Source organism: Petaurus breviceps, unplaced genomic scaffold, assembly GCF_028583685.1.
Source record: "Petaurus breviceps papuanus isolate PSGF00001 unplaced genomic scaffold, PetGlider_PUasm1.0 90825, whole genome shotgun sequence".
Lineage (NCBI taxonomy): Eukaryota > Metazoa > Chordata > Mammalia > Diprotodontia > Petauridae > Petaurus > Petaurus breviceps.
The window spans coordinates 1,273,106-1,344,309 of NW_027187353.1; the positions used below are offsets into that span (position 1 = coordinate 1,273,106).

Here is a 71,204-nt window from a genome sequence, read left to right on the forward strand (position 1 = left end):
TTTCTTTCTTTGCTTTAATATCTCACTTAATTTACTCACTTCACCTGACAACAAAATCCTGAAAACGCTAAGAAGAGGGCAGTCTTACACACTTCTACACCTTTACTTAAAGAGTTCCTTACACACATAGCTTAATTTATAGGTAGCCCCAAAAGTTGGAAAGCAAAGATTGTAGCTTTAGAGATTTTCTCACATAGTATTGGACCAGATTTCACTATTTGAAATCCTACTCCTGCAAGAAATTCAGAATATGTTGCTAGTGCTTTGGGGACTCACCAGCAATTGGTTTCATAAGCTGAATATCCACAATACCTCTCTCATCATTTCCCAGATGGCCCTTTACTATGCACACAGGTTTTCTCTTTCATCAGCATATGGCTTACTTCAGAGGATCTTTTCAGGTAGACACATCTACTTGATGATTGTCTTCTTGTGACAGTGAAAATTAGGAAAAAGCTGCAGCACAAACATTAAAAATAGGTATATAGATAAGTATATGCTTATCCAGATAAAATTTACTTATCCGTAAAAGGGAGAATTAAATCATGGCCAGAGTCCTAACAGAGAATTCGCCTTGTGGAGAAGTTCTCCATGTGGGCCCAGTTGAGGGGAACTCCTTCTTAAGAATCTAGAGTGAAAAGCCTCTGATCCTGCCATAACTGTGATGATTAAAAAGTTTTGTGAGACATAGTTTCTGGGTAATTTAATAATTTTAGTAATAAAGCCAGCAGGTTATTAAAAAAGGTCATTTGGGCATCTCTCTTAGATCAAAGACCAACAAGCATTTATTAAAACCATTTGCTAAAGTGCCACAAACTTTTCTAAATGCTGGGAATACAAAGACAAAAAAAAAAAAACCAAACCCTTGCCCATAAGGAGTTTACAATCTAAATTTGAAATCTCTGTTCTTTGTCCATTTTCATTGTCTTCAATGAAATAATATTTTTTAAGAATCACATCTGCAGAGGATGCTTGTGATGTATAGACTCTGGGTAAGGGGCCCAGCAGTCTGAACAAACTTCCTTGGCTCAACGAGGAAGAGGTCAGAGAATAAAATAATGACTCTCTTCCCTAGACAGGATGGTTTCTGGGGGTGCTCATTCACACATAAACCCAATTCCCCCAACTCTAATGGCTCCCTGGCCCCGGCATCAATGAACAGTGACATTGAGAGATTTCAGAATGGGAACAAGGACTAGGTATTATTAAGGTACTTTAAGAAGTAGCTAGGATACTTGATGTTATGGGGAAGCCTGGGTCTCAAGAGTGTGCCCACTCCTTTTCTTTCTGGGTAGAGACATCTTCCTACTGTCCAGATCCTTGGGGGTGGTGGGGTGATAGTGACAAATCTAAGGACCATAAGAACCAAGGAATGTTGGTCAAGTTGGAATATTTTGGGGGTGAAATGGCTAGATATCTGGGTTTTGAATGCAGTAATTTGTTTGGACTTTATAAAAGCAAAACCAAACATATAAAATCCACCCCACCCCTTTTCATTTAGAGCAACATTTATTTTCAGGCAAGGCATCTCATAGGAATAGATGGTAGGATTATTGACTTAATTTGTCATTAGGAGGGAGTAGGGGAATTTGAGAAGACATGCTTTCAATGGACTGTGGCCCTTCTGAATTCTAGCCATTCAACCTCTGACATTGTAGGAAGCTTTGATTAAGCAATTCTGGAGGGACTTCACTGGGTTTGCTTCCCCAAAAGACTCATTCCTTTGAAACAGTGAAAAGGGTGCTACTGGAGAAAAGGTTTGTGGGTGGGGCCAAGTGAGAAAGGGATGTGAATTTCCTACCTTTTAAGGCTTTTCTTTTCTTTCTTTTTTTGCAATATCATATATATTTTATTTTATATTTTAATTAGTTCTTTATAAGTTATGTTCTCTCTTGTGCACTGGTACACATAATACTAGGAAATCTTATTATTAGTATTTTTCAGTGTACTGTTCATTGGCATATAACAGAAATTCTTTTATTCTGTTTACATAAGCCAGTAAAAGGCTGGATCCCATGAATAATGCAGAAAGCAAAAGGGGGAAGTTTACTTGGATTTGGAGAATTTCCTCAGTAATAGGATAGCATAAGAATAATAGCTAATATTTATATGTAGTACTTGAGTCACACTCCCCCCAACCAAGACCCCTAAAAGCTTCCCCAGCTTCAAGGGTCAACATCTCCAAAACCATATCTCAAGAGCCCCTACCAGTGTATGTTATTGTGTAATAGTAATGGAATTTAAAGATCCCCCTGTATTGGCTTGGCTTTCAGATTGATTGTGTTAAAACCCGGAGCTTGTGAATCCCACTTGTGGGATGGACCTCTTGATATGAAAAGAGAGGGCTGAACCAGGAGGAGCTGGTGATGTGGATTTAGAGAGGCACAAGCAGAGAGAGAGGCAGAAGAATTTTTTTTGGAAGCAGAATCATGGAGGCAGAGAGACGGAGGATTGCTGAGGGCCAGTTTGAACTGCCCAGGACTTTTGACAGCTGCCACCCAGAGCTGCCAAGGGCTGAGGAGACATGGCTGTTATGCTGGTACTTTGTCTGTTTTGATGTTGTTCTGCCAGATTTGTCCACTGGTGAAGGACAGTCCTGTTGTTGCAGAGGTTCTGGAACCTTGCTGTTGGTTCAGAGATCCTGAGACTGTTCTGCATACAGAGAGTGAATTGTGTCCACTGGTGAAGGACAGTGCTGTTGTTGCAGAGGTTCTAGAACTTTGCTGTTGGTTCAGAAGCCCTGAAGAAGGATTTTCTTGTATGTTTACAGAAATCCTGGAAGAGGGTTTTGCTAAAGTTTTCAGGGGTCCTAGGACTGTTCTGCAGACAGAGAATGAATTAGTGAGGACACTGGCAATGTATCTTGTGACTTTGCTAAGCTTTGTCTCCCCAGGAACAAAGATTGTTGAGAACTTGCCTTGTGTCAAGATGAAGAAAAGAACTCTCTTTGGGTATTAAATGCTGTGCTTAAGCTTGTTGTAATTCTGGGGTAGATGGCCTATTCAGTTGTGATCCAAGGTTGGGAAACTTTTGACTTTTTTTGTACTCTGTGGCTGACCAAATGAATGTACTTTGCTTATTATTGGAAACTAATCTCCATTTGAGAAGAGGGGCTTTGTGATTGACTAAATGAATGTACTGCCTAGGGGTAGAGTAGTACTTAGAAGAGGGACTTTGTGATTGACTAAATGAATGTAATGTCCAGGGGTGGAGTAGTGCTTGGAAATTATTGAATTACACTTGGTGAATGCTGTATTTTGTATTATGCTGTTATTTTGCTTTCCTCTGTTCTTAATTTGTCACTGAATAAAATGGAGAGCAGCTATGCTGGTATTTTGAACCTTGGGAAGTTGCCTTTGCTTGGCATTACATATTGTTAAGCCAGATAACCAGAGGATACCTAGGTTCAAAGTAGGAGGGCTTTAATTAAATGGTAAAATAAAGTGATAATGGAGTTTCTCCCCCATAAATACTAGAATAAAAGTTAGCATTAGTGGCCAGGGGCCATCTTCAGTCATTCTGATCTATACCTGGTCACTGGACCCAGATGGCTCTGGAGGAGAGAGTGAGGCTGGTGACTTTGCACAGCCCTCCTTTGCTTAAATCCAATTCACTTGCAGGTCATAGCATCACCTTCCTGATGTCAGGGTCCTCTTTGAAGGAAAAACAACAACAATAACAACATTGGTGGTGAGGGCAATGCAAGATCTTAAGTGAATAGTCAACAAACATTTATTAAGCACCGACTATATGCTAACCTCTGTGCTAATTATTCCAGTTGGGATACTTTTCTACTTCCAAACCTGCTAATACTTTCCTGAAGACCCTCTAGTGTCTTCTGGAGATGTACTTGGGCTGTGAACTGGGCAAATTAGGTGAGCAATAGCAGTAGAGATGAGTGATGCAGAGAGCTGTTCAGCAAGTAAAGTCATAGATAGGAATTCCTTCACCTGAGACAAAAACTGTTGGTTGGGTAGGTGTGTGGAGAGTATGCTAAGAACAGTCTACTGGGAGGACATTCTTCTATCAGCTAGGATCATCAGTGAGTTGGAGAAGAGAAGTCAAGTCTCCAGTGGGGGAGTGTCACAGGGGTAGGGGCCTAGGTCTAGGCAAGGCAGTAGGGTCATAGAATCATAGCATCATAGTAACTCCTTACATTTCGTGTTGTGCTGGGGCAGCAGAGATCTATAAGTTGAGAAATGGTGGCTTGTGGATAGCTGCATGGAGGGACTATCCCCACAACTCCTTTTTATAAAATGCCATCTTCCCCATCCTGGTACTTTGGGGACAAACCCTGGTTATACAACCCTAGTTATAGCTCTGTATAGAATCATTTAGAACTGAAAGGGGTCTCAGAGGCCCAAACTGCTTATTTTACACATAAGCAAACTAAAACCCATAGAAGTTAAGTATTTGACCAAGGTCCCCCAGAATTTAAAATATTTACCCTCAGAACCGATTCCAAATCTAGTTCTCTTTCTAATATATGATCCCAGAGTCTCCTGTTCTGGAGGGAGAGGAGGGGGGAAGCACACGTGACACACTTTTAAATTTGATCTGCATAATTAACATTATTAACATAATGAACATTTTCTCCATACCTTTAAGTCTAGACAATAAAATAATAGATCAAAACCTGATGGGTACAGTTTGCTGATTTCTAAAGTGTAAATACTCACAATGAAAATTTAATAATTGACCCTGATATGCAAGAAGAATGGGATCCATTATACCACTGAATGCTTTGTCTACTCCTTTAGAACTCAGTTCCCTCCATTTCATCCTGGTGTATAATAGACTCTTGGTTCTATAGATACATCTCAAGGAAGATGGCAGCAGGAGTGGTTTACTCTGAAAAGCTCAGCGGCATACCCCTTTGACCATTGCTACAATGTGTAGCTCTTGGCTTGGGAAATCCCCTGTCTGTTTCTATGAATGCCCTCTAATTTATCATCCCTGGTCAGACTTAGCCTTTATATGACAGACAGTCACTTGAAGTCCCCCTCCCCTTCTTTCCTCTTCTGGTTTAAACCAAATTCTTCCACAGCATTACTAAACTCATATTTCACCATTGACTCAGAATCACTTCCTCACTTCAGCAAGCCCTTCTTCCATCTAACCCCTTCCAGTGGGAAGTGAAAAGTCAGCCCTGTGACCAAAACTTTGAGAGAAAGCCATGGCATGGAGGGGAGGGGAGGCCCCATTTATGACTTAGCCTTTTTGTGTTGTATTTAAGAATGGGTGGCTTGGTGTTTTATATAATGGGCTCAAAAAATGCTTTATAAACATCAGTTATGGATATCGGTCCTGGTGATAAATTGGCTGTGATTTGGGCAAACTACTTCTCCCTGGGTCTCAGTTTCCTCTACTGAAAAATGGGGGGGGGGGGCGGTTAGGTAGCACAGCAAGTAAGAGCACTGGCTCCAGTGTCGGGATCACCTGGGGATGGAATCTGGGCTCAGACACTTAGTACCCACCCAGAAACACCTGGCCGTGTAACCTTGAGCAAGTTACTTAACCCCCATTCCTAAAAAAATTAAAAAAAAAAAATGAGGGGATTGAACTAAATGACTTCTAAGCTTCCTTCTAACATGAACAAAAAATCCTCTAAGGAACAGCTTATGCCTGCTGGCCTTGTGATTCCAGGTCTGTGTGCTTCCATGAAGAAGCTAGGTTTTTTTTTTTTAAACTCTGAAAAGCACGATATCTATTTTATAGAGATTTAGGAGGCTACTGAGACAGGAAGTGGGTCAGTAGGGATAATCCAAGTATGTACCAGTATTCACAGGATGTTAGCAGAAAGTTTCCTCCAAAAACTTGAGTAGACAGGCAAGAATTCACACTGGACGGGAAGTTGTGGAAGGATTGCAATTGGTAGCTGTGATTGCTCACATTAATGACACCATTGATCCATATCCTGAGAGGTGAATAATTTTTTTAAACCCTTTTTCTTTTTTGCTTTTTGGAGGGTAGTTGGGGTTAAGTGACTTGCCCAAGGTCACACAGCTAGTTTTTTTTGTGTGTGTGTTAAATGTCTGAGGTCATATTTGAACTCAGGCCCTCCTGACTCCAGGGCCTGTGCTCTATTCACTGAGCCACCTAGCCGCCCCTAAACCCTTTTTCTATAGCCTGGAAGAGGGAGACCTCTATGCTATACTTCAGGCTTTGAGGAATATAGAAGCATTCTCTTTGGGAACCGTCTTTACTTTAGAGTACTTTCTTATGTTTATATTCAGTTAAGGGAGGTGGAGTGGTAGAGGAGCTAACCTTATCTGACACTTGGGCACGTTATGTAATCAGGATCAAAACTGCTTAACTTTTCAGGGTTTCCAGCAACTCTTTAAGAAAATAATTTTTTGGGGGGTTCCCTACAATGCAGGGGCCCCTTTATATTGGTCTCTGTATCCCTAGCATTTAGCACAGTAGGAGCCTAGCCTATCAATTGGCCAAAAGAAAATTAACAAATTATTTTTTTTGGGGGGGTGGGGGTGTTTCACAGACCTTGACTGGCATGCCCTACTTTCTCTTCCCGCTCCACAACTCCCACACTCTCAAATCTTACTGAGAATTTAAGGAAGGTCTATGCCAATATCTCCTAAGCATCTCAGGCCAGACAGACCTCTAGGCTGGATGGACATTTAGCAAGGAGAGACAATTGTGCCCCAACAGAACTAAGAACAATAGCATTAGTAAAGCAGAAGCTTTGCATTTATCATCTTGTCTGATCGTCCCAACTCTGGAAGGTGGGTGCTGTTCTTATGATCTCCATTTTACAGCTGAGAACACTGAGGCAGAGCCTGAAGTGACTGGCCCAGGGTCTCACGACCAGGGAGTGTCCGAGGTCGTCTGGACTAGCGCGAGTCCAGCCCCACCCTCCCAGTCTGAGCCGCGCTGAGCCTTAGGTTAAGTGCAGGCCGAGAAGGCGGTGCGGAAGCCCCGGGGCCAGCCCTGCGCATTTCTAGGTCCAGGATTGAGAGGAGTTACATTTTAATAAGAGCATGAGCAGGCTTTCCAAGGGGACTCCTAAATGCCGGCTTCCCCGTCCTCTCTCCTCCCGCTGAGGGAGCTGGATGGCTTAGAAGCATAGGCTCCACGCTTCTCCTGCTCTTTTCCACTCCGATCATTCTCATTTTCTCCCACATGCCCCTCCGCCCCACCCTGCCCCAGCCTACTCCTCCCCTCCTTTCCGCCCACTCCCTCCCCTGCCCACCCAGCTCGCGCAGGCGCTCTGGGCTGCTGAGTCAAGATCAGGCGGGCGGGGGCGGAGGCGGGGGCCGGGCCGAGGCCGCGCCTGCGCAGTGCGCAGCTCTGGCTACGCTGGGTTTTTAGCCGCGGCGCATCAGCTGACGCCCCGCATTGCAGATCGGCGGCGTCCACTGGAGCCATGTTGTGTGCTCTGCTCCTCCTGCCCAGCCTCCTGGGCGCGGGTAAGCCGGCTGGGGGCACACGGCGGGGATCCTCGCGAGGCCGCAGCGGCCCCCGCCCCCTCCCACTCTGCTGGTTCGGTCTGGGCTGGAGGCGCGCTTTGCGCACGCGCCCCTCCACTCCCCCCCCCCCCCCCCCCCGGGGGTGGGGGGGGGGGGCCCTGAGCTTCGGCTCAGCCAGCGACCCCCAACCCCGACCCTAGCCAGGGCAGGTTGTCCCTTGTTTCTCCTGGACCTCCCTGCCTGGCCCACCCCCTGTCTCCCTGGCAGGGGTCGGGGCGGGGGGAGCGTGACAGATGGGGTGGGGGGCGACAGATGGGTGCTGGGGCGGGGGGGGGGGGAGGGGATTCCATCCAGGCCCATGAATGCATAGTGTTCACTTGGGGGTGGGGTCCTGGGGTCTTCCCTTTGATGTCAGATCCCCTCCAAGAAGGCCTCTCTCCCCCCTCCCCTCTGGGCACTCGACCTTCCCCCGCCCTTCAGACGCCTGACGGACCCCTCCGCGATTCGCGGCTCTCCTGCCCTTGTGCACTGCGGCCAGCCGGCCCTTTCAGGTTTAGTAAGCATTTATTAATCGCCATCCCCGTGCAGGGTACTACGTTCCTTCCCCCGGCTAGTCTGGGAGCCTTCCATTACAGGCTAGGGAGGGGCTGTGTCCTCTCCCGAGGTTGGAGCCCCTCCAACACCTATCCTGGCGCTCTGCATACAGCAGGCGAACGCTAAATGCTGATTTAATGGGGGCATTGTACCCTGAGGGTCGGCGGCTTCTACACCTCTGCCCCCACATCTCTGTGCAGCCGTGGTGTGGGTATTAATAACTACCTGACCCAGCATGCTTTCTGGAATCTCTGCCTTTCCCTTCCTGCAGCCCGCCTTAATCAGCTGTTGACTGCAGGCCAGCCTCGGGAGAAGTGGCTTGAGCTGTATCCCTAGGGGGCTTAGGACTCCCAGTTTCAAAATCTCTTAGATGAGAGGCCTGGAAGGTGTCAGAAGTTTCTTTTCTGTTCCCAAACCCTATAAAATGCTGATTCATTTCATGGGCTTCAGTATTGCAGAACCCTTGGGATTTGAGCATGCAACTTTGTTTCAGGGGAAAGGTAGACACTCACTCGGAAGTTGATGTGTGCTGAACACTTATCATTCCTACATGGTGGGATTTATCCGTACAGTGTGGCTGATTGTTTGATCCAGAGTTTACAAATTGTCGCACACTGCAGTGCAAGTCTCTTCTTGGGATGGAGAGTCCTAGCGGGGAGCTCATAGGATCCTTAGCAGTTCTCTTCTGATATGGCCCCTACTATCATATGTGAGGAAAAGTGGACCTTCCCCCTCTCTCATACATACCGCCAACAGTTCAAGTCATGGTGATAGGAGGAAAAACTAGGAATGAGAAAGTCCATTCCCTTAGGTTCAGTTCAGACAATTATGTCCCTCTCGTACCATGCCCAGAATAGAAAGATGGGATAGAAGAATGAACAAGGGGGAAGCTAGATGGTATTAGGTGATAGAGCACCGGTGGCCCAGGAGTCCATATGATCTGAGTTCAAATATAGCCTTAGATGCTTATTAGCTGTGTGACCCTGGAAGAGTCACTTCAATTTCCTCCAAAAAAACCCAACCCATAAATAAGACAAAGTCCCTTAGTGGAGTTTATAGTGCCTTACTGGGGTTTATAATCTAGTAAAATGTGGCTATTGGAGAGCAAGATTGTCCATCAGAAGGTAGAAGACCCCCAAATGTGAGATTAAGGCTCAGACCATGCAATGGAGCATTTCCAGGATTTATTTTTAAGCTCCTTAAAAGAGGAAAATAAATATGGCTTACTTTAGATCCCTAAGCTTCAGTTCCTTTCTTATTTGGTTTACTAGCATGGCCCTTTTGAGACATTTGTTCAGTTCAGTTGTTTCTGACTGTGATCCCATTTGAGGTTTTCTTGGCAAAGATACTGAAGTGGTTTGCCTTTTCCTTCTCCAGCTGATTTCCAGATGAGGAAGATCAGGCAAACAGGGTTAAGTGACTTGCCCAGGGTCTCAGAGCTGATAAGTCTGGCTCTCTATCCACTAAGCCCCGCTGTGCTACCTACTGCCCCATAGTAGCATGCTCTTAAATGTTTGCTACTTGAAAATAGATGGAAAGACTTAATGGGAGTTAGTACAGTCCCTTTTTTCTTTTATTCTTCCTTAGCCACAGGGCAAGAAAATTCTTGGATTTTACTTGACAATAAATCCTTGAGATAGAAGTAAAGAGATTTGCTATGATAGGGATAAGATAATAAAAAATCAACTGTAACTTCTGAATCAAATGAATAACAGTATCGCCATGTTGTACATAATGGCTCATAAATTTTGCTGATTGACTCTAGAAGAAAAGGTCACCTTAATTCCCCGTTCCCTTGAAAACTTTAGCTCTTGTCTTCCTTAGATACTTAATTATTTCTACACAGTAGTTCATATAATCTCCTGTTTGGAATCTCCAAATGAGGGAAACCCTCCCCCCCCCCCCCAAATACTCTTCAGCAGTAGTTTGGGGGTTAAATTGTATTGGATTGTAAACTTCTTGAAGTCAGGGACTGTTTTTTGCCCTTTTTGGTGTCCCTGGTGCTTAAAGCTGTGCCTAGCATGTTAATTGATTAATTGAAATGTGGCAGTCATTAGTCAAAAATATTTCATTGCCCATTGTGGATAAAGGGGCATCTCCTTGGCTATCCTCAGGGTTAATTAAATTCATGGGTATGTAGTATTGGGCTTAATACAGGAATTCTGACTTGGCACGATGACTTTTTGACCTTTAGAGCACAGTACCTGGAACATACTAGATGATTTTGCTTTTATCCTTCAGTCAGGGAGAAGCTGCCATCTGAGTTGGGTGTTTTTAAAATTTTTTTTAATGCTTTATTAACTTTTGTTTCCGCCAGATTTTGAGTTACAAATATTCTCCCCGTTTTTCCCCTACCCACAGCACCAAAATAGCAGTCCCACAGGATATCCCCTCCTCCAATCTGCTCTCTCCCATACCCCTTTCGACTTTTCCAGTGGATCTCTATGCCTCAGTGCCTGTATATCTTTCCCAATTATGTGTAAGATGGTATTAACAATAGTATATATATATATATATATATTTGAATATTTGATTTTAAAACTTTCAATTCCAGATTCATTCCCTTCCTCCCTTGTCACCCACCCTTACTGGGAAGATAAGCAGTTCAGTATAGGATGTACATGTGTGGCTAATGCAAAACAATAACATAGTAGATATATTATAAAAGACTGACTATATTTCCCTCCCTCCTATCCCACCTCCCACTTGTTCTATTCTCTACTTTGATCCCATCCCTTTTCAAAAGTTGGTGCTTCCAACTTCCCTCCCCCCCCTCCCTTCCATCATCCCCCCTCTCATCCCCTTCCCCCTCTATTCTCCTAGAGGGTGAGATACCCTATTGAGTGTGTATTTCACTCCCTCCTCAAGCCAGATTCAATGGGAATAAAAAAATTCCCTTTTGCCTTCCTATTCTTCCCCTCCATTGTAACCATTTTCCTTTGCCTCTTCTGTATGAGATAGTTTACCCCAATCTGTCTTTCCCCATCTCCTCTCATTATATTCCTCTCACCTCTTAATTTCACCTTTTAAGTATCATCCCTTCCTGTTAAATTGGTCCTGTGCCCTCTATCTATGTATACCTGTAAACATATATACACACATTCACATATGTATTCATATGCCCATATACCCTCTAATACCATGTTTCCCTGATAATAAGACACTGTCTTATTAATTTTTTGGACAGAGAAACACCAGAGGGCTTATTTTCAGGGGAGGGCTTATTTTAATGAACATTGACAGCAATTTTAATAAACAGGTAAATGTGAACAAAAAAATGTACCTTTATTCAATAAGCAAATCACTGGGGAAGAACAGGATGACATGCTCACTGCTGCAGCTCTGATTGGATGCAGCTCGGAGCGCAGGGTGCATTTCACCCCGGGGGGGGGGGGGTGCATACAGAGGGTACCGTAATGTAGCGTGTAGCACAGGGGATCACCTTCACTACAGTAGCAATCTCAATAGGGCTTATTTTGGGGGAGGGCTTATTTTCGGGATAGGTCTTATTATTGGGGAAACACGGTATAGACATATATATATATTTCTAATCCCTTCAACTACTGAGAAAAGTTTCATCAGTTACAATTATTGTTTTTCCATGTAGGAATATTAATAGTTCAACTTTGATAAGTTCCTTATGATTTCTTTTCCCTGTTTACCTTCTCATGCTTCTCTTGCTTCTTGTATCTGAATGTCAAATTTTCTATTCAGCTGTTTTTTTCAGCAAGAATGCTTGAAAGTCCTCTATTCCACTGAATACCCATATTTCCCCCTGAAACATGATACTCAGTTTTGCTGGGTAGGTGACTCTTGGTTTTAATCCCAGCTCCTTTGACCTCTGGAATATCATATTCCAAGCCCTCAGTGTAGAAGCTGCCAGATCCTGGGTTATCCTGATTGTGTTTCCACAATATTTGACTTGTTTCTTCCTGGCTGCTTGTAATATTCTCTCCTTAATCTGGGAATTCTGGAACCTGGCTATAATATTCCTAGGAGTTTTCTTTTTGGGATCTTTTTCAGCAGATGATCGATGGATTCTTTCAACCTCTATTTTGCCCTCTGGCACTTAAAACATCAGGGCAGTTTTCTTTGAGAACTTCCTGGAGGATGATTTCTAGGTTCTTATTTTGGTCATAGCTTTCAGGTAGTCCAATAATTTTTAAATGATCTCTCCTGGATCTATTTTCCAGGTCAGTGGTTTTTCCCATGAGATATTTCACATTGCCTTCTATTCTTTCATTTGTTTGGATCTGTTTAACAGCATCTTGATTTCGCATAAAGTCATTAGGTTCCATTTGCTCCAATCTAATTCTGAAGCAATGATTCTCCTCAGTGAGCTTTTGAGATTCTTTTTCCATCTGGCAAATTCGACGTTTTAAGGCATTCTTCTCCTTATTGCCTTTTTGAGCCTCCTTTGCTGTTTGAGTCAGTCTGTTTTTTAAGGTATGATTTTCCTCAGTCAGGCTGTTGACTCTCATTTCATAATTTTCTTGCATTGTTCTCATTTCTCTTCCCAATTTTTCCTCTACTCTTATCTGCTTCTTAAGGTCCTCTATGGCCTGTAATCAGCTTGTATTTTCCTTTGAAGCTTTTGGTGCAGGAGTTCTGACTTCACTGTTTTCCTCCTGTTCCATGCTTTGCTCCTTTTTGTCCCCAAAATAGGAGTGTAATGTTGGAATCTTCTGTCTGCTTTGTTTCCTTTGCCTGCTCATTTTGCCTCTCAATTACTTGACTTTTGGGCTTTTTGCCACAATAGGACTCTGCCACCAGACAGGGGAGCTTTCTTCCCAAACGCTGGGGTTTTCTCAGCTGCTGGAGGTATTAGATGGGTGCTCTCTGTGAGGTCTCCACACTCTCTGGCAAGCTGGACACACACTCCAGGACCTCCACCCTAGACTGCAATCCAGATCCAAGCAGGTTAAAGCAAGAGCAATTACCCCTCAGACTGGTGCTTGGTCCCCCTATACTCTGCAGGCCGGGAGCTGAAGCCGCCTGGTGGCTCTGGCTGGCTTTGTGGGTGTCTCAGCAGCTTCCTGCCCCGGGAGTAAGAGCCAGACACTCCCACTTACTGGTCCCAAAGTCCAGACTGCACTGACCTCTCACTTTGTCCTTCTCATCTATGTGTTGATAAATCTGGAAATGGCCACAGCTGCTGCTGATCTGGAGTCTCTCTGGCCGAGGCTGGTCAGGCCCGCCCTGGGGCTAAAGCCATGGTGTGGTGCTGGGCTCGGCTCTATGCTGGATTCCTGCCGGCCTGCTGGGCTGTCCTCAGTGGGAGGTTAGCTTCTCTGTGTCATTTTGTGGGTTCTGCAGCTCCAAAGTTTGTTTAGAGTCCCCTTTTTACATGGATTGGGGAAGGTGGAAGCGGGAGCCCAGGGGAGGTCGTGCTTCTATTCTGCCATCTTGGCTCCACCCCCCTGAGTTAGGTTTTAAAAGATGTGAGGGGGAAGGGAGGACATTCCTCCAGGAACTGGAGATGACCAGAGGAACTCAGCTGAGAGATCAGGGCAAGAAGGAGTGAACCAGTAGGGCTAGAGAAGTATATGGCATCAGGTAGTGACATAAGCCTGGAAAGATGGGGTGCAGTGCCAGTAGTATAGACAAAGAGTTTGTATGTTAGTAGGTCTTGGCAGTACCAGAATTTCTTCTGCCCATGACTGGATCTCTGCATAAGAAAGACCATTCTCCTGTCACTAGGAAGGATGCCAAAGGCATTTGGAGCTGTCCAGAGAGCACAGATGGGAAGACCTGTAGGTCTCAGGAGATGCATCCTGAGGCTGTGGTAGCTGCAGGAATCCATAAAAGGAGATAAATGGGGAGTGTTGGGCTGGAGGTGGGCTTAAGAATTGATTTCTTGATTAAGAGGTGTAGAAGTAGGTAGAGTTGGATGACTCATAATCTAAATTGGGTAACTGGGAGATTGTAGGGAGTGGAAGGGCCTGGGGCTTGATTTGGGATGGTGGTTCTGTTGAAGTGGTAGGAGCAGGCCTGAGGGGAGAAAGATAAGCTCTGCCGCCCACAGGTTTCCTTTGCTGGGGGAAGTCTCAGTCCGTTTGAAATGTTTTGAGACATGACATTGCATAGAAGTGATTGAGACCAGAGAATAATGAAGTTAAGTCAAGGTATATAATGAGGCAAGGACCAAGGAGAGGGTCTTGTGGGAACCTCTGTCTTCTGGGGTTAGTTTAAGACATTGAGTAAAGGAGGAGGGATTTAGGAAGGGAAGACACAAACAGAGTAATGCTTTCTGTAGTAGTCTGAAGCCAAGGGAAAACAGTTATCTGGAAGGAAGGGTGGTTAGCTGTGCCAAATGCCCCAGAGGTCGATGAGGGGATTGGCAGCCACTTTGTTTAGGCATTAGGTGATCTTGGCCTCTAAAATAGATTTCACTTCTTTGATGGGCGTGGAAACCAAGAGATTCAAGAAAGGTAGTGAACAATTGTATGCATTAGGTGGAGATAAGTTTATTTTGAGAAATTTGTCATTGAAGGAGAGAATAGAAGAGAGTAGCCAGACTTGGGACAGGACTGGAGGAAAAAAGCTTTTTGGCAGATATTTATTTGTAGGCAAATGAGAAGGAGTCATGGCAGGTCATCTGTTACAGGTGACCGTGGGATGATGGCTGGAGCCTGGTCCTCTGAGGGGGCAGAGAATGAACTTAAAGCTGCAGGCACTGACCATTTCATGAAGATAAGATATGGTCATCATTTACAGGCTTTTCATATAGCTCCTGTTTATATGATACTTTATGGCTAGGATGGGCTTTGCCTGTGGAATCAAATTTAGTCCTAACAACCTTGATGGATGTTTTAGTGTTTTTTTCCTTGTGTGAATCTGTTAATTTCCTTGGTGTAGGCAGCTCCCATCAGAGCAGACAAGCATCAGCTAAGAAACTTAAGTCTTTGAGAATTGACTGAGAGACTGAGAAGTTTAAGGACCTAGCTCTGGGACACATAGGATGTGGCAAGAGTAGGACTTCAACCCAGGGCTTCTACTCCTCTCAGATACTGTCACTTTGTAACCATTGAAAGGTCCCATGGCCTACCTGAATAGCCGTGCCACCTAATCGGGAGAGGCAGGGCTATAATTCCTACCTTTTTATTCTAGAGGCTGGTAGGAAAACACAGATTAGAGTTAATTTTAAAGAGATAGTGTCATTTAGATCTTTAGTAAACCCAGAATCAAACTCTCAAAAGGAAGTCAGGTTATATTTCTTTTTTCTTTTTAAGCAATTGGGGTTAAGTAACTTGCTCAAGGTTACATGGCCAGGTGTTTCTGGGTGGGTGCTAAGTATCTGAGCCCAGATTCGATCCCCAGGTCATCCCAACACTGGGGCCGGTGCTCTTACTCGCTGAGCCTCCTGGCCACCCCTTATTTTTTCTTTAAAGGAAAATTAATGTTAATGAACAACTAAAATGACTTGTATACACAGAGCAGCAGAGGCGCGGGAGTGAAACCAAAACTATTCTGTACAGTTTGTTTTTCTTTTTAAATATACAAGGAATTCATGGTTCTCCAGTCTAGACAGAATTGTCATTTTTACTTTGTTGGCTCTGCCCACCCAAGGACAATTCATGTTTTTCCAGTTATTTAAGTCTGACTTTGTTTGTTTCTTTTTTTTAAGTGATTGAGGTTAAGTAATTTGCTCAAGGTTACATGGCCAGTTATTTTGTGTGGGTGCCAAGTATCCGAGGCTGGAACTGATCCTGGGTCACCTGACGCCAGGGCCGGCGCTCTTACTCACTGCACCACCTAGCTGCCCCCTTTTTTAAAGAAATTATTTTTTTTAATTTTTTTGTTTTTTGGAGGGCAATTGGGAGTCTGACTTTATTTGTATAAAAGGTGTTTATCATTATGTTCATTTAGTTCCTGTGATTATATTGGCAAGTAGACTCCAGTATTACATATTGTCTATGGTTATTTTAAACGAAATATCTTTTATCTCTTTTTGCAGGGCTTTGTTGGTAATATAGAAATGTTGGTTTTTTTTTTGTGGGTTTGTTTTATATCCTACTGCTTTACTAAAATTGTTGTTTCAACTAATTTTTTTAGTTAAATCTCTAGGATGTTCCAAGTATCTACATCATATCTGCAAAAAGAGAGTTTTATTACCTCATTGTCCATTCTGATGCCTTCAATTTCTTTTTCTATTACTAGCATTTCTAGTACAATATTGGATAATTTTGGTGATAATGGACATCCTTGCTTCACTCCTGATCTTATTGGGAAGGCTTCTAGCCTTTATTAAATATATCTAGCCCCATTAAAGATAATGCTTTGGTGAATGTTTATCATTTTAAGGAAAAACCCATTTATGCACTATGTTTTCAAGTGTTTCTTAAATAAGAACAAGTATTGTATTTTGTCCAAAACTTTTTCTGCTTTTATTGACATAAACATATGATTTTCTTACTAATATAATCAGTTATGTTAATAGATTTCCTAATATTGAGCCAGCCTTGCATTCTGGGTATAGATTCTACTTGATTACAATGTATGATCTGGATTTTTTTGCATCAATATATTCGTTAGTGAATTTGGTGTTTCTAGTTGTCGTTCTGTTTTTGTTCTTTGTGGTTTAGGTATCAACACTGTATTTTTTTCATAAAAGGAATTTGATAGGATTCTTTATTATTCCAAGTAATTTATTTAGTGTTGGAATTAGTTGATCTTTAAATGTTTGATAGAATTCGCTTGTAAATCCATCTGGTCCTGATGCATGGAAGCTCAGTTTACGGCCTGTTCAATTTCTTTTTCTAAAATAGGTTTATTTAGATAATTCTGATGTAGTCTTCTCAAAGCTGTGCTGCTTGTCTGATTCCTTCTGACCTTTAGTTCTCTGCATTTTAAAAGCATGTTTCAATGATCTTCCTTCCTGTTACAACCCTACCATAGCTCCTCTTTCACTCTTCCACTTCTTTTTCACCCCCCACCCCCTTCAGCAATTGGAAAAAAAAAGCCCAGAACCTCTGTAACCATTACGCAGTCAAGTGAAACAAGCAAATTTTCACATTGCCAGTCGGAGTCTCATTCTGCACCTTGAGTGCATCTCCTCTGATGAGTTGTATTCCTCATCCATCCTCTGGAATCATAGGTGGTCCTTACCTCATTTAAGCTTGTCTTTACAATGCACTTCCCTTTTCTTTTTTCTCTTTTTGGAGGGGAGAAAGCAGGGCAATTGGGGTTAAGTGACTTGCCGAAGGTCACATGGCTAGTTTTTGTGTTGTGTCTGAGCTCGGATTTGAACTCAGGTCCTCCTGACTTCAGGGCCTGTGCTCTATTCACTGCACCACCTGGCCTCGCAGCACTTTACTTTTCATCAGTTCATGTACATCTTCCTTGGTTTCCCCCAAATCATCCCTTTGGTCATTCCTAACAGTGCAGTTACTTCCATTATTTATAGATGGATGGCGTTCCTACACCATAATTTGTTTGCTCACTGGCTCCAGTCAGTATAGCCAGGCTTTATAATGGGAATAAGTCTCTAATCAAAATGGATCTCTCTGTTTTGGGGTGGTGGGTAGGGGAAAAATGGGGAGAAAATGTGTAACTCAAAATCTTGTGGAAATGAATGATGTAAACTAAAAAAAAAGAGAAAAAAAATGTCTCTCTTTTACCTGGAGCACTGTGTAAGGGGGGGGAGAGGGTGAGGAAGGCGGGGCTATAACTAAACACAGCGACATCCTTTACTGGGCCTGTTGACTGTAAATCTTGGGGTTACTTCTTAGTGGAGCCTGGCCAGGCATTCCTATTGAAGGTTATGGTTCAGGGCATTGGGATCAGGGCTCCTTTAATGAACACATCCAAGAAGACTTTGGTCTCTCTTTTTTATCTCTTTTTTTAATCTCTCTTTTTTATCTCTGTTTTTGTCACCTGATTTCTTCTCTTTATTACCAGGAGATGTTTTTGCTGGACTGGACAATAATATGGCTGAGTGGACTAATTGAGGAGATTGTGCTACGAGTTATTAATATGTATTTTCAACTTTGCACTTAAAGGTCTCATGAAATCTTTTCCCTTAAATTCCTTTCAGTGATCATTAGGTCTTGTATCGTTTATTCCTCTTGTATCCATAAGAGGTCAGTGTACAGTTTATTGCCCTGTCCCACTTATCCTTCTCCATCACAACAAGCAAGTAATAAGAATCTACATAAAAAGGGACGGCCAGGTAGCACAGCGAGTAAGAGCACCGGCTCCAGTGTTGAGAAGTCCTGGAGATCGAATCCCGGGCTCAGACACTTAGCACCCACCCAGAAACACCTGGCTGTGTAACCTTGAGCAAGTTACTTAACCCTGATTGCTTTAAAAAAAAAAAAAGAATCTACATAAAAAAGTTCTCAAGTTTTGTGTACTTTTGTATGTTTCATAAACGAGGCTCCAAATTGACAGGGACCTCAGGCCTTATCATAGGGTTTGGAGTCAGAAGGAATCTTAAATTATCTGGTTAAACCTCATTTTTACAGATAAGGAAACTGAGTCTCAGAGGTAAAGTGATAGTGATAGTCCCAAAACCACTTGATGAATCAGCAGGCATTTAATAAGTGCCTACTGTCCACCAGGTACTGTGTTGGGATACAGTCCCTGCTTTCAGGAGCTTACATTCTGTTGGAGGGAACAGAAAACATTTGTGTATAAATACAAAGTTTGCCAACACCAGTTTTCTGGCTGCCTGCCCTCATCTGCTCCAGCCATTGCCTCACCAAGACCCCCTTCTCCAGCATTGCTTGGGCCTGTTTGAAGACCTTTAGCGATTGGAACATCTTGTTTCTCAGGCATCCCGTTTGCTCTGGGACATTTCTAGTTATAAGGAATAAAAAAAAAATCATTCAGAATTGGTTTCTGAGACATATGTGCTGCCTTCTTCTGAGTGTTTGTGTTGGTCTGGGAGAAGACAGGAGGAGGTTAAAAACTGGGGCAGAGAACAGAGGGAAGGGAGAGAAGGGATGAACCTTTCATCCCTCTACTGTGGCTGTTGTTGCTAGTAATAAAAAACCTCAGAAGGAGCACAGGACAGGAAGGCAGAGAGGCTTGAAGCCTTCCCTTGGTTCTTGCCTGCCATAGATTCTTAAGGTCTGACCTGAGTTGGGGCATTGGAGATGGATTGGGCTGTGTGTGGCAAGGGAGTTGGCGTGGGGCTGATAGAGACACAAGGAGCTGCATCAAAGGGTAGAGACTGTGCTTAGAGTCCCCATCTCTTGGTGAATTGAAATAGATAATAAGCTCCTTTGTGGCATGTATGGTCTTTTTGCCCCCTGGAGACCTCATTTGTCACAGCTTCATCGCGTCCTGGTTTCTGGCGTAAAGCATCACCTAGGCAGCCAACTTTGCATCGTTCCACTTCTTATGACACCTGCTCACTCAATAGTCTGCAAGGGCTCTTAGCACACATTTCCTAATGTATGCCGAAATGTTCTTTTTTCTCCCTGCTACATATTTCCTGAAATATGTGCTAAAAGGTTTTGTAAAGTTTTATGTATATGATCTGACTTTTCAGATAGCTATAGTAGGTTAAAGAAACATTGAATCTGCATTCTCCTTCAAAGTCTGTTGAACCTGGCTATTTATCATGCTTGTGTCTTTCCTCACTTACACAAGTGCTGCCTTCACTTCCTTTTCTGTCACCTCTCCTAACTCTGAACTGAAATTGCTCTCCCTACGGTTACTCATGATCTCTTTTTTAATAGTATTTTATTTTTTCCCCTCAATTATATGTAAAGACAACTTTTAGCATTCATTTTCACAAAATATTGAATTCCAAATTTTTCTCCCTTCCCTTCCTTAAAATGGTAAGCAGTTTGATATGAATTATATATGTGCAGTCATGTAAAGCACATTTTCATATTAGTCATAGTTGTGAAAGAAGAAACAGACCAAAAGGAAAAAACTGCGGGGGGAAAAAAAAGGTGAACCTAATATGCTTCAAAATTGCATTCAGACTCCATAGTTCTTTCTCTGAATGTGGACAGCATTTTCCATCATGAGTCCTTTGTAATTATCTTGGATCATTCATTGTATTGCTGACAAGATCTGAGTCTTAGTTGTTGATCATTATATGATGTTGCTGTTAACTGTATATAATTTTCTCCTGGTTCTGCTCATTTCATTTTGCTTAAGTTCATGTAAATCTTTCCAGGTGTTTCTGAAATCTGCCTGCTCATCATTTCTTATTGCACAGTAGTATTCCATTACATTCATATGCCACAGCTTGTTCAGCCATTCACCAATTGATGGGCATCCCCTCAGTTTCCAATATCTTGCCATTATGAAAAGAGCTGGTTATAAATATTTTTGTGCATGTAGGTTCTTTCCCCCCTTTTATACTCTCTTTGGGATACAGACCTAGTTGTGGTACTGCTGGATCAAAGGGTATATGCACAGTTTGGTTGTGCTTTTGTCCATAGTTCCAAATTGTTCTCCAGAATGGTCGGATCAGTTCCCAGCTCCACCAGCAGTGCATAAGTGTCCGGATTTTCCTATATCTTCTTCAGTCTTTATCATTTTCCTTTTCTTTCATATTAGCTAGTCTGATAGGTGTGGGGAGGTATCTCTGAGTTGTTTTAATTTGCATTTCTCCAAGTGATGTAGGACATTTCTTCATATGACTATAGATACCTTTGATTTCTTCACCTGAAAACTGTCTGTTCATATCAATTGGGGTATGGATTATTTTCTTTTCTTTCTTTTCTTTACTTAGCTTTTGCCATATTTTCCAGTTTTCCCATCAGTTTTGGCAAATAGTGGGTTCTTATCCCAGAGGCTTAGGTCTTTGGGTTTGTCAAGCACTACGTTACTATGGTCATTTTCTACTGTTACCTAATCTGTTCCACTGATCTCCACTCATTTTTTAGCCCGTACCAGATAGTTTTGATGATCACTACTTTACAATACAGTTTGAGATCTTGTATAGGTAGGCTACCTTCCTTTGCATTTTTTCATTAATTCCCTTGACATTCTTGACCTTTTGTTCTTCCAGATGAATTTTATTGATATTTTTCCTAGCTCTATAAAATAGTTTTTTGGTAGTTTAACTGGTGTGACACTGAATAAGTAAATTAATGTAGGCAGAATTGTAATTTTTACTGCCCAGGAGCAATTGATATTTTTAAATTGTTTACATCCATCTGACTTTATTTGTGTGAAGTGTTTTGTAATTGTGTTCATATAGTTCCTGAGTTTGTCTTCCCAGGTAGACTCCCAAGTATTTTATATTGTTTACAGTTACCTAACGATCTCTTAATTGTCAAATATAGTAGCTTTTTCTCAGCCCTCCCTTTGTTTCTTAGCCCTCCCTTTGTTTACAACAAATAGTAATATCTTATTACAGCATTTATTTCTTCTTCTCTTAAGGCTAGCGGACTTGTACAAGGAGTTAGGAGAGCTACATCCTAACTGACAAACACAAGGATGAGAGAGCTTAAGTAGACTTTAGGATCATCCCAATTCAGAGTGGCTGTGCCACACACATTTATGATCCCCACAATGGTTTAATCATTGTATGAGAAAGGAATTTTCCTGATTGAATAAGCAGTAAATACAATAAAACAAGAGAGTTGACAAAGTGTTAATTGAAATTATGATCCAGAATATCTATGTTTTCTTTACCATTAATAATCCATAACATGGATCCAGAAAATATTAAGATAAGAAAATGTCCCATTACTCAAGTTAATGCCTTGAGTTGAGGGTCTCATCCTTAAGAACCGTAAAGTCAGCCTCATCGGCTTTGTTGACATAAGGAGAGGTATTCTCTGAGCTCACTCAGAGAGCAAGACAAAGCAGGGTCTGTTTGGAATTTATGATGTCAGGATGCCTACTTCCAGCCTTATCTAGTCTCTGGAGTTGCTGACATAGGAAAAGGCCTTTTTAAGCAGTCTGTTTGATTAATTCAGACGTTGGCCAAAATAGGATATTTAAGGATTATCACCATATGCAGATTTCAGTCTTATAATCACCCTCTTCTCCTTCCTGCTGCCTTCTCTAGGTTTTCAAAACATTGATCTCTCCAGGTTCTACTTGTCTGACCTGTCTTTGCCAGGTCTTCATCCGCCTCATGCAGCTCTGTCCTGGGCCTCTTACCTTCTCTGTCTACTGTTTTACTTCTATCTATCATCAGCTGCCATGTTTTCCATTATCATTCCATGCAGATGACTCTCAGGTCTGTTTGTCCAGTCCTAACCTCTCTCTTAAGAGAGAGACCTCCAGCCTCAAATCTCCAACTGCCTTAAGACATCATTAGGCACCAGCCTCTGCAGGTCTCATCCCACTTAATCCATCCTAACTAACCTGATAGCAACTCTGGTAGCTCCCTGTTACTGCCAGGATCAAATAGAAAATTATCTTTTAAAACGCGTTATAGCCTAGCCCCACCCTCCCTTGCCAATGTCCTCATACTGCACTCCCTTCCAAGTAGTCTGAAGCCCAGTGACTGCTTTTCTTGCTTCCTCAGACAAGACCCCACTCACCATCTCTCTACTACAAGAATTTTCAGGGGCTGTCCTCTCCTTCCCACCCCCCACCCAGCTACCCTCTCTGGAAGTCTCCCTCATCTCTGCCTCCTCAAATCCCAAGAAGCCTTTCCCTGCCCACTTTAAGTTCCCTGACCCCAGGTTAAGAACCCCTGGATTGCTGTGTATGGGATTATTGTAATGCCTGGGGGTGCTCATTTAGGCAAAGATATTGAAACTCTACCTTTGCCATAAGCATTCCTCCAGCATAATTTTCGAGCCCCAAGTTTTAATTTGCTTTTAGTTAGTGGCATTATGACAGTTCCATTAAAGCAACACATTTCACCTTGTCAGGCCTTCATTATGCAGAATAGCACTGGAATTCTCCCCCTCTTGTGTGTATGTGGGTGAAGAGTAAATAGGGGGAACCCATTCCTCTACCTCTCCCTTTAACCAAATGAACAGCTGTCGCTAACTCCCTGACCAAAGGCTTGATCTCTGGTTTCCTGAGTTTATACAAGATGCTACATTTTTTAATAAAGCAGTCCTAATCAGAGTCTCTGGTCACTATGCTGCATGTTGTGTACTGTACTGAGTTGCAATTCAGGACGACCCTCTCTATTTGTGACCTTCCTGACCATATTGAGGGAGCTGGTGAAGGACATTGTTGCTCCCTATGCACATACAAGAAAGGGTGTGTCTTGTTGCACTTCTAAGGCTCTGTTCACCCTCTGGGTAACTTGACCCCTCTAGGGTTCCCCCTCTCCCTATATATTGTCTCCCCTCTCTTGCCCAGGAGACCTAGGCTTCTCCTGGCCTAGGAATGACTCTCTTGGTTTTTGTTTTTATGTCTCTGGCGTGTTGTCACTGTGCTTAAATAAATGATTTCTATATTTATTCATTGGGGTGTCTATGAATTTAGATACAGTAACCTGAATTTTGGGGGGTAGGGTGGTAAGAGGATGACCTGTTGATGGTTTTTTTTTTCAGACTTTAATTACTTGCTCAGTATATTTTGATGAAGTGAATTTTTTCAAAATGTGACATTGTATTTTTTGAGGAAAGGGGTTTTAGGGATAGATATTGGATATGGAGGCTTTTCCTGAGTCCACTTTTGGGATAGTATGCTTTTTTTAAAGTATGGTAATGCCTGGGCATTAATTTACATAGTGGCATAAGATTGTGTTGGGGACTTTTTGTAGAAAATCAACAGGTCATAGTCTAGATGAAAAGATGTTGGTTGGCTCCCTAAAAATAATTCTTGAAATGGAAAAAGTTCAGTATCTTTTGAAGCTAAGCTTTTTAATTTAATTTAATTTTATTATATTTTTTTATCAGTCAAAAAGTATTAAGAGCCTACTATGTACCAGGCACCATGCTAGGTCCTAGGGATACCAAGTACAAAGATTAAAACAATATCAACTCACAATAATGAAAGAGATAACAAATACATATTAAATGCATATATCATAAATACAAAGTTAATAATACAAATAAATATAAAATAGTTATATATAAGGCAATTTATAAGGGAGGATAACAGCAGTTTAGGGTGAATCATAATTTTTTGCAAAAATAGTGCCTAAGCTGGATATTTTAATGCAAATAAGTTTATCATATATGCAAAATACATAATTTCTGAGGGGGGAGACAGAAGGGAGGATCAGGAAAAACTTCCTGTACAAGGGGTGACTTGCCTGCTCACACCCAGGAAGTGTCTGAGGCAGGACTAGAACCCAGGGTTCCTAAGTCCTCTTTCATCGTTGACTAAGTGTTTGATCTCTTAACACAATCTGAGAAGCAGAATTATACTAGTACTAGGAGGAAACAAATGCAAGAAAAGATGTTACAGAGGCAGAAATGCCAAATTTGGCATCTTCTTGGAGGTAAACTATTACACTCTTTCACGTGGTGATTCAATGGCCATCTCTCTGCTGTTGAGTCTTACATGTACCCATCCAACCCTAACCTCTCTGCTGACTTCCAGGCTTGCATCTTCAGCTGCCTAGTAGACATCTCAAGAAGGATGTCCAGAAGACATCTTAAATGCAAGTTTCCCCAACTAAGTTCATTGTATTTCTCCTCCAGCCCAACTCCCTTCCATTGAGGAGACCACAGTTCTCTCCATCTCCCAGGATCAAAACCTAGGTTTCATCCTCAGCTCATCACACCTCCCATGGCCAATTTGTTGCCACTGGCCAGTTGATTTTACCTTCCTAATGTTGCCCCTTATACCTCGACACTGCTAGGTCCTCATCAACTTATTCTTGCGCTGATGCCTTTGAAATATCTTACCCACCATCTGGGCACTCAGCAGTATCAGGTGGTGGGCTTTGACTCCAGGGCAGTGACCTAGCCCTTACCTATCCCCTTTTATTCTGGGGTGAGAGCCATGGGATGAGCAGGCATTGATGGATTCATGGATTCTCTAAAGATTTTATTATATTAGCTTCCCCCCTTCTGAATTCCCCTCTTTGTTGAACTCACTACCATCCTTCCCAACCTCAATGTCATCTTGCACTTCTCACTCCACCTTCCAATAAGTCAGTTACTCAGTAAACATTTATTAAGCACCCACTATGTTAAGCCCCAGGATAAGGGGGTATGAAGAAAAGCAAGAGTTTTGAATAAATAACCTATATACAGAATATGTTGGAAATAAGAGTGAAGACACTAGAATTAAGAGGGATTGACTAGGCTTCTCCAGGAGACAGAGAGGAATGCACTCCAGACTGGGACAGTGTCTTGTACAAGGAATGGCCAGGAGGCAAGTGTCACTGGATGAAAGAGTACAGGTTGGGGAGACTGGAAAGGGTAGAAGGGGCCTAGGATGCAAAGGGTTTTGAGGATTTTTTTGTTTGGTCCCAGAGGTAACAGTGAACCACTGGAGCTTTTTGAGTAGGCGAGTGATGACATGATCCGGACCTGTAAAATCATTGGTGGCTGAATGGAGGATGTATTGGAGTGGGGAGAGATTTGAGGCAGGCAAACCCACTTGTAGGTAATTGTAATAATCAAGATATTAGATGTTGAGGAATCTTTTTTTAAGTCATATGAGCTTGTGAGAGATTGCGTTACAAACCGTTATTCTGTACATGTATTCTATTGACTGCATTGCATTTGCTCATTTATGGATGACTTCAGGGAACCATTAACGTGTTATGGTATCTGTGGTGCTGAGCAGTACAGATGAGAAGAGAGGAGACACTCTGAAGGGATTGGAGGAAATCAATGGCGGCTCAGTTAGCACTTCCTCCCTCCCCCTCCCCATTTGGTGGAGAGCCTTCCATACTTCTGTTCTATAATCTTCTAGTCCTTAAGGAGCTTCTTTCTTTCTCTCCTATAGACAGTCTCGTTTGTCCCCAGAATTCAGTGCTGGGATGGTTTTCTCTGTACAGATAGAACTCAGTTGAGTACTTTGACTTGGGAGAACTTCCAAGTCCTCCTTGCAAAAGCTAGGCCACTGTATAAGGGATGTCTGCCTTAAAGATCTTATGGTGACCTCATCCACTTCTTGACCACATCCATCTAGAGGATAGAAATAAGCTACATCGGGGGAGTGAGTAAAGAGGCATATAGACAGGCATTTTCTGGGGCATTGCCTGTTGCCCTTGCTCACACCTCCTGCCTCAGCAGCCCTTAAAACCTAAAGCCCAAAGCAGCCCAACACTCCAGATTCAGTCTCATTTTCTCTCTCTCTCTCTCAAGGTGGAGTAGGGCTTCTAGTTCTCTTGCATGTATCTCTTGGTCCACGTATATGGCCCACTGCATATCCCTCCCTCGCATAGATTTTCATTCTGAGCTGGGACTAGTTTTATAGTAGCAGACAGGAACCTCATTGAGTTTAAACATGGGAACCTACCTATCATTTTGTAATGTTTCTATGAGAGTGTATTCCAAATGTGGAGCTGCGATGTATAAAGAAACCATTTGGGATATACCCTGTTCCTAAATGGGGGTCTGTGTTCCTTTCTTTTCCTTTGCTCCTCTCCCTCAACAGTCAGAGACGCTCTGAGCCAAAGTAATCAGAAGCTCAGGAAGGGGGTGCTGTATGCAGCAGGCTATGATCTGAGGAGACATTAAATGAGTAATAGAAACAATCTGAAAATTCATTTGATGTCTCCAGTCCTTAGTGATCTAGTCTTACATCATCCTCACAAAATAGCCGTGATTGTTTGGCTAAGTAGTCTATGAACTGGCACTTGTGACTTATTGTTTTCTTTGAGAAGACTTAAGCTGGGGGTTGGGAGGGAAAAAGGAAACTGGTTCCTGTATATCATTTCATAGAGAGATGTGAGCCGGTTTGACATTCAGAGCTCTTCATAACCTGTTCCCCTCCTGCATTTCCATTTTGCTCTCCCCAGCCAACTCTGATTCAGTGACCTTGGCCTCTGCTGTTCCTCACACAAGACACTCCGTTCCTGGACTCCTGTACATTTTCACTGGCTCTCTGCTGTGCCTGGAATTCTGTGCTTCCTCTCTGACTCCTGGCTTCCTTAAGTACCAGCTCAAGTCTGACCCCTTAATGCTAGGGTTGTTGTTTAGTTCTAGCCCATTTGGGATCTTCTTAGCAGAGATACTGGAGTAGTTTGTTATTACCTCCTCCAGCTCATTTTACAGATGAGGAAGCTGAGGCCAGCAGAGCCAGTCAGTATCTGAAGATGGATTTGAGCTCAGGTCTTCCTGACTCCAGGCCCAGCACTCTGTCCACTGTGCCACCTAGCTGTCGTAAATGCTGTCCATAACCACATCAGTATAAAAATTGGGTATCATGGAACTCTTTAAACCATAAATGAGTGAAAAATTTAGTCCCAGGCTTACGTAAAATTAAGACCAGGTCACAGAAACCCAAGTTCAAAGCATGCTTATGCCTTTAAGGAAAAAAAAAATAAAAATTGACAGTGGCTTTGGCTCTTATGGTTAACAAGAATGGCTTCTGACAAATCTTCAAAGCATAATTTTTATGGGCCTGGACTCTTTGTGTTTAAAACTTCTATTTCACCTTTTAAATTTATTAAATTTAATCCCTTTACCAGCCTCTGGACACTGGGGATCTTTAGTGTTTAGAAGAATTTACTTGTCAGTTCATCCATTCATTCATCCATTCGTTTTTGGACAATAGATTGTAGACAAGCCATGTAAAATGCAGCCTGTCTCCAGTTTTTCATATTTGAGCATCTGGATGTGTTCCTGGTCTGCAGGTTGCTGAGGCCAGGAAGGATTGAATTACCAGCGGGGAGAGGGTTTCAGGTGCCTCTTCCTCTGACCCCTGTGTGGGGCGGGCGGGCATCAGCATGGCTGCCAGGGGAGGTCTAGCCTCCAACCTGTTAGTTGGGACTTCCCTTTTCCTCATTTTCAAAACTAGGCTTGTTTGCTCTCGTGCAAAGGAAGTTGGCATTATCACTTAGATACTTTTGAACCCTCTGGCTTCTGGATTTGATACTTTGATGACTGTTACTATGTTTTAGAGTAGGGAAAGAAATCACTATCAGAATGCCTTAGGACAGGCTTTTCATGAGATTTCTTATAACAAGATCATCCTTGTCAGGTCAGGAAAGTTCTTTCAAGGTTCTTGAATCTAGCACTCATTCTATAGATGAAGAACATGACACAGAGTGTTGAAGGGACTTGCCCAGGGTCGGGGAGTTGAACAGATATCTGAGGCGGGACTTGAACCCAAATCCTCCTGCAAGTTCAGCCATCTGTCTCTTATACCCTACCTTTCAGGACTTCAAACCAAGCAAGCATTGGTTAGCACCCAATGCCTAGGATAGCCCAGGGGCTGTATCATTTGCAGAACAGGGATACTAAAAGATGAAACTAGTTAGTTAAGCATTTTGATAATGGCCTAAGCAAGTCACTGTCAGTCCTGGGCTGCTTCTACCAAGGAAGTGCTGGGAATCAATCCCCTGAACTCTGGTGATTAAACAGTCTTGTATTTATCTTTTTCAGCTCTGGCTGGCCCTGTGTTTAAAAAGGAAGAATGTGCGAAGGGTCCTGAGGTCTGGTGTCGGGATTTGAAGACAGCATCTGAGTGTGGGGCTGTCCAGCACTGCCGGCAGGCTGTTTGGAGCAAGCCCACTGTGGTGAGTGTTTGCTCAGTCCTCACTATTTCAGAATTCTCCAAATGCTTTCTGGAGCAATCTGATTACTTATGTTATACAGATGTAGATCCAAGGATAATCCAGTAGCTTCCAGGCTTAAATTGTGTCTCTGGTCTTGGGGGGGGGGCAGGGGGAGGAAGGAGGCCCTTCTGTATTGACCAGGAGTTGTCATTTATTTGATAACTGTCAAATCATATCAATGTGGAATTTTCTCAATTACTATGGGAAATATTCTGTTTGCAGAAACTCAGTGAGATCGCTGCAAACTTCATGGACTCAGTAGACATGTCTAAGCTTCACGGACTCTTTGCTGGTACAAAATAGGTTTATGCTCTTGATTTACCCATACCTTGGTAAATCATCAGTACAGATAGGGTCGCCAGGATTACACCAATGCTTTCTATGCAGTAATAAAGCTAATTTTAGAAATAATCGTTTTCAGATTTAATTTTTAATTTGCTTTTGGTCTTGGACTTAATAGTGTTGCTTCTTTGCACTTTTGTGTGATCCAAGGAATGTGGCCTTCAGGATCTGTGGGTGGGTGGGTCAGCCTGCTAATATGCCTTTGTTCAGAGATTGCATAGATATAGAGTTGGGGGACTTTAGAGGTCTCTGACTCATTTTAGAAATGATGAAGCTGAGGTGCTGTGGGGAGGACTCGTCCAACATCACATAGTTATAGAAACCCAGCTGGCACACCCGTGGAGTGGATGGGCTTTCACCCCATCAGCTCCCTTCTCTTACTGTTTTTGGGCCCAGAGCCAAACTTTGCTCCTACCGAGATTCTCTTGAGGACAGAGGGTCCCACACTTTTAAGTATGGTCTAACCTAGGCAGGCATTCTTTTCATTAACAAAAACTATCATCTGAGGTAGAAGGAAAATTCTGTGAAAGGAGACAAGAAAGGGTCATTAAAACCAGTTCTTTGTGCCACTCTGCCTTCTCTATTTTCTGGGCACAGAATCCTAATTTCCCCAATTTTAAGAAAATAACTTCTGCAGAAAGAAATCTACCCTGGATGGCTTTGTCTAGGAAATTTCCTTTTGGTCTTGACTTCCCCTGACTTAGCCCACAGGAGGAAGCTTTCTGAGTCTTCATTGGCTGTGGCCTTTTGTTTGCTTTTGGGCACCAAGGAACAGTTGCTGTAGCCTCATTTCTACAGGACCGTGGTCAGATGCTGAGCCTGCAGGCTGGTCCATCTTACCCACCTTCAGGGACCCTGGGTAACTTCATGGCATGGGTCCATCAAATAGTGCCTTGCAAATTAGAATTCCCAGACAAAAAGTCCAGTGTGTTAGACAACTTCATTTGATTAAGATTTTCCATCCATCTAATCCAGATCATGGTGGCTGTGGTTTTCTGGCTCTCAGGTCACTTTGTTTCCCTCTTTTCTCAAGATACTAAGAACTTTCCTCAGAATTTTCCTCCTGAATTCCTCCTACCTTTATGTTCTAGGCCCTAGGCCCTAGGTCCCTTTTATGAAGGGAATTTCTTCTGTGAAGTCTGGATTCAGTCAAAGGGCTGCCCTTGACCTAGAAGGCCATATGTGGCCTGGAGGCCTCAGGTTCCCTAGCCCTGGTCTGAGGCATATCATCAGACTCCTCAGCTTCCCAGTCCCTTAGTCTCATGACCTCCTTCATTCCGCTTCAGCCATGCACAGGGATGATCACACATGCCCTGGCACGCCTCTGTCTGATCATGACTTTCTCCTTATGCCTTATCCCTTGTAAATCTGTGCTTTGCCATCGTCTTGACTATAGTCCATGAACTTTCAGTCCCTTCTTGAACCTGCTCTGACCTCTTTTTGTTTTTTCCCTTTACAGCCACTTAGCCAATTCAGCTCTGTCTTCTTCTCTACTCTCGATCCCCCCTGCCCTTGTCTGTCACTCTGTCATCCCTTGCCAATCCCTAGCCTTGTGATACTCCCACCGTTTGCGCCCCCCCCATCCCTTTTTTTTGCTGCCTGATAGATAGAACTGGAGGAAATAGCAAAGCTGTGCCAACTGGGCACCACAAGACAGTCTTTTAGTCCTTCCTAATTGAGTCTGAAGAAAGTCTTCCAAACCTTTTCCACAGTAACTGTCCCCTAGTCGGAGAACTTTATCTCTCTGCAAAGACTAGCCCCTGATGTGCTCTCTTGCTCCCATCCTCTGATTTCTCTGGATGTCCTCTCATTCCTCTCATGCTTTCCCACTCCCCCATTCTCATTCAGTGCCTTCAAGCATTTCGTAGTCTCCTCAAGATAATATCTTATATCCTTTTCTCATCCAGATTTCTGGGAAAAGCTGTCTGTCAGCTTCCACTTTGTTCCACTCTTTAGCCCTTTGAAACCTGGCTCAGTTGAAGCTGCCCTCCGGTCTTGGCCCTGTAGACTGCTCTTTCCTCCCTGGATAATCTCTGGATTTTCGTGCACTTTAGACATAGCTCTTAGTTGTTCTGCCTGTCTGTCTGCTCCATGCTCGCTCATCATCCAGTTCAAGGCATCTGGGTGTTTTCCCTGGGCACCAATCTAGTTCCCTTCTTTGTGAACAGTCCATCCTCCACCAAACCAATGAGTTCTTGAGCCTCCTTAGCTTGAAGGCCTCCAGGCAAGGCCTGGACCGCCAGTTCTGCTTTGGGCTAGCTCTAGTTTTAGGAAGGTTTTCATTGCCGCACCCAAATTTGCGTATCTTCCTTTTCTAACCACCTGTTCTAACTCTGCTCTGTGGGTCCAAGCAGAACTCATCCAATTGCTTTTCAAGACAGTTTCACAGAAATATCATGGCTCACTCTTCAAAAGTCCCTTAAAAATTGAATGTAACAAAAAGAGCGAAAAGGTCCCAGTCAGTAAACATTAAGCACCTGCTGTGTACCTCAGGCCCTGTCCTCAGTGCTGGGGCTTGTTAGGTGCCTCTTATCTCTATACACCATTAGGGATTCACTGGGCAGGTGACTCATAGATGAATCTCTCCATCTCTAGCCTCTCCCCTGTGCTTCTCCCATCACCCCCTGTCTATTGGACACTTCAAACCAAATGACCCAGAGACACCTCCCGCTCAACACGTCTAAACTTCTTTCTGTCATTCCCAGGTTCATCACCTCAGCATTAGCCTCTGTTCTATGCCCTGCATGTTCAGCCAGCTGCTAGATCTTGCCAGTTCTCATTTTACAGATGACAAAACAGGTCTAGGAGATAGATGCAGTGTTTATAACTAGTGTGGCTGTGGTGCCATCTGGTTGAGGGATCTTCTGTCATCTGGTCTTCACTTTAGATAATTGTGGAAAACAGATACTCAGAAACATGTGGAACAGAGATGTGGGTGTGTTTGTAGGGAGAGACAGCTCAAAGAGAGCTTAGACAGCAACCTGTACATTTCCACCATTCACTTTTGCATTTTAAGCCCTTCACCAGAATTGATCTCTGCTTTCTCTTTCAGAAATCTATCCCCTGTGAAGCGTGTAAGAAGGTGGTTATAATAGTTGAGGACTTTTTGAAAGAAAATGGCACCGAGGTAAGCAGGCTGCTGCTGTCCTGGGCAGGGGTCATGATGTGGAGAAATGGGGGTGAGAGCTAAGTAAGGTCTCATGGGTTCCTTAAATAACTTTACCAGGGCAATGAAAGCATCTTACTGAATAGATTCCCCCCTTTCTCCCATCCTCCCAGAGTGACTCTGCTTGAAATTCCCCCCCCCCCCAGCAGCTAAAGGAAACTGAGAATTAATATTTGAGAGGATTCATCATGCTGACATTGATTCCCCGTTGACATACTTCTGCTTGATGGTGTTTGTGCTCATGAGATGAGGGACGGGAGGTTGAAGACTGGGAGGCAGGGTTAGGGTCCAGCCTGAGGGACAGGCCTTACTGGGAGTTCTTCTTTTTCCCACCCACCCAGTCCTGATGAGGCCTGATAGTGACTTTTAATCAGCTGTCTCTGGGTTTGCTTCCCTAAGGGCTTTAAATTCTCTGGGGAACACTGGAGTTCATCTCCTGTCTGCCCACAGCTGAAGGAATCCCCCACTAGAATTTTTTCTCCTTTGAACAGATGGGGTGGGAGCCGTCTCAGGCCTTAATGGTTTGCTTGTGACTTCTCTTCCTAGGCTGAAATTGAGGGTTACTTGGAGAAGGAATGTGATATGCTTCCTCAGCAGGAATGGGCAAATATGTGCAAGGAGATAGTGGAGTCCTACCTGCCCGTTGTCATCAATGCTATTGAAGGGGAAATGGTAAGAAGATTGGGACTGGGGGCGGGGGGTAGGCAGGCTCTTGGTTTCTGGACAATGATCTTCTAAGATTCCTTAGGTAGAGGAATAGAGCAGACCAAGGCCCTACAGCAGAATACAGATCCAGTTTTCAGGTTCAGTCATTCACCAACATTAATCATTTACTGTGCATCAAGTGGGGCATTGGAGAGAAGACCTCCTGTTCTTGAGTTCAGAAGGCCCTAGTACTAGTGTGACCCAGGTCACCCATCTCAGTTTCTTCATTTGTGTGTGTGTTTTTTCTTTTTGGAGGGCAATTGGGGTTAAGTGACTTGCCCAAGGTCACACAGCTAGTAAGTGTCAAGTGTCTGAGGCTGGATTTGAACTCAGGTCCTCCTGACTTCAGGGCCAGTGCTCTACTCACTGTGCCACCTAGCCGCCAATTTCTTCATTTGTAAAATGAGCTGGAGAAGCAAATGGCAAACCGCACATGAAGGACTAAATCACAACAAAAATGGCCTCAGGCTTTGTCAAGTCCTTGGCATGCAGAGAGAAAAGTGAACCTCTGCCCTTAGGAGCTTGACAGCTGTGGGACTGGGGACCAAGCCAGGGCAGCAGGCACGGAAAGGCCCCTGTGCAGAACGTGGCTCTTAGGCTGGGCATTAGGGGCAGCCAGGGCTTCTAAGGGAAGGGAGCAGAGGAAGGAGAACAGTAGACTGCCATCAGAGACACTGAGCCAGTAGGCCAGTATGACTGGAGTCCTGGACTGTGAGCAGGGAGGGGCAGAGGATCTCATGTTTAATCCTTGAGGGGGCAGCGTTTGTCACCCCAGGACTCTTGGGCCACATGCGGCCCATCCTGGGCACCATTCCACTTTTGTGCCTCCTGTGGCCTTTTGGAAATGTAGATGGGGGGGCTAGGTAGCTCAGGGAATAGAGCACCAGCCCTGGAGTCAGGAGGACCTGTGTTAAAAATCTGGCCTCGAACACTTAATACTTACTAGCCGTGTGATCTTGGGCAAGTCACTTAACCCCAATTGCCCTGCCTTCCCCCCTCCAAAAAAAAAACAATCCAGCACTCTGGATCTAGCCCTCCAGCTATAGTTTGCCAACCCTTGCGTGGGAAGTAGGGAGCCACTGGCATCTGGAGTAGAGGGAGGATGGTCATGTCTGGGTGGCTGCCTGAGAGGAGAGAAGGAAGGGGGGACTGCTTAGGTGGAGACTGAACTTGGATCAGTCAGAGTGAGGGATCAAGGACCCAAGGCTTCCTTGCCTCCCTTGGTGATCATGGCTCCCTCAGTGGTAATTGGAAATTCAGGAGAGGGAAGGGTGAGTTCTGTTTGGGAAGTGTCAGATTTGACATCCAGTTCAGAATATATTAGTAGCAGCTTGTGAGGTGATTGGATAGAGATTGAGAAGTCATCTGCAGGAGATAATTGGCCCTTGGGAACTGATGAAGTCACCCAGTGAGGGTGCATTGAGGAAAGCGTCCAGGACAGCCTTGGGCAACTTCCATTCAGTGGGTGGGATGTGGGGTGGGTGATGAGGCAGCCAGGGGCCTGAGGAATGGTTAGACAGGTATGAGGACACCTGAACATAGCAGTGCCACAAAGATCCAGAGAAAAGGGTGGTTCCAGGAGGCAGAGGGTGGGAAGCTGTGTAGCAGGGAGGTCAGCTAAGGGCTGACCAAGAGGCCATTGAAAATGAAGAGATCCTTCGTGACATGTGAAATTGCTTTCATTTGATGGAGGTTGGAAGCTGGGCTGTAGAGGGTTTAGAAGAGAGTGAAAAGAGAAGTGGAGGCCCTGTTGGGAGATGGTTTTTGGAGACAACTTTTCGTCCAGTTAATATACAAAGAAAAACAAACACTGGCCCTGCCTCTGAAACTTTTTCCCCCAACTTATGGGCAGGTTGGGCTTTGTGGGATGGGGCAGCAGGCCCTTTGGACATCCTGCTTTTCTATATGCATCCTCAGGACTTTGCCCTTACTAGATGGTTTTTCATCGACTCTCATTTATTTTTTAGTGATGCGTGAACGTTCTCCTGGCTTCCTTTCTTTTTCTTTGTTCCTTTCTTCTGTTGGTATTGCTATTGCTATTGCTCTTAACTTCTTTCCTTCCCCCCAAAAAGTTAAAGAAAAGTCCTCCTTTGTATCAGACAAGTACAATCCTGCAAAGCCTTCACATAGTTTTAAGGAATTTAGCTGCAAAGCGGGGGGAGAGATAAAGATGGCAGGTTCTAGTTTGGATATATTTTGTAGGCAGAAAGAAGGAACTAGAAGATGGGGGAGATTGAAGATGAGAAACACACACTCACCACGTTTGTGTGTCTATATGTATGTATGTACATATACATACATACACATGTGTAAAATAATTTGCCACTAGAATAAAGGAGGAAATGTGATCTTATTAAGGGATAGAGATGTGAGGAGGGGAAGAAGAGTGGGCTGGAGGTGAATGGCCTCAGTTTTCTTGGTAGGGTATGAAGCAGGCCTCTCAGTAGGTGGGGGGATGATGCCATAGGACCTTGAAGAGGAACTCTGGAGGGGGCGCTAGGGCATCAGTTGGGGGAAGGCTTGGCAAGTCTTCCTGAGGTGAGGGCCCACCACTGGACAGCCAGTCAGCAGGTGAACCAGGCAGAACGTTTTCATGACCTTCTCGGTCTTAGATCTGCAGTCCATGCCTAGGAGGAGAGAGGGGGCTTGCTGGAAGCCTGGGCTTTATCAGGTATAAGCTGGGCTAGCTAGGGCAGTGAGGCATTCCAAAGGAGAGTTTGTTATGGAGTTGAACTGGTTTGCCCAGTTATACCTCCCTAGCAACTCGTGGTGTGACCTTATTGCTTCATCTTTCTACATTTTTTTACCCTAGAATTTTGGACCTGATGAAACGTTCATCCTGATTTGAGCCAGATTTCCCCCTGAAATGTAGGAAAATCTTCAGTCTTTATAAGAACCCCCAAATCCATTTTCCATTAGTATTTATAGAATTGAAGTTCTTTAAAAAGATTGATGGGTTTTTGTGCTGGCTGGGAAGGTTGTTAGCAAGAGGCAAAATCCCTACTCTTATGTCTCCCAATGTTTAACACCTGCAAGGACCCCTGGGAAATCCCAGAAGGAAGGGAGGAAAGAGGAGGATCCAGGTTGCTCTGCTCCCTAGTGAGCATGGGAGGTTACCCTCCTAGTTTGGAAGTGTACTGCTTGGGGAGCAGAGGGATGCACCCTGCGTGAGCCACCTGGGGGAGGGGGAAAAGCCAAAGACCCAGGCTAGCCACAGATCCAGGCCTGAGAAGCATGCCAGGGGGTGGGACCCAGGGAGACCGCACACAGGGCCTGAATCCCTCAACCTTCTGAAGCCTCCGTTCCCTCTGCCCTGCAGGGGTCCTGAGTCCAGGCTTGGGGGGGGGGGGGGAGTACTGGAGAGACACAGGGTATTACAGGGGAGGAGAGGGTACTTACCTTGGAATTAGTCTCTCAGTTAGCTACCTGTGTGATTGTGGGCAAGTCTTAGTTTCCTCTTATGTAAAATAGGAAAAGTGATACAGTATGACTCTCAGACTTGGGAAGAAAGCATTTAAAAACCATAAACCTCTGTAACTTCTCATTGTGGAGTTGCTTTGGGCACAGAGAAGCTCTTTGTCTGTGATCACAAAGGCAGGATGTGTCAGGCAGGTCTAGAACCCAGATCTCTGTGACTCCACATCCCACACCCCCAGCCATGCCATCATGACTAGCACTGGCTTGGGGACTAGGTCACATTGGTTTTCTGCTGGGGATATGGGTTACCCCCGATGGCACCCAGCAGGGTGGAGTGGTCCTGGCATCCTGAGCCCAGACTCTCAACTTTTTTGCTTATGTGTGGTGTCTACCACCCTGGTTCACTGTCTCATTTGAACTATATTATAGGTTAAATAGAGTTTTGGTTCATAGCTCAGGAGCTGAACTGCTATTTGTGCTGTTTTCTCTTTGGGGGAAAGTGTTTCTGAGTTAAAGACTTGAAGGAATGTTGGGGACCACCTGGATATAGAAAGAGTTCTGAGTTTCCTTGAGCCCAGTGCCTGCTTGGTTCAGGTGAGGGCTCTGGAACACCTGGATGCCTCTTAGTCCTTGAACTAGGCTGGTTTGGGCATCTCCCAGTTCCTAGAAGAGATAGATGGTGGATGAAGCCAGCCTCCACCAAGAGCAGAGCCCCAGGCCTGATGGGTGTGCTGGTCTGGAGATACTTAGTGCTGATCCAGCCAACCTGGAAATGTGCAGAATGGGGGAGATGTGGCTGGACAGCAGGTCATATGGAAGCAAAGTTACTCTTGTGTTGGGCTGCATTGGTAACAGCAAAATATTAAGAGAAACAGTAGAAACAGGGAGTGGGGGGTGGGCTGGGGCCAGGGAAGTACAAGGATCGCTTTCTGGCTGAGGGGTGGTGTTCAGTTAGGCACACCTTTTTTTTTTTTTTTTTTGAGGGCAATTGGGGCTAAGTGACTTGCCCAAAGTCACACGACTAGTAAGTGTGTCAAGTGTCTGAGGTCATATTTGAACTCAAGTCTTCCTGACTCCAGGACCAGTGCTCTATTCGCTGCGCCACCTAGCCGCCCTACGGCATGCCTCATTTTGGGAAGGATGTGGACAGGCCGGAGGAGAATCAGGAGGATGCTGGGGAGAACTGGACACAGAAGAGCAATTGAGGAAACTAGCAATGTCTTTCCTACTAATAGATGTGAGGGGGAAATGGTTCACAGCCTTCAGCTCTTGGAAGGGCTGGCAGATGGCAGAAAGTCCCAACCTAAACTTGCTTGGCCTCAGGGCCAGAAAGAGGGCTGATGGGTAGATGGTGATAACTGACCGACTATTAGAGCAACCCTACAATGGAGGAGGTCACTCTAGAGGTTGAGTTTCCTTTCTTAAACTGAAGGTATCTAAGAAGCAGGACCTTTTGCTGGGGACGTTGGCATTCCTGTGTCACAGGAGCGTTGAACTGGATGACCTTGAAAATCCCTTCTCAGGGGCAGCTAGGTGGCTCAGTGAATAGAGCACTGGCCCTGGAATCAGGAGGACCTGAGTTCAAATCTAGCTTCAGAGACTTAATATAAAACTAGCTGTGTGACCTTGGGCAAGTCACTTAACCCCAATTGTCCTACCTTCCCCCCTCTAAAAAGCAAAAAAAAAAAAAAGATAAGAAAATCCCTTCTCTTTGTATGTATCCATGAATGTAGTGCCTAGGACTTGTCTCATTGATGACTGGACCCCAGTGCTACCAGATGTAGAGGAGAGAGCAGTGGGTTCTACCTGCCCCATTTTAACACATGCCCACATTGCCATAAAAGCTGTTGCCAGCTGGGCGCTGTCTTTCGTTCTGCCTCACAAGATTTCTTGGGTGGTTTGCACGTGGACAGAAGGTCCCTTTTTTTGGGGGGGGGGGATGGCATAGGATTAAATCAGCCCAGTTCCAAGGAAGCAGGGGTGTTGTCTCAGATGATGTTGTCAGCAGAAGTCATTTCCCGTTTTTTTTTCCCCTGGTCAATCTTAGAGCAATCCTGCGGAAGTGTGCTGCGCCCTCTTGTTCTGCCAGTCCCTTCAGAGACATTTGGCTGCTGTGAGTCAGCATCAGAAGGAGCTGGAATCCAACTCCATCTCTGAAGTAGACATGTCCCAAGTGGTGGCTCCCTTCATGGCCAATGTTCCCCTGCTCCTTTACCCTCAGGGAGAGACCCAGCAAAAGCCCCCGCAGCCGAAGGTAAGAAGGCCAAGCCGTTGGTATGATTCTGGTGGGGGGATGATGGGCACTTCCTGTCTGTAGGCAGGGTGAAGGGCTGTATGTGCCCTGGGGTTTGAGAGAAGAAAGGAGAACATCCAGGGATCTGATTTTCCTTCCACCAGCAGCTCGTTCATATCAGAGGGTTAGGGCCTCTGCATCACAACAAGTTGCCCTCTCTTCAGCAACTTTAGGTCTTGGAGGGGTGCCCGGGACTCAGCCAGGATTGTTGGCAGGCTCTGTCCAGGACATGCTGCTTCTTAGGAATCTTCTTGTGGTCTTTAGCCTTTAGAGATTTTGACTCTGAGTTCCCAGCAGTTTGGAATTAGATTACTTTTCATCATGATGAAAATATGCTGAAAAAATCACTTTCCCCTGCCATAGGTGAAGATGACCAGCTGAGAGCATCCTGTTTCTCTGGGGTGCCCATGGTGTTTTGATTGTTGGTCGGGGTGGGAGACAGCGACATTAAGACCCTTAAGTTGTCTTTCCTTTTCTTTAGGCTGGAGAGGACGTGTGCCAAGACTGTGTCAAGTTAGTGACAGATGTTCAGAATGCTGTAAAGACCAACTCCACCTTTGTTGAATCCTTAGTGGATCATCTCAAGGAAGAGTGTGACCGTCTTGGGCCTGCTGTGTCGGACATGGTAAGCTCCTCAGCTTTTCATAGAAAGAAAGCTTTCCAGTCCATAGTTTTCCCAAGGGCCAGGAAAGCCTAGTGGTTTGGTTACAATCTAAAGTTCTGTCTAAACTCAGGATTTTGTGTCCAGGTGGTGGCCTTCCTGCCATTTTTTTTTAGGGTTTTAATGACACAATTTCAAATGATTTGATAGAGAAATAAACAAGGTGAGCTAAGTTACAAAGATAGCAAACCTTGGGGCGGGTTCAGGTAAGGTTTTCTTGTTCATTCTAGTCCCCTGACAAGACAGATAATGAGACTTGGCCCAAATCACACAGAGTTGGGTCATGCTAGAGAAGGCTGGAATTGGAGTTTGGGGCCAAGGCCCCAGAAATGTTTGAAATCTGGTGATTTATTTAAAAATTAGGGACAAAAGAGGCATACAACAGATTTACTAAGTTCCTACAGAGGTAAAGCAAAATCATCTCTATCCTTAAGGAATTTTCTAGGAGGAATAAACTACATCTCTAAAATGGTAATACAACATAATCTGAAGAAGAGGGGGAAAGCATTAAGTCACAGGGCAGTGGCGGAAGGCAGGAGGGAGCATAGTCTTTCTAATTCTTCAGCTGATCTTGAAGGAAGGTGAAGATGCTGAGGAATCAAATTGAGGAGTGACTCTGGGGTTGGCAGATGGCCATGCACAGGCATGGAAGCAGTATGTGGAATCTTGAGTTCAGGGCATATTCTTGATCCCTCTGGAATTGCACTGTGTGTGAGAGGAGGCTGGAAAGGTGGGTTGGAACTGGACTGGGGAGACCCTTCCATGCCAGCTGCCAGAGCCAGTAGGAAGTCACTGATGGCTTTGATTTGAATAAGAGGACAGTGAAGGGAGGGAGCTGATGGATGGCCATTGGAGAGGATGGCGGGCTGGGGGAGGGGCTGTTGGTAGATAGTTGTAGACAGTGGAGAAGCAGCCTAGATAGGGAGACAGAGAAGACTACTTAGCACCAAAAGACGAGTGAAGAGGAGATGGGCTTGAGGGTATGAGTTTGGCCCCCTCTTCCTCACAGGATGGGCAAAGATGGGAGGAGGCAAGGGAGGCAGCCTTCAGGGCATGGCACGGCTCTCTGCTGAGGAGCTGGAGTGGCAGGAGGTGGTGTAGAAGAGATGCTGGGAGGACCTAGGGTGGAAAGCCAATGAATGTCCTCCTTAAATACCATACCGCAGGAGGAGAGTGGGTAGATGGGAAGGGGCTCCAGGGTTGAACACTGGCCGGTCCTGAGCAAGGGAAGGGCAAAGCCTATGCAAAACTCTGGCGTTTCCAGTGGCCATCCTTAGAAGGGGATCTTGTGGCTTCTGCTAAGGCCCAGCAGAATGGGAGTACCTTTGGGGGCAGGCCCAGTTTCTTTGTTTTTGTATATCCAGAGCTTAGATAGCGGGAGCTGGGAAATTCTGATACTTTGTTAGATAGTTACTCATCTTTAAATTAGACTTGACTTTTCTCTCTTCCCTCTCCTTCCCTGCAGTGCAAGAACTATATCAGCCAATACTCTGAGATTGCTGTCCAAATGATGATGCACATGGTAAGTGGAGGGAGGAGCTCCTTTCAACTGTTGCCTCCCCCCCCCACCCCGTGGTCTCATCTTCAGCCAGAAGCTGAATAATCCTTCAGACCTCTCAACTTCAGAACTGTCCCTGCTGCCTCTGTTGGACCTTAAAGTTGGTGGATTTTGGCAAAATTAACCACCCCTTACTAATTTGCTTCAGGATCTCTTTCCTTATTTACAAAGGAGGGAGCATAGCACTTCTGATGGATTTGGCTCCTCTCATGGGTGCTGTAGGTGCCCTTTAGCCTGATTGCCAAATTGCCATTTGCTGATGGTTAGCTCTGAGATGGACCCAACCATCTGCTTCAGAATCCCTGGATCCTTGAATTGCCGAGCTTGAGCCTCATGCTGAAATGGAGGTGGGGTGGGGCGGGGCGGGCTGGTGGGTAAGAGCAGGTGGTGAGCCTGCTGCCCCAAGCTTGTTCTTCCCCAGTGTAACTGACATCAGGCCCGGTGCTGCTTAAACCCAGATAAAGCATGCTCACCATGACTGCTCTGCAAAGGCTGTGGGAGGGAAAGGCTTCACCCAGGATTTCCAAAGGAAATTTTTTTTATGATGCCGAGTGCTCAGTTCTGCTAAGAGGGTGAAAGATGGACAGTGTCCTTCATGTGAGATGAGTTGTTCATTGGTAAGAATGGGTTTGTCCCGAGCCAGCCATCCATCCACATTCCATTTCCACATCGCCCCATTTTTCTGAGAATTAGGGTGTAAGGTCTGTGTCCAGCAGATGGGTTTTTAACAAATACTGTACAAGAACTGAATTAACATTTTTAGTCTCATGCTGTAACTTGATGAACTCAATACCCCACAGATGGGTATGAGCTTTTCTGAATACTAATATGCTCACCAATATTAACTTAATTTGGTTGGGTATTTCTCTCCTTTTCCTTTCTCAGACACCTGGGCCTTAGTGGGCATTCCTCTGCCTTACATTCTGTGGTTCAGAATTCTTAAATCTTCTCAGTGAGGAGGTCTAAGAGTGTAGGATTTCTATCCCTTATAGAATTGGAGATTTTAGTCCTCATCACATACAGTATTCAAGGGAGAGTCTTGGTGGACTCCAGTCATATGTCCTTAGTATAAATGGGTCTTTAGATTTAGAATTCAGTTGGGCATGTTGAGGTACTTATTATGAGTGTCTGGAGAATGTGCTCAGTCTGCACAGGAGCCCCCCTGGGCCACACGGCTGCCAGGCAGGCAGAACCAAGGTAGGTCACCTCCCCCCAGCACAGACTGGCTGCTCAGCTTCTTTGTGACACCTTTGTGTTTACGTGTGGTTCTCAGCTTGATTTTGTTTTATTTAACATTTTTTTCTTACCTCTTATGTCCTTTCCTTTCTCTGATTTTCCACTCCGATCTCCTGTTTTTATTCTCAACTGCAGGATCAGGTATGTGATGGGAACCTTGTTAGTAGTAGTGGTAGTGCTGGATGGTGGCTGCTTTTCTCTTTCCAATTCCCTTTCCCAGCTTTGTCTCAAGGGCTGTCCTTTTTGACTTCTTGCTTATCCAGTCAGAAACCTGGGGAGAAAGGAGAAGGGCAGAGGGTCCCGTGTGGGTGCCCACTGACTGCAGTGATTCGGGGGAAGATCTTTGGGCAGGTGATGAGAACTCCCCTAGATCTTCTGCCACTTCCAGGTGTGGGTTCAGTTCGAGAGGCTGAATAGTGACTGGAATGAGCAGCAGCTCACTTCTTCCTCAAAGACCTTATGTCTTTCAGGCTGAGCCGTGCATGCCTATAGACCTGCTTTATCATAACCCTAGAAATGCTTCTGCTGCATGAATGATGATGTAAAACCACATAGCAGGTCTCTTGGATCCAGGGAATTGGGACCTCAGGCTCTGGCTTCTGCCTTCTTTGGGTACCGGGGGAATCATGCCCAGGCTGGGCCTGCATTGATTCTAGAACTGGGGGCATCATGCCCAGGCTGGGCCTGCATTGATTCTAGATGACAATTGTTGTAACTGGGTCAATCATCTCCCCTTCCAAAGAAAAGGCTTTCCAGGTGTGATGTTTCATTTTCCTATGAAAGAATAGAGATCTACTGGCTAATTCCACCTGACTAGAGAATACTCTTCATCTGAAAGAAGGGCTGGGGACCTTTCACCTTTTATGTATGCCTCTAGGGATAGTCACAGGAAGCATCTGTAGAGTTGTGGCTATATGTCCATGAGGGGAGCTTAATCCTCTCCCCCCATCTGGATGGGAAAAGAATGACATCTTTATTTTGACATTGAATTTGGAAATAATATTGAAATGGATCATTTCCTTAAATTAAGAATTTACAACAAGAACAGGAACATGCTGAGAAAGGGTCCTTAGGGAATCACCAGGCCATCCAAGGGTCCAAGACTTGAGGTAAACCAGGCTGAGGAACCCTGTTAGGTCGCCAAGGGCATTTGGGCGCCAGAGGAAGCCTTCTTCACGTGGGTGGTCCTGGGAGTTTTGAGTTTGGCCTTTGGGCTCTGGGCCATGCACTCTGTCCTTGCCTTCCTTTTCAGATTCCTTTCTGGCTAAGTAGATTTAAGGGCCGATTTTAGTATCTTTATGGGAGGTGTGGCCATCCTTGAATATTTAGGAATCTGGCTTCAAGGGAAGGCTTGCTACCTGTTTTCATTTTCCTTTTATTGCCTCCCAATGCCAGAACTGTCTAGGAGCTAAGGCAAAGGGAGGGGAGGCCTGTTCTATGTAGGTCCTGAGTGGATCGAGCTGGCTGTGTTGGGAACAGCCACCTCTGGTTTTCTGTCTTAGACTATCACGTTGACACCTCAGCTCTGTCTGGTTCTCTGGGTTTACTGCTAAGTGAACCCTGGGCCCTCCTGAATAGATGTGCAGCACTTGGGGGAACCAGGGACATTTTAATTTTAGTTTGTAGACTTTGAGTGATTGACAGCTTGGTGGCAAAGAGTTTTGGCATTTCCCTCTCATTTTTTTTTAAATGGCAACACCTTTAAACAGTTTCCTAATCTTTCAGATAAAATTCCATTTTTTAGAAAACTAGACCCTGTCACTGCCCTGTGGATAAGGCCCTGGCCCATTTGGCCAGCAGATGGATCTCTGCTGACTTTATGGGGCTCTTGGGACTAGCTGGGAAGCAAAGCATCTGTTATTGGTTGCTAGCTTAGAGGAGTAAGGACAAAGAGAGTACCTTTGGATGTGGCCTCCCAATTGACTCAGATCCATGGTGTGGATAGGCTAACGGATTAAGCAGTGATATTCGTCACTCAGTCAAACCTAGACAAGAAAAAGGGCAAAAGGACCAATATGAACAGATGGGCAGTAGTTTTCCCACCAGTGTTGCCAGAGCAGGCCTGTGTCTCACCTCTTTGCTACCCTAGTGCTTCCACCTTGGGTCGGTCCCTATGTGTGGGAGACCTGTGGGCTGGTGGGGGGGTGGTGTGGTGTGTACAATTTATTGGGGTACGTGCTGGCCTGACTCCCCACTGTGCTTCTCTAAAGCAGCCCAAGGACATCTGTGAATATGCTGGGTTCTGTTCAGGGAAGAAGATGCCTTTACAAGCCCTGTTTCCAGCTCATGTGGCCTCCCCCAAAGTGATCCCTGCTCTGGAGCTGGTGGAGCCAATCAAGGTAAGCATGGGACCTTCGACTCTTAAGTCCTTCTGGACAGAGGGGATGGCTCAGACTCACAGAAGACGTGGAGATGGTCATGGCGTTCAAACCAGCTAGCCAAGTGTCTGAGGATATGAGCCTCCTGTGAAAAGCCCACCTTCCTTGGCAGTGAGTCTCAAGGGACAGAGGCACATTCGTGAGCTGGCCCCCTTGGCCGGGCACTTGCCTTCCCAGAGCCAAAGACTTGGGTTTCATGGTCTCAGAGCTTCTTTGGTAGCTTCTGGACTATTTTTCTTAAGGTCTTACCATCCAGTGTGGGCTGATTCACCCTGGAGCTGAACAAGTTGATGAATATTCCTGAATTTCATCTCCAGGAAGTCAGAGGGTCATAGATGGAGGGCTAGAAGGAACTGCAGAGGCCATCTTGGGTCACATGGCTAGGAAATGATCAGCACCAGCATCCAGGCCTTGGGCTTTCCTCCCTCTGAGCCTGACAGCTTTCCTGTGAATTCAGAATCAGGAGACTCCATTCTAGTCTGGGCTCAGCATTCCCCTGTAGTGGGATCCCGAGTCCCCAGCTCCCTGTGTGCACAGCCCTGACTCTGGAGCAGTGCGTGCTAGGTGCTGGAGAACTGGGGCTGTCTGGGGAAAAGTTCACACCATCCCCTTGACCTTGGGGTCCCCATGTGCTCTCTTAACAGAAGAACTTGGTCCAGATGAAGGCTGGTCCCACCTGTGAGCTGTGCCAATATGTTATCAAAGAGATCGTCAAATTGCTGGAGGGCAACAAGACTAAGGTATGTATGCTCAGTGGTCATCTCCTTCCCAGGATCTACCAACATTGCTTGAGTTCCTCCAAGGGGCCTAGCACTGTAGGTCTGGCCCCTTCTCTGTTCCCTTGAAGCCAGGTTGCTTCAGTGTGAGAATGAGATGGGCAGGCTGGGTTTGTCCTCTGCAGAGATTTTGGTATCAACTTAATTTATAGGTTTTTAAAGGCTGAGTGTCCTGCCTCCTGGGACCTATGCTAGGCTCCTATAGGGACCAAGAATGTTTGTGGTATCTCCTTCCATCTCTCTCCCTCCCCCCACCTCTACTTCCAGCAAAATAAGACCAAAAAACCACAGCACCAAACTCCTACAACCCACAACATCAGAGCCTGTCTCAGTCTTAACTCAAGTCTTAACTCCAGTCCTCACCTTCTAGGAGGATATGGTTCATGCAGTCGAGAAAGTGTGCTCTGTGATCCCCAAGTCCATGGCTGAGGAATGCAAGGACCTGGTGGAGACTTACGGCCCGGCCATAGTAGATCTGCTCCTGGACGAGACTAGCCCTCATTTGGTTTGCAGCTTGCTTAACCTCTGCCAAGACAGAAAGTCAGGTAAGGATGGAAGACCCTGGGTGGACCCTTTGCTCAGGGCTTATGACCCTGTACGTGGCTGGTTATTGCACATATCACATTGCCTTTCATGTCCTCCGCTCTGCAGTTAACGTGGCCAGGCTTAAGAGTGGTGTCTTCTGTGAGATGTGCAAAAAGGTTGATGGGTATTTGGACCGGAACCTGGATAAGAACAGCACAAAGGCCATGATTCTTGCTGCCTTTGAGAAGGCTTGTAGCATGTTGCCAGGAATTTACAAGGATGAGGTAATGCTGGGTGTTAAGACTCCTGGAGTTAGAAAGGTCTGGACCCAAAGTGCTGACACTGAGATTATCTCCCTCCTGTCCTCATTAGATAGAGGAATAACTATTCCCTTGTCCTCATTTTCATTCTGAAGCCAGTGGTCTTTGAGGACACAGTCTTAAAGGTGGGGTAGCTGACAGGCTCAAGGAGGAGGTAGCCAGGCCTCTGAATTAAGCAGGGAGATCCTGTGACTCTCCTGGGAGGGAGGTGATTGGGCTTGGGGAGGTCTGAGGTGGATGGGATGGCTCTTCAGCACAGAGGTGGCCAGGGACTAGTTTAGGGTATTCTGGGAAGGTGGGCTGCTCTGTGGTGAGAGCTTGTTGGTTCCTTGAGAGTCCCTGTGTGGCCCCAGCCCCCTTGGGCTATCTGAGTGCTGTCCTTTCTTTGTCCTGCTGAACAGTGTGATGAGTTTGTGGAACAGTATGAGCCCATCCTGATAGCAGCCCTGCATGATGAGATGAATCCTGATTCTCTGTGTCTGGTAAGTATGGCCGTGTGAACAGGTGCCTGTTCTTGGAGCCTGTGGGCACCCTCTTAGAGCTGACAGTATTTTGGGCTCTGAGACCCTTCTAGGAGGGTGGGATCATCTCTGGGGTCTGGCCAGCATCCCTTCCCACCTCATGGAACCTAAGAGAGCAAGGCAGCTTTGGTCTAAGGACCACCTCACTTTACCTAGAACTCAGTCACTTACTTCCTCACAAGTGGGAGGAAGGTGCAGAGGGAGAGGAGCATCTGGGCCCATCTCATTCTGCCTTTTTCACCTCCTTTTCTCCTCATGTAGAAAATCAGAGCTTGCCCCAAAGCTTCTCCTAAGCCTCTGTTGGGAACAGAGCAATGTGTCTGGGGCCCAAGCTATTGGTGTAAGAACCTGGAGACAGCCACTCAGTGTAACGTAAGTACCTCCCACAGTCCACATCAAGGCCACGTGCCACGTGCCACGTGCATAGGGTAGAACACCAACAGGTTCCTTGTGCTTCTTTTTCTTTTCTGTCCCTTTAGGGGCCTACATTTATTAAGCACTTACTGTTGGCACTGTCCCCCATACCCTCAGGACGAGTTCCTAGGCTGGGGCTTTTTTGTAGGTGCTACTCCTGGTATTGAGTCTTAGGTCTCAGTTTGGAAAGGGAAATAGTTTGGGGGATTGGCCTTGGAAGAACCTTATTTCTTTCTTTCTCTCCCCTAGGCGGTTGAGCACTGCAAGCGCCACGTGTGGAATTAAAACCCTTCTCTCTTGGAAAAATTGCAATTTCTTTCCTGTTTGCGTCTAGGGAAGGGAACATACGGATCTGATTTTTTTTTTTCTGTTTTTTAAATGAGCCCGTGTCCTCTTCCTCCATCCCATCACTGTTCTGTTCCCTTTGTCCATCATTGCCATGGGTCTGAAAGGCGCCATGCTTGGCCATGTTGCCGTGCTTTCCCCGCCTGCTAGATGAATGACATGCCATGCAATGCATCATGGACTTGAGTCTGGGTGGGATGGTGGGATCCTGTGGCCTGACTCCATCTTCAAACAACCACCGACAGCCTCATCTGAGTTTTCAACATCTAGTTGGTTAGTTGTGTGGCTCTCACAGCTCCCGGCCCTATTCTAGGGTGGTCCCCTTAGCCTCTTGGCTTCCTGTTTAGTGGGGGAGGAAGGCATAGCTTGGTGCAGGAATTCTTCAGAGCCTTCTTGGTTTTCTCCTCATTGAAGAAGCTGCTTTTGGTGAGAAGTAGAGAGGCGAGGCACCTGGACTGAGGGGGCTCAGTGCTCGGGCTAGCTCCTTTGAAGCCCCTCGTGCTTAGGTTGTAGCTTTCTCTGTTTTCTTCATCGTACTTTTCTTGAGCCTTTGCTTTTTGAAGATTCGGGGATAGAGTTGTGACGGGCTGTGTCAGGGTGGGCTGCTCTTTGGGGTATGTCTAGGGGTGGGGGGAGAGATTCTGTGACTTGTTTCTTCTGAGGTCCCGACTTGTGCAGTCACCACAGCAGCGCTTGCCTCTCCAAGGACAAGGGACCTGGAGAAGATGATTTCTGGGGGAGTCTTTGCTTGTGGTGGTGCTGTGTCTTACACACAATGCCCTTGGGGTCCCTGCCAGATTCCCTTCTTGAGGTGATTTCTTAATTATTATGTATTTTTAAATTAACATGGGTGACAAAATCCTGCTTTTCTTGCTTCCTAGTAGAAATGTGGCCAACCCACCAGAGTGCAAGTTCCTCCCTTGTTAACCAGATGTAGGCTGGGCCTCAGTTTCTTTTTTGTGATAGCTGCTTCCACTCTGCTTTGGGTGTTCAGGGAGGCAAGATGGGCTGTTGCTTTTAAGTGAATTAAATGTGATTTTTGTTTTGTTCTGGTTTTGCCTTAAAGCTTTCTGTAATAACAATAAAAGTTCCAGTGAACTAACTTTGTTGTAATCATTTAGTCATTGCAACTGTCTGTCCCTAGAGTAAGGGGTGACAAATGGGGGAGAGAGAGAATGTGTGTGTGTGTGTGTGTGTGTGTGTGTGTGTGTGTGTGTGTGTGTGTATTGGGGGGACGGTGGGGTGCAGTGTAAGGTTGAGAAGAAAGCTGTTCTATAGGGTCATCTTCAAGCAGATTAACCAAAAGTAACTTCAGATAGTAATGTCCTCAAAGAAGACAAAGTTTTCACAATACAACTGACACAGAAATAGGTTTGTCATGACTGCATGTGTATAATCTATATCAAATTTCGTGCCTTCTTAATGAGTGGGGAAAGGGAGAGAGGGAGGAAAAATATCTGGAAATTAAAATAAAATATAATTGGGGAAAAATAAAATATATAAAAAAAGACAATCCTTCAGAAGAAAGCAATATTAGCAACAAATGGAGCTAACTCAAGAAAACAAAAGCTAGTGACTGTATAGAAAAAGAAAACCCAGCAAACTTTCTTACAGAAAGTGTACCTAAATCTCAGAATAAAAGTCAGCAATAAGAACTTTTTTTTTGTTAGCAAGTGAGTCCACGAAGGCAGAAGTTGCCGGCATGCTGTCAGGCAGAGGAGAAAAACTTACAGTATACAGTTAAGGAATTTATCTTATGCTGAAAGGAACTGGAGAGAGCAAATTGGCATCAGTAGTAAACTTGCATGATACAAATGAGAACATCTAAATTCAGAGGAAGATTTAACTGAATCACCAGAAGATAGATATAGACACTCATAAATCCCCAGTTGTGTATTGCCAACAAAATCCAGAAGGGATAGAGAAATTTCATGAGAGTCTGCCTATCAAGACCGAGGAACTGTATGAACAAAATTACAAGACAGCTAAATAATTGGAGACATTATAATTATTTAGTACCACCCTAATCAAATGACTAAAAGATTGTTTTATAGATCTAGGAAAAAATTACTTTTTGGGGAAAAAAATCAAGAATATCAAGGGAATTAATGAAAAAGTAACCTTGCAATACCAGATCTTAAATTAATATTTTTATTTCAGTATCAACTCTTCTGTGACTTTATTCTTGGCAGAGATAGTGGAGTGGTTTGCCATTTCCTTCTCCAATTAATTTTACAGATGCAAAAACTGAGCCAAACGGGGTTAAGTGACTTGCCCAAGGTCATAACAGCCAGTGTCTAAGGGCAGATTTGAATTTAGGCCTGGTACTCTCCACTGTACCATCTAGCAGCCTCAAACTATACTACAAAATGGTAATCACCAGGACAAATTATTAATGGGTAAGAAATAGGTTCATCAGTGGAACAAATTAGGTACACAATATACTGAAGGAAATAGTCATAATATTTTAGTGTTTGGTAAACCCAACAATCCCAGCTCATGGGGCAGGAACTTGCTATTCAACAAGTACTGTTTAGGGGGGCAGCTAGGTGGTGCAGTGAGTAAAGTGCTGGTTCCGGAGTCAGGAGGACCCGAGTTCGGTTCCGGCCTCGGACACTTAAAACCTACACAAAAAAATTAGCCGTTTAACCTTGGGCAAGTTACTTAACCCCAATTGCCCTCCAAAAAGCAAAAAACAAACAGAAAAAAAAAGTACTATTTGGAAAGTTGTAATCAGTCTGGCAGAAATCTAGGTATAGACTGATACCTCACATTCTGTGTATGAAGAGATGGTCCATGACTTCAATGTAAACAGAAACAAGGAAGAAATCCCCATCCTACAGAGAAGGGAAGAGTTTGTTAACAAATGAGATGATTCCATAAAGCAACTTCTAAATGGTAATAACTAGAATTTTTCATTATTGCATGAAGTTTTAATAAAAATGTAATAGGGCACAGAAATAGTGCAAATAAGTGTAAGAAGACAGAAATAAATACTTTTCAGAACCCACACCCAAATTGAGAGTTAATAATGAAATCTTAAATAATGAGTGGGTCAAAGAACAAATAGAACCAATGATATGAGATGATGCCAATGAGGAAACATCTTACCAGAATTTCTGGCATGTATCTAATATCTTCTGGAGAAAGATATCCCTTAAACATAAATTAGCAAAATGTAAAATGAGGTTAATGAACTATGCATCTTTAAAAAGTAAAAAAACAAACCCAAAATAAGCACAAAAGAGGAGATACTGAAAATCTGTAATTTAAAGAAATGATAAAACAAAAAGTTGTTTCTTTGAGAAGACTGACAAAACTGATAAACCTTTACGAAACTTAAAAAAAAAACAGGGAGAGTCAAATCAAAATAGCAAACGAACAAGGTGAAACCAAAACTTATCAAGACAGGAATGAGTAGAGTTTACTCTGCATAGTTACATGATGACAAAACTGAAAACAAAAGCAGGATTAACTTTAAAAATATGAAAATCCCTAATTAGCAAAAATAATCCCCAAAATAACAAAAACTAAACGAAACTCACCTCCTGACACTGGTGAATTTGGAGGAGAATTCTATCAAACTGTTAAAGAATAATACCCATACAGCATAAACGTCTAGAAAATCCTTTATCAGACTTTTTTTAAGACAAGTTTTGTCCTAATACCTAAACTAGGGAAAGAGAACTATAGAACACATCATTTAATGTGTATCAATTAAAACATTTTACATAAAATCCTATCAAACAGGTTGTAGCAATTTATCCAAGAAATTATTATGAACAAATTGAGTTTATTCCAGGAATGTGTCAATCAGTGCTTTTGAGGTACCTTCTTTGTGCCAGTCATTACACTAAGCACTAGATATAATGAAAGGTAAATGACACTTACTTATTGGGGGAGATGATCGGAAAACAATGATGTACAAACAACATAGAAGATAAATTGGAGACTGTCCTGTATAGAAGGCACTAGCATTAAGTAAAGGCAGGAAAAGCTTGTAAAGCTTTGTTTTAGTTAGAACTTGAAGGAGACAGAAACTAGAAGCCAAAGCCACAGAAAATGCCTGGAACCAGGTAGAGTAATGTGAAATGGAGGCCAGTCATTAGATAAAAGAGTATATTGGAGTATGAGAAGAGGTAGGAGGAGGCCAGGTAGTGAAGGACAATATGAAAGAGGATTTTATATATGATTCTGGAGAAGGGAGGAGCCACTGGAATTTATTGAATGGGGAGATGGGGTGGTGACGTGATTAGGTTTGCAATTTAGGAAGATATCTGAGTGGAGGATGGACTGAGTGGGGAGAGCCTTGAGGCAGGGGGGACTAACCAGGTGACTATTGCATAGTCCATACATGAGTGATGAGAATTTGCACTAGGATGGTAGTGTTTTCGGAGAGAAATGGGCATATTCAAGAGATATTCTAGAGGAAGAAACAACAGGACTTTACCTCTGATTGGATATTGGGGGTGAGAGAGAAAGGAGTCAAGAATGATACTTGGGGGGCAGCCAGGTGGCGCAGTAAGAGCGTCAGCTGGCACCGGAGTCAGGAGACCCGGTATCAGTTCCGGCCTCAGATACTTAGCATCCACACAAAATAACTGGTCGTGTAACCTTGAGCAAGTTACTTAACCCCAATTGCTTTAAAAAAAAAAGAATGACACCTGGGTTTTGATGGGGTGTGGGACCTGGACCCCAAAAAGCAACCTAACTCCTGAACTTTCCCACACCTCCCCTCCTATATACTCAATAATCCTTTCAACTGTCCTTTCATTGTGGCCCAGGCCCAGCCCAGTCCTTCCGGATGTCTGTTACCTCCTGACCACCCCAGGCTACTTCCCACCCCTTAATCCCATCTATACTCCTTTTCTGTACCTCCAGATCACCCCAAGTTATTTGCCACTCCTTGATCCTATCCAAATTTTCCCACAATCTTTTTCCCTATTAAAAAAGTCAGTCTTGTCCCTACCAAATGCGAAGATTCTTAAAATCCCATGTCTTCTATTGGTGATAAACCTTGACTCTGGCTGAAAGAAGCCTCAATGGTTGAATTCTTTCAAGGCAGACCCGTGCCCTTTGCCCTTGCATTTCGGGGTTCCCAAGGCCCCTAGATTGCAACAGGTTTGAAGCCAGAGTTACTGTGAGGATGATGATGCTTTCCACAGTAATAGGGATGTTTGGAAGGGAGCAGACTTTGTTGTTTTTTTTTTTTGAAAAAATAATGAGTTCTATTTTGAACATGTTGAGTTTAAGATGTCTAATGGGCATCTAGTTTGAGATGCCTAATAGGTAGTTGGAAATGTAGTCTGGAGATCAGGACTACATAAGTAGATCTGGGAAATATCACAAAGAGATCATAATTGAGTCCATGGGAGCTCATAGAATCACTTGGTGAAATAGTATAGAGGGAGAAGAGGACCCAGCACAGACTTATGGAAGGACACCTACAGTTACTGGATGTTAACTGGATAAAGGCCCAGCAAAGGAGACTGAAATAGGGCAGTTAAACAAGGAGAAGAGGCAGGAAAGAGTAGCATCAGAGAAACCTAGAGAGAAGGGTATCAAAAAGCATGTGATCAGCTGTGTCAAAGGCTGCAGAGAGGTTGAGAAAGATGAAGATTAGAAAAGGCCATTCTATTTGGCCATCAGAGATCAATGATAACTCTGGAGAGAATAGTTTTAGTTAAATGAAGAGGTTGAAAATCAGACTGTTAGGGCTAAGGAAGTAGCAACATCCATTGGCCTTTCTGAAGGATTTTGACCACAAAAGGCAGGAGAGATATGGGATTATTGCTAGTGGGGATGGAAGGATGAAGTGAGCATATTTTTTGAGGGTGACAGAGACCTGTTTGTAAGAAGTAGAGAAGCAGGAAGGACTGAAGGTAATTGAGAATGGTAGTGATAGAGAGGGAAATCTTTTGGAGAAGATGGATGTAAAGATAGTTCAACATTAACAAAACCTAATCATAATAAAAATTTAAACATCCCCAAATCATGATTATCTCAATAGATGCAGAAAAAGCCTTTGACAAAGCACAACATTTATTTATGCTAAAAATTGTATAAAGTATAGGCATGAAAGTATCTTTTAAAAAATTATATAAATTATCAAAAACCAAGAGTATCATACATAATATGAATACACTAGATACTTTCTCAATAAACACAAATAAGGTGATGATGCCCACTCATAATTATTTGATGGAGCTCTAGAAATGCTAAGGCAAGGGAAAGAAAGAAATTGAACTTTTAAAGATAGGTAAAGAGGTGATAAGATTGTCCCTACTTCTTGATGACATTTACTGAGAAAATTCTAGAGAACCAGAAAAGATGCTAATTGAGACAATAGCTTTACATAGCAGCTAATAAAACAGACTCATAAAAACAGCATTTTTTGCATAATAATAAAATCCAAGATACAATAATAGAAAGGAAAATTTTATTAGAAATAACTAAAAAAACCGCATCAAATATTGAGAGTGGGAGTGGGGATGATGGTAATCTACGAAAGCACAGAAAATTCTTGTATGATGTTTGTTTGATTACAATGTGGTCCTTAATGAATAAAGAACAAATTAAGTAGCTGGGAGAATATTTAGTGCTCATAACTGATTGGTGCCCAAATAGTCAAAGTAGACTATTACACAAGTTCATTTATGTTTATAATGCTATACCAATCAAACTATCAAAGGGATAATACTTTATGGAACTCAAAATCATGACAAAATTCATTTGGAAAAACAAAAGATCTAGACAATAAAAGAGAATAATGAAGAAAGCTAGGAATGTAGGGAGAATAGCACTTTTAGACTTCAAACCATATTATAAAACAGCAGTAATCAAAGCCATTTGGTATTGGTTTAAAAATAGAGAAGATCTGTAAGAACAATTTAGACAAGTGAGAATCAGAAACAAAGAAACTCAGGAACACAAGTATTTGATAAACCTGAAATCATAAATTGCTTAGGAAAGGACTATTTTACAACTCCTGGGACAATAGAAAGCAGTCTGGCGGAAATTAGGTTTAGACTAACATCATACACTTAAACTAACAACTAATTTACCCAACACTAACATTTTACATTATTCCATAATAAATTAAAAGTGGATATGTGACTTGAATATTTAAAATCATTCCATAAAAATTTAGAAGAGAAACAGATCATGTACAGCTAAGTACAGGTGATGCATTTTTAACCAAATAAGAGATAGAGACAATTACAAAAAATAAAATAGATAATTTGACTATATGAAATTGAAAAACTTTGACATTTAGGATAAGAGGAAGTGGTCCAATGAGAAAATTTTTATATCATTTAAATAAAAATCATTTATATCATATTTTAAATCATTATATCATTTCTCAGATGAAGAGTTGTTATTCAAGATATGTGAACAACCAACAAAGGTGTGTGTGAGTGTGTGTGTGTGTGTGTGTGTGTGTGTGTGTGTGAGTGTGAACAAAAACCATTCTTCATTAGATAAGTGGCCAGTCAGGTAATGAGCAATTATTAAGTACCTACTGTGTGCCAGACAGTGCCAGTTAGAGGATGGGCTTGAACCCACGTCTTCCTGGTTTTAAGACCAGCATACTCTCCACTATACTACACTGCCTCTCATTCAAATAGAGGTTTAAAAAAACAAACCATCATTTTCATTTGATCTCTGACATCATTTTTAAACTTAAGCATTTATTAAGTGCCTCTATGCCAGATACTGGGGATATAAAGATATAGGTGAAACAGTCCCTGGCCTTAAGTAGCTTACAATCTAGCTAGGGAAGTCAACATGTAGTAGTAGTTGTAGTAGTAGTAGTAGTAATAGTGGTAGTAGTGGCAGTAGTAGTAGTAGTAGTAGTAGTAGTAACAACAATGGTAATAATAGAATTTATGCAGGGTTTTAAGGTTTGCAAATACCTTTATGAATATTGTCTCATTTGAACTTCATAACTTTGTGTGAGGTAGGCGCCATTATTATTCGAATTTTTATAGGTAAGGAAACTGAAGCTGAGAGAGATAGGGTGATTTTCCCATGGTCATGCAGATAGTAAGTATCTGAGATAGGATTTGAACTCAAGTCTTCCTGACTCCAAGTCTAGTGATCTATTGACTGGAAAAATACTAACAGCTGTGGAAATCAGGAAAGGTTCCATGTAGAAGGTGACCCATGAATTGACCCTTGAAGAAAGCAAGGGATTCTAAGAGGCAGAAGCAGAGAGGAAGGGCATTCTAGACATGGTACACAGTCAATACAAAGGTTTGGAGGTGGGAGATGGAGAGTTCTAGAGTTTCAGAAAGAAGGCCAATTTGGCTGGTCAGAAGTATATGTGAAGGGGAATAATGTTCAATAAGATTGTAAAGGTAAATTAGAGATTAGGTTGTGAAGGGCTCTGAATGAATCCTTAGAGGTATTAGGAAGTCACTGGAATTTATAGAACTCCTGAATGAGGGAAGTTCCTCTTCTAAAATAAGTTGTTACCTTCTCTGCAATTTATGAGAATGTTGCCCAGGGCTCTAAGAGCTATTTGAGGTTAAACTTGCCCAGGGTCACGTATGTGTTGATGTGGTTCCAAACCACTGTAATTTTTCAACTCAATCAACAAGTATTTATTAAATGCCTACTATATGCCAGGTGCTGGAAATACAAAAAGTAAAATGATCCTTGCCTTTGGGGAGCTTAAAGTCTAGGTGAGAGAGATGGCAGTGTAGATGCAAAATCAATACTGGGTAATTTGTAAGGGAGGCAGCTAGATAGTCAATGGATAGAGTGCTGGGAAGACCTGTGAGAGAAATGATTACATTTATCCCTTCCACATCTGGGGGTTAGGGGCGTGGTGCCTCTATGATCTGAAAAATCCATGCAAGATTCTTTGCCCCTCCCTTTGTACTAGAGAAGAAGTCGGAATTATTGTGGTATTAAATGACAAAATATGATGATATTATATGATACTACACATATACATTTATGCATTTCTGAGTTTCTAAACTTTTTCTGTCATTCAAAAGTCATCTGACTTTTGCACGTTGTCTATGGCTTCTACAAAACTCCCCCCAAATTCCTACCTAATTTCTTATGCTTACCATTGGTATATTGAAAGCAAAATGGGGAAGGCCATGATGTGGAAGGGATAATTGTGTTTTTTTCTTATATGAGTAATTATTGAATCAAGACCAAGATTTTCCCCCTTTTTCTACTTCCTCATTCAGAAATCAATCAGTGTGGGAAATCTTAGGTGAAGACTTATCCAGGCTCAGATCTAATCAGATAGTAAAAGAAATTCTAAGTTTAGGCTAATGGATGCATTCCAGCTCTCTGTGTTTGTTCAGAAAGGTTTGGGAAAATGTGGATTCTCCATTTTTGTCTGACACACGATATTGGAAATTTGAATTCTCTTTGACAAAGGCTTGGGTGATCCAAGTCTTACCTTAAGACCCTCATTGAAATATAGCCTAACCCTTCATTGTAATATTCATTCTCTCATTAATTGTTAACCAGAGTTGGTTTCTACCCTCAGGAACACCTACTTTTCCTAAGGCATATAAACTGTGAGCCCACTGCCATGAGGGGTCTTTGGCATTTGAGAGTTCCACTGACCTCTTTTTATTAATAATGATTAAATTATTCAGAAACCATGTCTCTTGAACTTTTTAAATTTGAAGTTTTTAAACTTTAAACTTGAACTTTCAAAACATCATACCCAAGTTGAAATTCAGCCTCAGACACTCACCAGCTGTGTGACCCTTATGTCAAGTCACTTAACCTCTGTTTGTCTTAATCTACTGAGAAGGGAAGGGCAAACCACTCTAGTCTTTGCCAAGAAAACCCCATGGACAGTCTGCTTCATGGGGATCACAAAGAATCAGACAAGACTGAACAACAATAATTTGTAAAGAAAGGTGGATGCCAAGCTTTGAATGCAAAACAGGAGTTTCTAATTGATGCTACAGGTAATGGGGAGCCCCTTGTGATAGTAATGGAATATAAAGATTCCCCTGTATTGGCTTGGTTTTCAAACTGATTGTGTTAAAACCCAGAGTTTGTTAATCCCACCTGTGGGATGGACTTGTTGACTTGAAAAGAGAGACACGAACTGGGAGGAGCTGGTGACTGGTGACGTAGATTTGGAGAGACAAGAGAGAGGCAGAAGAACTTTTTGGAAGCAGCACCCTCGTGGAGGCAGAGAGAGAGACTGAGAGAATTGCTGGGGGCCACTTTGAATTGCCCTGGACTTTTGAGACCTGCCCCTGAGCTGCCAAGGACTGAGGAGACATGGCTGTTTTGCTGGTACTTTGTCTGTCTGTTTTGATGTTGTTTTGCCAGATTTGTCCACTGGTGAAAGACAGTCCTTTTGTTGAAGAAGTCCTGGAACCTGGCTGTTGGCTAAGAGCTCCTGAGACTGTCCTGCAGACAGAGAGTGAATACTGTCCACTGGTGAAGGACAGTGCTGTTGTTACAGGGGTCTGGAGACTGTCCTGCAGACAGAGTGAATACTGTCCACTGGTGAAGGACAGTGCTGTTGTTGCAGGGGTCTGGGAACCTTTCTGTTGGTTCAGAAGCCCTGAAGAAGGATTTTCTTGTTGTATGTTTACAGAAATCCTGGGAGAGGGTTTTGCTAATGTTTTCAGGGGTTCTAGGACTGTTCTACAGACAGAGGATGAATTAATGAAGGGACTGGCAATATATCTTGTGGCCTTGCTAAGCCTTGTCTCCCCAGAAACTAAGATTGCTGAGAACTTGCCTCGCTCAAGATGAAGAAAAGACCTCCATTTGGGTATTAAGTGCTGTGCTTAAACTTGATGTAACTCTGGGGTAGATTCAATTGTGGGGAACTTTTGACCTTTTTGTGTTCTATGATTGAACAAATGAATGTACTTTATTTATGGTTGGAAACTAATCTCCATTTGAGAAGAGGGGCTTTGTGGTGGATTAAATGAACCTAGGGGTGGAGTAGTAGTTAGAACAGGAACTTTGTAATTGATTGAATGAATGTAAGGTCCTGGGGTGGGGTAGTCCTTGGAGATTATTTAATCACACTTAGTAAATGCTGTATTTTGAATGATGTCATGTTTTGAGTTTCTCTGTTCTTGGTTGGTCACTGAATAAAATGGAGAGCACCTATGCTGGTATTTTGAACCTTGGGAAGTTGCCTTTGCTTGGCATTACATTACACCCCTGGAGTTTACTGAGCAGGGAGTGTCATGGTCTGACCCCTGCTTTGGGAAAATTACTGGCGGCTGTACTAAGAGGGTGAGGTTTGAGGCAGGGAGGCCGATTAGGGGACTATTGCCATAGACCAGGGGATATGAGAGGTGGGCTTAAGCTAAGGTGACCTCAGTGAAGAAAGTGAAGGGATGGGACAGACATAGTGTAGAAATAAATGTCAAGTTTTGTCACCTGATTATTATGTGGGGTTAAGAAAAAACAGGAATCTAACATATCAGTGATGTTATAGACTTCCCAACCTCCCTAAGGGGAGAATGAACCCCAAAGGCCTTAGCTAAGACAAGCCTAACAGGTTCTGTGCTCCCTCCCAGGGTCATTTTTCCCCTCCCTCCCTTTTCCCTCCTCCCTACGTTCCTTCCCCTCTTTCCCCAGCCCCCCCCTCCTTGCGCTGTTTAGCTTTCTTTAAATCCTGCCTTAATTCTCCTGTAATGTTGCAACAACGTCATCCATTTTTTTTTCATCATTTATTTTATTTCTATTCAACTCAGCAACTATTACCTGCTAAGTGCAGGACCCTGGGCAAGTCACTTAACCCTGTTTGCCTCAGTTTCCTTACCTTTAAAATGAGCTGGAGAAGGAAATGACAACCTATTCCAGTATCTTTGCCAAGAAAACCCCAGATGGGATCACAAAGAGTCAGACACAAATGAAACAACTGAACGGTAACAAAGTATAGAGCCGTGTGTGTGTGTGTGTGTGTGTGTGTGTGTGTGTGTGTGTGTGTGTAACAGATGAATCACACAGTCCCTGAACTGATGCAAGATCTTAGCATCATGGATTGAAAGGTGGAAGGGACTTAGAGGTTGTCCAGTCTATGCCCTTCCCACACCCATTTCTTTGTCCAAGATTTAACTTAGGTCTTTTGATGCTAAAGGCAAACAGCTAGCTTAAAAAGGCCGAGGTTTCCCACTGCACCTGGGGCGTCACCAGTCTTACTGACCTACATCTAGCCACTGGACTCCAATGTCTCTGGTGGAGAAAGGGAGGTCGGTGACTGCAGGGCCCTGCCTCAGTCAAATCCAAATCACTTGCAAATTAAGACATCAATCACCCTCCTGGTGTCATTGGTGCTCTTTGAGAATGAAGGACAGACAACAACCAGGACAGTGTTCTCTCTACTGTAATTTGTTTCTACTTTTAACTTATGAAAGAGTCCAAGAGGTCCAAACAAAGTGCAAGACAAAGACATTTGGAAGACTTAGGAACTCTGATCAACAAACTGACCAATGGTGACTCCAGAGGACTCATGTTGAAACATGCTACCTATTTTCTGAGGGATCAGTGATGGGCTCATGGTACAGAATCAGACTTTTTTTTTGACGTGGCCACTGGGGAAATCTGTTCTGCTTGGTTGTTTGCCTTTGTCACAGGAGTTTTCTTTTTCAGTGAGGGAATGTGGATGGGAGGGAGACAAAGGGGCTTTTTGCTAATTGAAAAGAATTAAATGAAAATTAAAAAAAATAAAGGGAATGAGAGCTCATAGAACAGAAGGGTCAGGAAAGACTTCCTGGAGATGAGGCAGGGACTGTCCTTTGCGTTTCTTTGAATCCCCAGAAGCTGTCATTGTGCCTGGCACATATTAGAAGCATAATATTTATTAACTGACTGGCTGATGTTTGAGACAGGTCATAATGGTGATGGGTAGTAGGATTTCAGCTGACAAAGGCATGGAACAAACATTCCTGCTTATCTGCACTTCTTTCTGACCTTTCTTTTTTTCTTCTTTCCTTGTTAAAAAAAAGATGCCTCAAAAAAAAATGGGGCAGCTAGGTGGTGCAGTGAATAGAGCACCGGTCCTGGAGTCAGGAGGACCTGAGTTCAAATGTGACCTCAGACACTTTACACTTACTAGCTGTGTGACTTTGGGCAAGTCACTTAACCCCAATTACCCTGCCTTCCCCCCTCCAAAAAAAAAAGATTCCTTGATGACCTTTTTTGTCTTTTTCCTCTTTATTTATATGCTTCCTTGACTTTTCATCCCTTTCTTCTTTGGAAAAGAAAAAAAAAGGAAAGAAAAAGAGAGCCCTTCCTGGTTAAAAAATATGCATAATCAGACAAAACCACTTCCCACGTGAGTTGTGAGGGACAATGTCTGTCGTCTGCTTCTTGAATTCCCTCCATTTTGGGAGGGGGCAGTGTGCTTCATTTCAATCTTCTGAAATGGGAGTTAGTCATTGCATTGCTGACCTCCTTAATCGTGTTCTGTCCTGCCTCAAATTGCCGTGTGTAGACTTATTTCTTTACGTATTGAGCCTTGGCCCCCTGAGAATTGAATAAATTTAGTAAATTTATATTATTTTATACTAATGATATTAATAGTGATAATACAGTATCAATATTATAATAATTATAAATTTATATTAATAAACTTAACACATCCTTTTTGGATTATATTATTGGATACCTGTTGATTGATTGTTAGTAGCAAGAAAATGTAGCAGAGTGATGGCCTTAGCCTTTATTGCTTGGATAATGGAACATCCTTAAGCAGGACAGTGATGTGATCAAGCATTTATTCTGAGTATTGCTTTGTCATAGATAGGTATGTAAGGAGGGGGAAGAAGGCATAGGATGCCGTTGAAGTTATAGAAATATACTGCCCTCTATGGGCTTTCCCCTGCTCAACTCCCACTTACAGGTTGGGTACTGTAGGGGATGACTACAGCTCACAACTACTATAGCTCACAAGCCTCCATCAGTGGGTTTACCTACTATAGACAAGAAGGCAAAATAGCTCAAAGCAAAGGCATTAATTAAAATGGCAGACAAAAACAGTGGCTATGAAATGTCTTCATTATAAACCTAGTGTGCACTCTCTCACAGTGTCAGTGGGGAAAGTGGGCCAAGGTTCTTCATCCCTCGAGCACCAGAGTCCTGAAGTCTCTTCAGTATTCTCAGGCTGTTCCCCCCGGCCTCAGTATCTCTCTTGATCATGCCATTTATTCTTGGCTCCCTGGGCCTGCTCTTCTCTGCAGCTGGATTTCTTGGGCCCACTTTCTGCTGGGTACAGGCATCTCCAACGGGGGATTTTGGTTACTGGATTTCCAGAAGAAAAAAAAAATGTATGTTTGGCTCACTTTTAAGTTGAATCTGTGTGATTAGTATTTTCTTCTTCACTTTCCTAAGTCTTGAAATCATCAGAATAAAAAATCCAGCCCTGATTTGTAGCATTAGCCTTGGAAATAACAATTTCCAAGGGAGAAATGCTCACACTATCAATTTAACAACTGGATCTCTGGAACTGTTACAAGCTGACTCCAGCATACCTCTGGACATCTCCTGATGGGAGAGTTGCTTCAGTTTAAGATGCAACTGCCAGCAGCAGTGGAGGAGAGAGTAGGAGGAAAAAGGTGAGTGGAATTCCCTTTCAAAACTTTTTCCTCTGTGATTACATTTGCCATGGAGCACTCCCTTCTCAAAGTTTGCTCATACTTATTAAGGCCACCAGAGGGCATGGCAAATCCTTCAACGAGCCAATGGCTAGTCACCCAGGCAATTGATTGAAGAATTTCTTCAGACCTTCTAAAGCAGTCAAATGTGAACATTTCATTACACTGCCTTTACCCAGGCTCATCAGAGTTTGAAAGGGGTGAATCCTTTATAAGTCATGAATGAGTCTCTCTGTTTCTTCTCTGTTTAGAACCTGCAACTTGGTCAGTCAGGGTGTAAGCCACTCACAGTTTACAAGCATTTTCCATCTGTCTGCCCTCTTTGGGACATCACCTTTGTGCCCTGGGCACTTCTTTATCTTGCAAGACCACTTCAACCCTGGAACTCATATGTTATCAGTAATCCTGAGGACCCCATTGCCTTTGATTGGAAAGAACAAAAAGCTTTTCTTTCCCAGAAACTCCGTTTAAGGAGTCTAGGTTAGCCACCTCGTCATTCCCTCTCCCGATGCCCTACTCTGGGCCGCCCCATCATGCCCTTCCCTCCCGCACCCCTTTCCTGTTTCCTCATGTGTGTTGCCCTTTCCTCCTTGAGGGCAAGGACTGTCTTCTGCTCTTCTTTGTGTCTCTAGTGTTTAGCAGAGTGTCTGGCGCATAGTAGGTGTTTAATAGATGTTGATTGACTGGGACTATAACCACTGGAAATCTGACATGTGCCCCTTTCTTTAATTTTATTAAGGGGTTTGAAGGGACTCAGATGTCTCCTTATCAACTCCTCCCTCTAAAATGGGAAAGGCAAGGAGAGCCTCTTATCGTGTGGAATTGGGACCACCGGGATGGAAAAGAAGCAAGTATACCAATGATATTGTTGAAGGTGCGTCAGTGAAGGGAGGCAGCTTATCAGATGTACATGTGGGAGGAAAGGGTCATAAACAGGCAGGAGTGGAAGATGTATTTGAGCCTGGGTGACAATTCACAGAAGTGAGTGTGTGGGGAGAGGGTAAGTTGACAAGAAGAGTCTATTTAAAGTCTTAGGATCTGGGTTCAAATTCTGACTCTTAATTGTGGACACCCTTTTTTGGGTCTTAGTTTCCTTTTCTGGGGGGAGGAAAGGGAGGTAGGTTAGATTGATAGACACAGGATGGTGGTAGGGATAGGGGAGATACACAGCCCTTTAAGACATTGCCCTGGCTTCCAAATTCTTAGTTTAAACAATGAGATGGACAGAAACAGAACAAACAGAAAAAACCAATGAGAGAACAGCATCATCTTTAGATGAGGGGCACCCACACTTTAATCCAAATCACTTGCAAGTCAAGACACCCCCCTCTTGATATCATTGGTCCTCTGAGAATGAAGAATGAACAGTAATAACCCAATGCTACAAGGAGGCCAGGGAAGTAGATCATTGGGAATTGCATTAGTCAGGAAAGGCTTCACAGTGGGACTTGAGCAAGGCATTAGGGAATGAATAGGATTTCAATGGGAGAGCATGAGCAATAGGCAGGAATGAGTGCAGAACATTTTGGGGACAGAAAGGAGGCCGACCTGGTTGGATGTGAGGATACATGTAGGGTAACAGTATGGAATAAGTGTAACTTGGCTTTAGCCCACATCTGGAAGGCTTTTCTGTGCCTCCTATGCAGAGATGTGACTCCTGATTGGTCGAGAGAATGGCGTATACCTGCATAAGAGACTAAGTTGGTTCCAGATACATTCTTTCAGAGAGACAGTTCAATTTTTGTTTGCTGTTTTACTTGGATAAATGAATATATTTGCTACTCACTGTTTTTTTATGGTCTTTTGTGCAGTTAATGTTGGGCAGAGAGGTTAGATGTTGTATATAAGTGGAAGGCTTGTTGTTCAGTCCTTTTAGTCATGTCCAACTTTGTGACTCCATTTGGGACTTTCTTGGCAAAGATATTGCAATGGTTTGCCATTTCCTTCTCTAGTTCATTTTACAGATGAGGAAACTGAGGCAAACAGTGTTCAGTGACTTGCCCAGATTCACACAGCTAGTAAGTATCTGAGACCTGGATTTGAACTCATGATCATGAATTTTTTTGATTCTAAGCCCAGTTCCCTATCCACTGCCCCACCTAGCTGCCCAAATGAAGAGCATTAAGAGTCTTATTAAAAGTTGTGATGGAGAAGGGTTAGTGGACAGGGTGATAAATTGTACACTGACTTCTTATGGTTACAACATGAATAAACAAATACAAGGCTTAGTGATCACTGAAAGGAATTTAAGGGAAAATATTTCATGAGACCTCTAAGTGAAAAGTTGAAAAGACATATTAATAACTCGTAGCACAATCCCCTCAATTAGTCCACTCAGCCATAGTATTGTTCAGTCCAGCAAAAACATCTCCTGATAATAAAGAGAAGATATCAGGTGACAAAATTGGAGATAAACTTCAAAATCTTCCTGTATGTGCTCATAAAGGAACACAGATGCCCTGAATCAGCATTCTTCAATAGGAAGGCCTGGCCAGTTTCCACTAAGAAGTAACCCCATGAAAAACAGTCAACAGGCCCAGTAGAGGAGATCACTGTGTTTATTTTTGGCCCTTTCTCCTCCCTCCCCTCTTCCTTACACAGCTCCAGGTAAAAGAAATCCATTTTTTGATTAGACTTGTTCCCATTATAAAGCCTGGCTACATTGACTGGAGCCTGTGAGCAAACAAATTATGGTGTAGAATACCATCCATAAATAATGGAAAAGTATTGTTCTGTTAGAAATGACCAAAGGGATGATTTGGGGGAAACCAGGGAAGATGTACATGAACTGATGAAAAGTGAAGTGCTGGGCGGCCAGGTGGTGCAGTGAATAGAAACACTGGCCCTGGAATCAGGAGGATCTGAGTTCAAATCCAACCTCAGACACTTAACACAAAACTAGCCATGTGACTTTGGGCAAGTCACTTAACCCCAATTGCCCTGCCTTACCCCCTCCAAAAAAAAAAAAAAGCAAAACCCAAAGAAGACTATTGTAAAGAGTGATCAGGGAAGTGACATTCTAAACCGATTGTATCCCTAGACCAGAAATATTGATTATTTATATATATATTATATAAGGGTAACATAGAGATAATTCTAGCTCAATATCCTTCCTTGATAGTAGAGGGGAGATTGTCTAGACTCAAAGGTTATCAACCTTGCCTACTCTTCCCCCCAGATGGCATTCTGATATCATAGATATAGGCCTGCTCCAGTTTCTGAAGGGTGGCTCCAACTTCAGATCATATTTCTTCTTGCTATCTGTGAGCAACATCTATATATTTAGACAAACCCCACACATATCTTTCATTAGTTTGGAAGGACTGCTTGGATTTAGGTTATAGAGGGCCTTGAATGCCAAGCTGAGGAGTTAGGATTTTATCTTTCAGTCAATGGAGGTAGAATACTCTCTGCTTATAGACAAAGATATAACACATCCCAGGATTCAAAGCTGGACAGGACCTTGAGACCATGTAATCCTCTCTCCCTGGATGAAGACCCAGAGAGGGGAGGTGGTACCTGGGATAATAGGAGGGGTTCCATACCTAGAGGTGTGTGTGTGTGTGTGTGTGAAGCTGGCAAGAAGATGAAGAGTCAAGTTTTGAACACGTAAATTTTAGTGTCTTGGCAGTAAGTATCAGCTGACAGTTGAAAATGAAAGCGTGGAGGAGATCAAAAAAAGGCTGGGAGAGAGAGCGTGGTATAGTGGTTACAATCTATCATTCAATCAACAAGCATTAATAAAGTGCCCACAAAGTAGTGCCGGGTACTGGGGTTACAAAGACGAAAAATGAAATCGTTCTTGCCCTCAATGCACTTCCATTCTATTAAGAGAGCTCCATATATGCATGTAAGTGCATATGGCAGAAATACAATGTAGCTAAGCACAAAACCACGCTTGGGAGGGTGGAGAGGGTCGTGTCTGGAGATGAAGAAGGTGGGGGGAAGACTAACCTGCAGATAATGGGCCTTTTCACTTACGACTCTTTTTAGTCCAGATGGGCTGAATGGGCAGGTATAGGAAGATGAGCAGCACTGGGGCGTGGTCTCCAGTTGACATAGACACAGAGAGAGTGGGGAAGACCCGGGGCCAAGGCAGCTAAAAAGCATATGCTTGTGCATCTGACCTTGTGTATGACCAACCACAGAATCTCAGGGGTAGGAAGGGACTTCCAAAGTTACCCTAGTCAGTCAATAAACTTTTTCAAACCTACTATGTGCCAGGTGCTAAGTGCTGGAGATACAGAGAAAGGCATAAGACAGTCCCTGCCCTGGAGCCCCTCATAGTCAAATGGAGGAAACTACAAGCAAACTAATTATAAACCAGCTATAGACAGCATCACCTGGGCATCATTAGCAGAGGGAAGGCCCTAGCACTCATAGGAGGATGGAGAAAGGCTTCCTGTAGAAGGTGGGACTTAGCTGGGATTTGATGGGAGTCAGGAGGTGCAGATGAGAAAGCAGAACTTTTGCCCTTCACAACTTACCGGACAAGTGATCATCCCATATGTACTTGAAGCCTCCAGGGATGGGGAACTCATTATGTCATGAGGCAGCTCTTTCTATATCTGGATGGCTCTAATTGTTGGGAAATTTTCACTTTCATCAGGCTTCGATTAGCCTCCCTATACCTTTCTTCCATTGTTCTTTGTTCTACCTTCTGGAGCCAAGGGGAACAAGGCTAATCCCTTTTTCATGAACAGGACAGTCCTTCAAATTCTTGGAACAAGGTCTCCTGACCTCTTTTCACTATCAGTCTATTGCTAAGCATTTATTAATCACCTACAGTCTGCTGAGTGCTTTGGATACAAGTACAAAGTAGTATGTCTAGTCCCTGCCTACAAGAAGTTTACATTCTATCAGGACAAGTGTTCTCTATCTTATATTGTGTCCTGGGCCCCTTTGGCAGTGTCTGGTGAAGCCTATAGATCCCCTCTGAAAGAAGGTTCTTAAATGCCTAAAATAAAATCAGAGGAGTACAAAGGAAATCAATTACGTAGAGATAAAATTATCAAAATAGTAAAACAAGAACAAAACCAGCAACAAGTTTAGGGACCCCAAGTTAAGAATCTCTGTACTAGGGGGATACAACCTCTAGATACACTATGCTGGGAGTCAAGAGACGAGGATTGGAGTCCTGGCTCCACCATGTTCCCCATGCCTAGAATGCCCTCCCTCTTCACATCTCCCTCAGAGAATCCCAATCTTCTTTCAAGACCCAGCTCAGGCATTGCCCTTTTTTTTTTGAGGGAGGATGCAAGGCAATCAGGGTTAAGTGACTTGCCCAAGGTCCTACAGCTAGTAAGCGTCAAGTGTTTGAGGCTGGATTTGAACTCAGGTGCTCCCGATTCCATGACTGGGTGCTCTATTCATGGTGCCATGTAGCTGCCCCCAGGCATCACCTTCTTTCCTGATTCCCACCATCTCCCCCATTACTATGGCTCTTTCTCTCTTATTACTTCGTACTCAATTCCCCTGTATTTCTTCTGTATGTGCTTGTAGGTGTATATGTAGTCTCTCCCTCAACAAACTAAGTGTCTTGAGGGGAGGGACTGCTTCACTCTGTCTGTATCCCCAGTGCCTAGCATGGTATGGCTGGATCAAGTGTGGATGCATACACACACCTGTGCCTTTGTCTAATGGAGCCTTTGCCCGTAGGAGGGAGTTTCTATGTCAATAGCTGCTGGGTGCTCCACCTTCCTTCAAATAAGGCTCAAACCTCCTTCAAATAAGCTACTTCAGATCGATTCCAGCGCCTGCCAGCACCAGGCACTGGGAGCCCGGCTTCCCTCCTCTTGCCTCCTCCCAAGTGTACTGGTCCTCTATCATTCTGACTCTGGCTGGCTGGTTGGGTCAGTCTCATATAGGGATCAGTCACTCAGGAAGGCTTCCTGCAGGTCTAACCAGCTGTCCCAGCTGCTGCCAGTGAAGTCTCTGCTGTGGTCCCTGGCTCACTTCTAGTGAGAAAAGAAGAGGAGAGAGAGAGAGGGAGAGGGAAAGAGAGACAGAGACAAGAGATAGACAGAGAGTCTGGACAGCATCCCCAGAGGGTGTCCACCAAGATGAATCTGCTGCTTGGATACTGGAGGCTCCTGCTTCTTGCCCTCTGCCTACCTTTCTTCCCAGGTAAGTTCGGAGGCTTTGTCTTTCCCAGTGAGACAGAGGAAAGTCTACCCTAGACTCCTCCTGAGAGACAGGAATGATGAGTGTGGAGGGAGAGTCTCCAGCTTGGGGCGTCCCATGCCTAGTGACTGATACCGAATAGACTCAGTATGTCCAGCTCTACCCTAACAGTTCAGCAGCCCTCTTCCTGGGCCTGAGAGGGGCTGCCATGATCTGGAGCCTGCTGGGTATGGGGTCATCTTTCCCAGCCTGTGGGCCCTTTAGCTGCTGCCGATGACAGTGCTGCTCCCCTCCCCTTCTTCCTTCTGCTTCCCCTTCCAAAGTCTCTGATAGTGAAGAAAGAAGGACGCCCAACGGTCGTGGTTGTCCTGCTGTCCCTGGCTCCTCTATCGTCTCTGTAAGGAGTGTGGCCTAGACTGTTCAAATGGCAACTTGGGCTTGGCAGAATCCAGTTTCTGGTGGGGGTAGGTGGACCGTTTCCCACTCCCTTCTTGTACCTGAGATACCCCCATAATCCTACCCAGGGACCTCAGCTTGATTCAGTGGGGTAAGGAAAAATCATCTAGACCAGGAGTTCTTTTTTTTTTTGGAGGGGGGAAGGCAGGGCAATTGGGCTTAAGTGACTAGCCCAAGGTCATGTGGCTATTAAGTGTTAAGTGTCTGAGGCTGGATTTGAACTCAGGTCCTCCTGACCCCAGGACCGCGCGTAGTCTATTCACTGTACCACCTAGCTGCCTCTAGACCAGGGGTTCTTAATTTGAGATATGTATGGCTCTCTTAACTTGAGAAAGCAACTAGGGTGGGGGGGAGGGTGAGAAGGAGGTTGTGAAATTGGATAGGGAAAAAAAATAACATCTTTACCCTAATCTTGAGCTAAAATTTAGCTTTTCTCTCAATCATGAAGCTAGGTCAGCAGCCAGCAACTTACAACCCCTGGACCAAATCTAGCCCACTACCTGTGTTTTGTGTGTGTGTGTGTGTGTGTGTGTGTGTGACTGAGGAAATTTTTATCAGGCCATTAAAAGCAGGTGACTGTCCAGATTTGGCTCTCAGGCCATAAGTTACTGACCCCTAAACCATTATTCTGAGAAGGGCTCCCTAGACTTCACCAGACTGCCCAAAGAGGCTGTAACTCAAAGAAGGGAAGAATCCCTGACCGAAAAATGGTTTCCCCTTTGATTCCTCAGGCCATTTTGTCTTTCACGGCCCATTCCATAGGTTTGTGCCCATGGCATTCTGGTTGGTATGGGTAAGGAGAGCAAGAGTTAGACTTCTAATTTTAAAAGGATGTACGTTTGGTTGATGGGCCTTAAATCTCATGGCAAAGTGTGAGGTTAGGAGAGCAAGGTCCGTTTGGAAAGATGCTTTTTTAGCGAAGAAGATAAAACTGAAAAACTTGTTATGTAATTTAAGGGAAGGGTTTGGTCAGTAGGTACCTTTTGCAATAGTTATAGTTTTAAAGTTGAGTTTACTTGTTAATTAAAAAAAATTTTTTTTTAAAGCAATCAGGGTTAAGTAACTTGCTCAAGGTTACATGGCCAGTTATTTCTGGGTGTGGTACTGAGTGTCTGAGCCCAGATTTGATCCCCAGGTCATCCTGACACTGGAGCCCGTGCTCTTACTCACTGAGCCACCTGGCCGCCCCTAAGCAATTGGGGTTAAGTAACTTGCTCAAGGTTACATGGCCAGGTGTTTCTGGGTGGGTGCTAAGTGTCTGAGCCCAGGATTTGATCTCCAGGTCATCCCAATACTGGAGCCAGTGCTCTTACTCTCTCTGCTACCTGGCCGCCCCTAAAAAATTTTTAAATGAAGTTGTTTCTTTAGTTTGATGTTTATATTCATATATACATGTTTATATTCATAATGATGAGCTCAGACAGTCCTGATGAGTGAGCAGAGAACCACAGCTATTGAGGGTAATTCCTTTTTCCCTCAGAGGGCAGATGAAAGTTGGTCAGAAGGTGATTGTGCTTGGGAGGGTGGAGGTGGGTCATGTCCAGAGACCAGATCAATGAGGTAGGAGAAAGCATAACTGCATAGATAATGGACCTTTTCATTTATGACTCTTGAAGCTCTTTTTCAGCCCAGATGGGCTGAATTGACTGGTACAGAGAGATGAGAAACATTTGGGTCTGATCCCCAGTTTATATAGTCACAGAGAGAGTGGGGAAGACCAGGGCCAAGGCAGGTAAAAAGCATATGCTTGTGCCTCTGAAGTCTCTTGCTAACCTTGTGTATGACCAACCACAGACTCTCAAGGATAGAAAGGGACTGCTGAAGCCGCCCAGTCAGTCAATAAACTTTTTAAAAGTGCCTACTATGTGCCAGGTGCTAAGTTCTGGGAATACAAAAAAAGGCACAAAACAGTCCCTATCCTGGAGCCCCTCATAGTCTAATGAAGGAAACTACAAGCAAACTAATTATAAATAAGCTAAAGACAGCATCCATTGGGCATCATCAACAGAGGGAAGACCCTAGCATTAATAGGAAGATGAAGAAAGGCTTCCTGCAGAAGGGGGGACTTTAGCTGGGATTTGAAGGGAGCCAGGAGGTGCAGAAGAGAAAGCAGAGCTTTTACCCTTCACAACTTACCAGACAAGTAATCATCTGAAGCCCCCCAGGGATGGAGAACTCATTACCTCCTGAGGCAGCTCTTTCTGTGTCAGAATGGTTCTAATTGTTGGGAAATTTTCCTTTCATCAAACCTAGATTTTCCTGCTCTATCTTTCACCTGTTTTCTGCCTCTTGGACCAAGGGGAACAAGGCTCTTCCATGAGATGGTCTTTTATATTCTTGAAAATTGCCAATACCCATCTGTCTCCTCCTTCCCCTCCCCAGTCTTCTTTGTGTCAGGTTAAACTCGTAGAGTTCCTCTCATTGATCCTCACATTATCTTGGGAATCTGCCATCATCCTGAATGTCCTCCAGTTTACTATTTTTTAATTGTACACAACTCCTTTGTTATAGTGAACAACAACAACAAAAAAGGGGGTGGGCTTAAAATTGATGAGGACCCAGGTGGCAGGTGTGGGTGGCGGGACATGGTGTGGAATGCAATGGGACACCAAGACACATTCTGACACGATCTAGGGACATTTCTCTGCTGCAGAGCAGAGCAGAGGCTATCAAATGCACTGTGGGAGGTACTCATGCACTCCTTTGAAATCAAGGCCCTCTCCCCTCTCTGGTATGACTTGAGATCTCTGATGACTATCATTT

General features: G+C 43.9%; 2 protein-coding genes across 4 annotated transcripts in view; both read left to right on the plus strand.

The window, feature by feature from the left end:
• Positions 1 to 7,268: 7,268 nt before the first annotated feature.
• Positions 7,269 to 48,352, plus strand: PSAP (prosaposin). Of its 2 annotated transcripts, none has more exons than XM_069071096.1 (14): positions 7,269 to 7,427; positions 28,421 to 28,554; positions 31,988 to 32,062; positions 32,648 to 32,773; positions 38,271 to 38,477; positions 38,998 to 39,141; positions 40,643 to 40,699; positions 44,185 to 44,310; positions 44,994 to 45,089; positions 45,496 to 45,670; positions 45,777 to 45,934; positions 46,372 to 46,452; positions 46,753 to 46,863; positions 47,155 to 48,352. In XM_069071096.1, the coding sequence occupies exons 1-14, from the start codon at positions 7,385 to 7,387 to the stop codon at positions 47,188 to 47,190; spliced, it is 1,569 nt and encodes a 522-aa protein (XP_068927197.1). In that variant the 5' UTR covers positions 7,269 to 7,384; the 3' UTR covers positions 47,191 to 48,352. The 2 variants fall into 2 exon arrangements, with proteins under 2 accessions (XP_068927197.1, XP_068927196.1); XM_069071095.1 differs by having other exon boundaries at positions 7,270 to 7,427; positions 44,182 to 44,310.
• A 19,278-nt stretch (positions 48,353 to 67,630) lies between these two features.
• Positions 67,631 to 71,204, plus strand: part of LOC138148442 (prosaposin-like) — a 29,491-nt gene continuing 25,917 nt past the window's right edge. Inside the window, exon 1 of one of the 2 annotated variants that reach the window (XM_069071097.1) lies at positions 67,631 to 67,988. In XM_069071097.1, coding sequence (XP_068927198.1) covers positions 67,925 to 67,988 — 64 coding nt within the window. In that variant the 5' untranslated portion in view covers positions 67,631 to 67,924. The remainder of the gene's footprint in view (positions 67,989 to 71,204) is intronic. The other variant, XM_069071098.1, reaches the window with a different exon arrangement.

What these genes read in the sequence shown, in the direction of transcription:
- PSAP (XM_069071095.1), top strand. Translation starts at nt 7,385, where the DNA reads ATGTTGTGTGCTCTGCTCCTCCTGCCCAGCCTCCTGGGCGCGG. An exon ending in TTTGGAGCAAGCCCACTGTG is followed by an intron (nt 28,555 to 31,987) that starts GTGAGTGTTTGC and finishes TTTCTCTTTCAG; the next exon opens with AAATCTATCCCCTGTGAAGC. An exon ending in AGCTGGTGGAGCCAATCAAG is followed by an intron (nt 44,311 to 44,993) that starts GTAAGCATGGGA and finishes CTCTCTTAACAG; the next exon opens with AAGAACTTGGTCCAGATGAA.